The following is a 72089-nucleotide window of genomic DNA, read 5'->3' on the forward strand; positions in this document are numbered from 1 at the left end:
TACAACCCTGTAGTCAGCCCAAGAGATTTTGCTATTTGTTATTATCTGTGTCTTGTTTTTATTAAGTATATAACCAGAAATCTTTCCAAACTTTTTTGTCTCAAGTTCAAATCCTGTTATGGCTTTTAGGGGGTCTGGTGATGTAATGGCCAGGTCGTCTGCATATGCCAAGTTTTTTGTACTGCAGCCTTGGAACCTTATCGGTGGAATGTTGAGGTTGCCTTCAATCTGTTTAATAAAGGGGTCCAGGTACAGGGCAAACAACAGAGGGGAGCAGGGGCAGCCCTGTCTGGTGCCTCGGGATATCTCCAATTGTCCAGTTAGTCAACCAATAATAGAGACGCAGGCCAAGGGTTTATGGTAGAGTGCTTGTACAGCCTGTATTAGCTTTGGCCCAAATCCCATCCTCTTCATGACTGCCCACAAGTATCTCCAGGAGACCCGATCAAAGGCCTTTTCGGCGTCATGTAGTATTAATGACATTGGGTCTCCTGCTGCCTGTGCGGCGTCAAACAAAGTGATGGCTCGTCTAACATGCTCTGTTGTGCCCTTTTTTGGGATAAACCCATGCTGCCACTCTGATACTAGGGATTCTACAACAGAAGAGATTCGACTTGCCAACACTTTGGAAAAGATATTAGAGTCGCAGTTAATGAGGGTTATTGGCCTATATGAGCTCATTTCGAGCGGGGACTTGTCTTTTTTGGGGAAAATAGCTATCCTAGCTTCAGACCAGGAGGCTGGAGGTGGACCCCCGTTGAAAATGGATGTTATCAGTTCCGTCAGTATTTTCTGAATTTGAGGTGCAAAAACCTTATAAAATTCCACCGGGATCCCATCCAGACCTGCGGCTTTACCGTCGGGAAGGGACTTAAGAGATTCCTGTATCTCTTCCCAGGTTGGGGTTAATTCTAATAAGTCAGTAGAGTTAGTGGAAAGTGTTTGGACATTGATCTCGTTCAAATATCTGGATATGTCGTTCTCAATTAGGTCGGTCGGGTCTTTATTCTCCTCGGTATACAGTTTAGCATAAAAGTCTTGAAAGCCCTTGCGTATTAAATCAAAATCTTTGGTCTCCTCTCCTGATTGTAGTTTGATTATGTCTATTTCATTGCTCGAAACCTGCTGTCGGGTCTTGACTGCCAAGTGGTGCCCTATACTATCGCTACATTCATAATTTTCCTGTCGTGTAGCAGCCCACTTTGCAGCTATTCTCTCAGAAAAAACTGCTCCGATTTTAGCTCTAGCTAGGACAACCTCGTCTTGGATAGCCTCAGTGTTTAACCCGGTTTGGATAGCTTGTGTTAGTTTGGTTTCAGCATCCTTAAGCTTCTCCTGGAGATCAGTGATAACAAGTCTCTCCTTTTTGTTTTTCCCCACTGATGCCCCTGATGCCTGCTTTGAGGGTATCCCAGAGCGGTAATTGCAAACACAACAATGATGGACAGAATGTGGATCAATGTCACACATTCACCCCAGTCCAAAGATCTGGGCCCAAATCCATCGTTTTTCCACTCCACACCACCCTGGGTTAGACAATGGCGATATGCAAATCAGCGCTGACCCTGTGCCCCATGGGAACAGTCCAGTCCAAACTACAAAAGCCATGACCTTCCCAGAACGGAATCAAGCATCCGAGGACCGGCCCGGTTTCGAGGTAACACCTCTCATCAGCCCGGCTAGCTTGACTCCAGTGGTGTGGAGTGCCTGGGACTCACGTCTGAGGGTCTGCTCCCCTGGACGTCAGACCACATCCAGGGGAGCAGACCCTATATTTATTTCAAGAAAGTCCTGTATCCAGCCCTGCATATGCGTCTGGTATGTTAAATCCTGAAGTAGAGCTTTCTCAAAGCTCCAAGCGGAAGGAATTCTAGGTTTTGTCAACCCCTTGATGTTAAGAATAAGGGGGTTGTGAATATCCTCAGTCCAGAAGTGTTTTGAGTATATGGGGTCAGAGGTCCAGTACTTATACCCATTTTGGCCTTTGAAGAAGGGAGACTTCAAACAAAGGTCTTTGTAGTGCACTAGACCCTGTCTTTCCTTGCCCTGGCTCCAGACCCACTACATGGGAGTATGCATCTCATTGTGTGAGGACAGGCACAGCCCTATTCAAGTGTGTCAACTCCTCCCACCACTCTAGCTCAGGACAGCTCATCAGCCTGGTGATGGGCCATCAGGTTATGCATGGCACACCTCAGCTCCCTATGTGTGTGAATGTCTTGAGTGAATTCACAAAGCCCAACTGTCATCCAACCCAGACGTGTATTCTAGGGACAGGCAGAGGCACAGAATGGTTAAGTAAGAAAATGTCAACTTTCTAAAAGTTGCATTTTCCACACTTGGAATTCAAAAACCAACTTCACTAAAATATGTTTTTAAAATTATGAGTCCAGAGAAACCAAACTCCAATTTTCTATCTGCTCCAAATTGGAAGATACATTTGTAGAGTGTTACACGGCAGCTCCAGTTTTAACCTATGGGAGAAATAGGCATTGCTGCAAGGAACAACGAATTTAGCAGTGTTTTACTACTACGACACAAAAAACTCACAAGTACATGTCTTACCTTTTACATATACTACACCCTGCCCTTGGGACTACCTAGGGCCTACCTTAGGGGTGATTTACATGTAATAAAAGGGAAGGTTTTTGGCTGGCAAGTAGGTGGACTTGACAGGTCAATGTGTCTGTTTAAAACTGCACACACAGGCCCTGTAGTGGCAGATCATAGACCTGTTTGAAGGGCTACTCATGTGGGTGTCACAATCAGTGCAACAGGCCCACTAGTAGTATTTGATTTACAGGCCCTGGGCATATGTAGTGCTCTGTACTAGGGCCTTACTAGTAAATCAAATATACCAATCATGGAGAAACCAAATGCCATTACATTTTAGACACATAGTACACACACTTTAGCACTGGTCAGCAGTGGTACAGTGCCCAGAGTCCTAAAACCAGCAAAAATGAAGGTCAGCACACAGTCAAGAACAGCAGGTCAGAAGCAAAAAGACAGGGGAAACCGCGCCAAAAGGTGCCAGGTCTAACAAACCCTGTGAAAAAAGAGCTACAATATGCTAGTCTGACTTCCAACTACCTGCTGTACTGATTTTCTTTAATGAAGTACTTGAATATATTCCAAGATAGGGTTCCACCCCAAGAATTCTGTGTTTCCCTGTGATCTTTTTACATCCCACAAGACCTCTGTTGTTGAGCACTAGCACCACCACACTGCCATGTTGTAGATACAAGAGAGCAGAGTTTGAAGATAGATTTGATGTGATGTTTTAACTGTTCTCTGCAGAAATGTACCAATGATCTTGCAGAGAGATCATAAAGAGAAGAAATGGAAGCAGCAGTGATCACTACAGGTGAATACGTAGTGCATAAACAGTACTTTGGCCATCATTAGAAGTTCCTCTTTTCCACCCCAGGGACATACTAGGGATGGAATAGAGACCCAGCCAGTATAGTCCTACGAGTAACCTAGATGACAATATACATTTCTGGAATGGGGAATAATCTGATGGACTTGGACTCATTGGATCCTTTTTCACAGGGTTTCCCAGATGCCAGGGACGTCAATGCAGTTATTTAAACTATTTAACTCCTACCCTGAGCAGGTATTACATATTTTGAAATTTCTCACTGCAACAGTGAGATGGTCAACATTTGTGAAAGATTGCTAATTCGCTTGAAAATATTCAATCATACCAAATGCCTGAGAGAGAGAGTGGAATCTCTGTGTAGGAAAGTGAGGCCATTGTATTAGTGATTCTTCTGCCCTCGAGTCTGCAGCATTTACAGAAAGACTAACTGGTACCAAAGGACGGAAGAAGTAGAATACAATTTGTACAATACATTTGTTTTCTGTAAGTGAAAACGTGTATTTAATGAATCAATAATATTCGTTTCATGATTATGTTGCTTTATCCATTTGATGCAATGTATTTTTCTTTTTTCAATGTATGTTCCTGTCAATAAAGAAGAAATGTTGATTACTACATCAAAATGTTTATCTTGAGATTTAAATTATAATGTTGCGCTTACTTTACAATTGGTTGTCTGTGATTTTCGCTCTCCATCTTTTACCTTTCACAGCCCTGGTGGCATCTATGAATATGGGTTAGGGGTTGAATATCTTCTTCATCTGAGCTGCTGTCCTTTGGTTTAATGGGAAGGCATTTTCAAATTCCTGTATTGTGTAATATTAAAGTATACAAAATTAGTGACAGATGAAATGCTTGAATTAATCTCAGCTCTTGGTAATTACTTAGGCTGCATCCCGGTCCATTGTTATTTTGCACATCATGCCACCTCAGTTTGAACCAAGCCATATGCAAATCAATCTTGACCCTGCTACAATAGGTACTTGTTTTGGCAATTAGAAACCACTTAGTGACTAGTGTGTGACTGCCAAAACAATACTAAATCTGGCCCATGGATGATTAAACATGGTTATTGTCAAAAACATCCTGCTGTTGACAGCTGTGGTTCCCAATTCATTAAACATGAGTTTTCTCCCCTTTGCTAAAGAAAGCTTTCCTCAACTTTGAAGACGTCAATAAATGACACCTCTATCTCTCCTGAAGATGTCAATAAATGACACCTCAATACTCTCCTGTCTACCTTAGTCAAAAAGCTAGAGCACATTGCGCTTAAAAAACTAGTAGATGTCTTGGAAGAAACTAATGTTTCATACTGCAAATAGACTTCTACTGTGGAAATCGGATGGAAACAGCAATGTTGATCATGGCAGAAGACATTAGAGCCATCCTGGATGATAGTGAAGTTGTTGGAGTTGTCTTTATAAACCTCGCAGCCACATTTGACACAGTGCACAGCAGGATTTTGATGCAGGGTCTTGTTGCTACTAAATTTTACAGACCATATTGAGAGGCTTCTGTACCATTCTTGAAGGTCACCACCAACCTTTGTCATTTTCGTCACTCAAATCGAAGAGGGTGGCAGTGCAGTGCGTGGCCCTTCAGGGCTCATCCCTTTTATCTATACTATTACAATTTTTATTTGCTCTCTCTCTCTTAGGGTTGCTAAGGCTCTATTTCTTTGTTTTTATGTAGAGGGTGCACTCAGCAAAAACAAATTTCTTTAGCAACAGAAATATCTGAATGTTTTTTGGGGTACAGGGGCAGGCATGTTTTACTTGGCCATCACTGTTACTACTACTGTCCGAGAACTGCAAACCTGTCACCCAGCACATCCGATCCACAATCAGATATATGGATGCAGAAGCACACATTAATACTGTATAAAGCAGTTACATTAATCAGCCTTTCTCAGAAAATACGAGGGAACAACATTTATACAACATTTATAGCCAGATGTATTCAAGAGTCTAAATCAGAATCCCCCACTGACCCCTGCCCACCAAAAATTCTTAAAGAAATTGCCGACCTGGTCAGTCCAGGTCTCACAGAAATGTTTAACTCCATATTTATTTCAGGATCCTTTCCGTCTATTTGGAAAGACACTCCCATCTTACTTTTACTGAAAAAACCTTCACTGGAGGCTTCAGACCCCAATAACTATCGGGCCATTTCTCGGTTACCACTACCGACTAAAATAATCGACAAAATTATGAATTCTCAACTGACCCAATTTATTAATGAGAATAACCTGCTGGACGCCTCTCAGTTTGGCTTTCGCCGCGAACATAGTACCGAGACAGCACTTATCAAAGCCACGGAAGAGATTAGGGCGGTGATGGATCAGGGTGGCGCAGCGGTACTGATACTCCTTGATCTGTCAGCCGCCTTTGATACGGTTCACCATTCTCTCTTGCATGAACGGCTCGAGAGAATAGGGGTCGGGGGCACAGCACTGGCATTGCTATCCTCCTTCCTTAAAGATAAAAGGCTCTCGGTCACGGTCAATACCTTCCACTCAGATTCGTACACCCTCCCCTGTGGAGTGCCTCAGGGCTCTTTATTGAGCCCATCACTCTTCAATGTGTACATTTCAGAGTTGGCCCCACTAATTCAGAGCTTTGGTTTCTGCCTCACTTCTTACGCTGACGATACCCAGATTGTAGTAACAGCACATAAAAATGAGACACCTCCTACCGCACAATTCCAAAACTGCTTGTGCACCATCAATCAATGGATGAATACTCATTGTCTCAAGTTAAACTCTGACAAAACAGAGATGTTGATCTTTGGCAATTCACTACCGAGCTGGGGCGACCTTTGGTGGCCAGGGGAGATGAGTGAACCCCCAAAACCGGTGCCAAAAGCTAAGAATCTCGGGGTGTGGTTGGATCATAAACTCTCTTTTATCCAACACACTAATACTACGGTTTCAGCCAGTCACTTTCTCATTAAAAAGATAAGGAAGATTCTCCCATACCTTCCGGTAGGAACAAGAAAAACGGTAGTGACAGCCTTAAGACAGTCAAAGCTTGACTACTGTAACAGACTATTGGCAAATGCACAGAAGCAATGCTTAAAAAAACTCCAAAGCGTTCAGAACTCAGCGGCACGACTTCTTTCTGACATCCCCAGGAACAACTCTATCACCGCTGAAATTTAAACTGCATTGGCTCCCAGTGGAGCAAGGATTAAATTCAAGGCACTCTCTTTAGCCTACAAAGCCTTGAGTCAAAAAGGTCCGGTCTTTCTGCAGAAGCTGTTTACCTGGTACGAACCCTACAGACACCTCCGTTCCTCTGGCACTAAACTTTTGCGGGTGCCAAAAATCAGCACCGTACAATGGGGTGGTCGCAGCTTCCATTTTTATACCTCCAAGCACTGGAACTCTCTACCTTTTGAGCTCAGAAGCGCCCCTACTCTCATCGCCTTTATAAAGGGCCTGAAGACCTGGCTATTCCAGAAATAGCTGTCAGTGTAGACCCCCGCTGTCCATAGCGCCAAGACACCAGCAGGTATACATGCGCTTTATAAATTAAAATGACATAACATAACATTTATTTTTTATTGAAAATAGCACAACAAAGTCCCATTAAGTCTTGGTTTGTTGTTCATGCGTTGCCTCTTTTAACAGTCACACAAGTCTTAATTAGACTTCTAAGTCTAGAATTTCTCTGGCAACTGACACGTGTTTCATCCAGTAGATAGACTACATACAGACAGCCAAGTACATTTATTAAAGTGTACCATAGACCTATAGATAATGTTTTTGCTGACTCCATTTTTACTGGCTTAGGAGTCTGCGCACTTTACCACTGCTAACCATTGCTAAAGTGCTTGTGCTCTCTCCTTAAAACATGATGGAATTGGATTCTACCTAATTGGCCTCTTTAATTTACTTATACGTTCCTAGTAAAGTAATATTACTTGTTCCCAGAGCCTGTAAATTAAATGCTACTAGTGGGCTTGCAACACTGATTGTGCTATGCACTTAAGTAGCCCTTTAAATAGTCTTATGCATACCAGTGCAGCCTGTGTGTGTAGATTTAAACTTCCATGTTGACCTGGCACAAAACCTTCCTTTTTAATACATGTAAGCCCCCCCTAGGGTAGGCCCTGCACAGCCCAGTACATGTTTTACATACACTAGTAGGGAAAAACTCCAAAATGTGTTTTCACTACTTCAAGGCCTACCTCTCCCATAGGATGACATTGGGTTGCCTTATTACATTTAATATGTGATGACTTTCAATTGGAGCATGTAGACAGGTGAGTTTGGTATCTAAAGAATTGTAAGTAAAAGCCCTCTTTAATGGTATAGCCCGACTTTTAGTCACAATTCTGAAAATTTGACTATTAGCATTTTCTTTTCCTAACCATTTAGGGCCAGATGTAGGTAAATTTTATTTTACCACCTCTTAAATACCGCATCATACCGACTCGGTATTTAAGAAGTGGTAAAATAAAAGTACCGAGATGTAGGTAAATACAGATGTGCATTTACCGATTCGGAAACAATCGGTATTTACCGATGCGGTAAATACCGACCGGTAAATGCCCATTCATTCCTATGGGCTTTGAAGCCCATAGGAATGATTGGGCATTTACCGGTCGGTATTTACCGCATCGGTAAATACCGATTGACACAAGGGTGCAGGGGGTGTCACTTTGACACCCTCTGGCACCCCCAAAAGAGGCTCGGGTGCCATGTGGCAGGCATACCTGCCCTAAGGGCAGGTCTGCCTGTCATATGGCATAGGTGTGCATGCACACATGTGCAAGCACACCAGAATCGGTATTTTACCATCAAATAGTATTTGATGGTAAAATACCGATTTTTTAATGCTTGTGGGACTCAGAAGAGTCCCACCTACATATCAATTTTCCCGATTCCGTAAAAATACCGACTCGGTATTTTACATAATCGGTCTGTAAAATACAGGGCCATACATCTCAAATTGCATTTACCGGTCGGTAACGGCCGAATTCGGCCGTTACCGACCGGTAAATGCCTACCTACATCTGGCCCTTAGTGTCTGTAGTCGGATCCTGGGTCACATGAGAAGGTGTAGCTGCTAGTTGGTTTTGGTGTATTGCTCCCAGACAGTGAGACAAAGGAAAGCTAGATGTTGGCAGGAAGGGCCACTCTGAGATATCAAGGGGGAGGAGATGTCACATGCCATACTTGAACATCACAAAGGCGCTGCCTGAGCACTGGGGGACCTCTAAAAGCTTCTCCAACTTCAAAGTAGGCACCAGGACTACATTTGGATCGTTTGACTGAACTCTTAAGTACACTTTCAGACCTGTAGACTCTGCGAGAATGAAGGACTGCTGTTCTGCTTAAAGGACTGCCACTCTGCTGAAGGGTTGCAAAAAGGACTGCTGCTCCACTGTTTTGGACCACTGCCTGTTGTCCTCTTACCCAGGTGAAAATCACAGGGCCTGCATCTCTAAACCCAGGGCCCAGAGTAATTCCATGGGGTAGTTGGCTGGCCTCCTGATCAGAAGCCTCATGGACAGAACAGGCTTCCAACAACCTTGAAGCCAGCACCTGTGCCATCTGTGATTCCTGCCCTCCCAAGTGGTGCCACCCCAGTCCTGGATCCTTGGAAGTTGGCCAGAAGGTGCTTTGCCAGCCATGTGTGGATTCAGTAGAACCAACGTATCCCTTCCACGATTTAGCGCAACTCCTGCAGAACCGGTCCATCACCTCTGCTGCTCAATGCATCAACCACGGAACTGATGCATTGCCTCTTCTACGCTGACTTCCCCAACACAAGGACTTCGCATTGCCCATCAAAGCCCTTCAGAACCCCCGCTTCACGATGCATCTCCACGCAAGGGCATCACCTTGCCTAATGCAGCCTATTGGAACTGAAGCTGTGAGATGCATCTCCACACAAGGACACAGCCTCACACTGCGTAACTTTCCAGAACCACTGCTGCACGACACGTCTCCTCTCTCAGACCTCGCATCGCCTCTGATGCACGACTCATCTTCAAAGTGGGACCCCGCATCTCTCTGCAACCAGGATTATGGTACGGTGTTAAGTGGATGTAGGTGGGTCCCTGTAGCTGGACAGCGCTCCATTGCAGTCAGCTTGACCTTGTAACTTTGTCCTGTTATGGTGTAATCTGATAACCACAGTTGCCACTTTGTGCTTTTTGGTGTTATTTTACTGAGATCTTGAAAACTGCATATTTCTAATTCTACTGATTGGATTTTTGTCATTTTGGTCTTGATTTATTTGTTCACATTTACTCTAATTCGGTGTGAGATTTTTCTTGTGTGATGTTTTCAATTTGTTACTGTTTGAAGTGCTGCCTAAATACTTTACACATTGCCTCCAAGTTAAGCCTGACTGCTCTGTGCCAAGCTACCAGAACAGACACAATAAATATTACCAAGGCCAGTACTTCTCTTTATAAAAGAGAAACATTTTAATGTACACACACCAGTACTCACTACTACACACAGTGATAGGCCATTGGTGCAAGGTTGCAAGAATTGACTGCTACTGGGTAAGGCACACTTCGACTAATCAGATGTAGTTAAGGCACAGGTATAATTTTATACTTGGGCAGCTTGCCTGATTTTGGTGACCCATGGGTCAGTCTTTTATGTCCCCATCATTAAGGTGCTTTTAGATGTTATCTTGTAACACTCCCTAATACTCCGTAGCACTCCTTACACTTGTTTATGTGGCATGATACTTCCATTCACAGTACTAAAGCAATTATCTCTGCTGGCAAGATTCCTGGCTGGTGGGGCTACTCTGCTCAGTCATTAAGGTGCACAGTGGTTGACCTGGAGATCACAGCAGGTTTCCTCAGCCCACTTCTCGTAGCAGAGAGGATCACCCTCTTCTTGTCATGTCTGGCAGATGTCTGCCCTGCAAAGCAAACATCAGCAAAGGTCCCCAGCTTTGGTCAACACGTCGAGCTGCACAGCGTCCCTAGCCTCACTACTCATCTCTCAGATTATACTGGCCAGTATGCCTCATGTTGATCAGTCACAATTAATTGTAGGAATGCTGGGTGGGCTCACTCCAATACTCAGGTTCCTCATGGTCCACTTCCTTGCTTCCGTCAGCTCCTCTGCTTGCCTAACACATTGGGCACAGCAGCTGTCTCTCCTTCTTTTGAATTGTCAACTCTGGCAGGTTTAATTTACATTCTCCTCTATCAGTTAGCAGAACTCATCCCAGGTCCCCAGACAGACCCACAGCTTCTTCCGGAAAGACTTTGCAGACTTCTTGGTGATATGAAAAACAAGAGGTCCTGTTGGCTAAGATATATAACAATATTCAAGATTGTATTTACATCAAACATAATCCATATGCAGGAGAGAGAGAACGTTTTTAATGACTTCTTGGTGATGTCCTTTCACCTCTGGAAGATTTAAGGTCAATGTCAACACATTGGATCTCAGGATTTTTTTAGTACCCTGAGGCGTCACCCCTCCTCTATGATAACAAGGATGGAAGCAAGTGGGAGCGTTTGGGTCCCACTTAATTTTTTTTCCAGATAGGGGATGTGGATCCAGCTGTCAGTTGTACAAGATGTAATTCAAAATTGATTAAACTGGTCTCTTCAGGCACACTCATATTTAAAACAATGAGTCTTGCTACCAACACCAAATACACGACTCACATTAATAAAGTATTTAAATGCATGGTCTGGGCACTACATTCAAGTGTAAATGTACTTGGGTAGGTACCACACTAACCTAAACAGGAAAATGGTCTGTATAGCTCAATGAATTATAAAAATTGTATTCTGTCACCACTGCTTAATGTACATGATCTAGGATACAGACTGTAATATTTTGCCCATTAGAGGGCAAGTATAGTGCATCCCTTCTGACGACAGAACGCAGCTCTGAATCTCAGAATGGGATCAAAAAGCCTATACCTCTTTGTAGTCTTTGCTGGGCCATAACACAGTCCGGATACCACATAACATGCAGCTAGGTTGTTTAGGGCAAGGGTGCATCCCTATCACTGGATCAATGGTGTTAGCTCTCATGTGACCGCCTGCTACTATGGGCTCAATCTTGATACATCAAGTACTGAGGGGCTTGAGGAGTGGAGTGATCAGAATGATGAACACAAGGTTGTACTAAGCTACTGGCAGATGGTCTCCTGTAAAGAGTTTTTTCACAGAACTCTCCATAGTGAATAGTAAGTAAGTGATATGTTTAGTCCAAGATGCATGTGGGTATGTAGCTTTGCCTAAGGTAACCCAATATGTTATCATTGGGTTCTTGCCACTTAACCACTGACACTGGCCAACTTACAACCTTGGACCTGATTCACAAAGCCTTGGATCCTACAAACAGAAATGTGATCCTGCAGGACCATTTGCAAATTTGGACTAACTTTACAAATTTGATAGACCACCCAAAGAATCCCATGAGTACTCCTCTAAATCCATACCCCTTTATTTCCAGGAACAATTGCATGTGTAACATTTAGGCTTGAATAATTCAAACAGTAAGACATTCCACATGACTACATTTAAAATATATATGCCTTTGCACATTTAACTGTAATTGTGTTTCCTGACTTGGACAAGTATTTTCCCTTGGAAGACCCACTGGCTCCACACCCTTCACAAATATGACAGCGTTGCCTCTCTATTCAGACCATGAAAACACACTTACTCTTGATCTTAGCAGTTCTCTTGCCTTTGCTGGCAGCAGTATGACACCATGTATATGCTTGTCAGTTTCAATTCCTGATCAATAATGTTTCCAAAGATTGAGGGAAGGGCACAACTGACTAAAGTAAACTTCTATTGGCACACTTAGGGAAATGAAAAAGGCTCAGTAACATAGGGTATCCATTTACTGCTCCTTCATACAGGTAACCTGACCACAGGGAGATGAGCTGGAAACTATCCAAGTCACAGTAGCACAGTCTGTACCTCTTGTGTATCAATCAATAAATCAATCATTCAGTATCATTCAGTAATTTATATAGTAATTTATATAGCACGGCTACACACCTGTGAGGGTCTCAAGGCGCTGGGGGGGGGGGGGGGTCTGCTGATCTGTTTAGGCGTGGGGGTTTAGTCGAAGAGCCAGGTCTTGGGGTCCTTCCTGAACTGGGATATTGATGGGGATTGCCTGAGATGGAGGGGCAGGGTGTTCCAGGTCTTGGAGATGAGGAAGGTGAAGGATCTTCCCCCGGTTCAGGTCTTGTGGATCTGTGGGCAAGTTGGGCAGAGCAAAGTTGTCTGGCGGGTGTGTGGCATGTGAGGCGGTGATTCAGATAGGCTGAGTCGTGGAGAGCTTTGTAGGCATGTGTGATGAGCTTGAAGGTGATTCTCTTGTTTATTGGGAGCCAGTGGAGTTGTGGCGTATATGACAGAAACTTGCACTGCTTCCAAACAGGGCATGCTTTGGCATTTTCACCTATAGCGCTAAATACTCTAGAGCTTGCATCAAACTTGCTAGAGGTGGCTTCCTGAATTAGACTAAATCTTCTAGAGCTTCAACACTCTTAGATACTATGAGCACTTTCGCATTAAGGCAACAGGTTTTTGGTCCCACACACCAAGAAGGCCATACTATAGACCAGGTCTTTTCAAATGTGAATCTGGTGGTGTCACAACCATCCCTTCTTGTATGGTCTGAACATCACATTAGTTCATTTTCATGGCCCCAAAAACATAATAGGTCACCGCCTAAGGAAAATACCTTGACCTCATACTGAGCTTGTCACAAAATTCAACAAGATGACTTGAGGATAGCCTTGAAAATAAATACACCGGCTCTGTCTGGCTTTATGGAAGACGACACTGCAAGCTTGGATAGCTGGATTCTAGAGACCATCAATGAGTTATCCCCTATTACAAAGCGAACTTGAGCAAGGTTAAAACCATTGGTCCTGTGGCTTAATGATGACCTTTAATCATGCAAAAAACATTGTAAACACCTTGAAAGGGTATGGCAAAGTAATTTTAATCTAGAAGATAAAGCAATTTATAAGCTCTCGTTAAAAAGATACCACATGAAGGTGTCTCTAGCTCAAAAGGCATTCTTCGAAACAAAGATCGAGGAGGCAGGCAAGAAGTCAAATGAGATTTCTAAATTGTCAATTCCTTTCTTAGAGCCGAGGTCATATCAAGAGAATGTAAAACGACATCTGAGTGGTGTAAGGAGTTAGATTCATTCTTTTATGAAAAGATCAATACCATCCAGGCCAATCTTCTTAACAATGTACAATCTGACCAGATGCCTGTGGATCACTTGGAAAACCACATCTCTCTCACCGTTAACTCCTCCCTGACCAGTTTCGGCCTGCTGCCTCTTGAAATGTCACTAAGAGCGATCAACCGCCTGAAGTCGGGCTCCCCATTAGACCCAGGCCCTACTAACCTGTTAACTATAGTAGCCCAAACTATCAGTCCTATAGTAAATAATATACTAAACACCTCACTGTCGTCTGGCATGGTCCCTGCATGCTGGAAAAGGGTGAAAGTGATCCATTTGTTGAAAAAACCTTTGGCTGATCCAAAGCAACCAGAAAACTATAGGCCCATCTGCCTCGTCCCTGCCTTCTCCCAAATTTTTGAGAAGGAAGTCAACTGTCAACTGTCCCATTACCTGGGAGAAAAAAAATTATTACATCCCAGCCAATTAGGTTTTCGACCTCACTTTAGTACTGAGACAGCTCTTTTTGAAGTAGTGGAGCATGTGAGAAACACCCTTGACAAGGGAGGCAAGGCCATTCTGATCATGTTGGACCTAACTGCAGCGTTCTACACTCTGCCCCATTTAAAATGACTCAAACGCCTTCAAGCGATAGGGATCAGAACCATTGCCTTGAAATGGTTGACCTCATTTTGTGCAATCAAAGCCAAGATCTATGGCTGCCCCCATTTTCTTCGTAGGTTGGAACTCTGACTGAGGGCGTACCCCAGAGATCTGACCTAAGTCACACCCTGTTTAACATTTACGTTATGCCTTTGGAACATTGGCAGAGTCATGAGCACAAATGAAATTTCATATCCAGATGATACGCAGCTTTTCTTCTCCTGTGGTAGAAGAAAAGCTGTGCATTAAATTTGACAGCACTCTCTCTTCCCAACTGCAGATACAAGCTCTAATCTGCTCATGCTTCCGCACTCTTCATATGCTGAGAATATCCCTACCTCTCCTGTGCGAGTCTGCCAGCAAAAAGGTTATCCAGGCTCTGATCACGATGAGACTGGATTAGGGGAATGCCCTTTATTCCGGACTTCCCAAGTACCTTTTTAGCAGACTTCAGGTGGTGTACAATTCGGCTGCCAGACTTCTCCTCAAGCTCCCATCTAGGACTCACATGTCTACCCATCTTTGTTGGCTTCCTGCAAAAAAGAGGATGCAATTTAAGGCCATGATATTAGTGCATAAGGACTTGCATAAGGACTTGCATGGCTCTGGAACTGGTTATCCCAGAGAGAGGATTCATCAATACACTCCAGTTCGGACTCTGCCATCTTCCTCCGCTCACCTGGCAAGACTGCCTCATATCTACTGACTACAATGGGCGATAGATGCTTTTTGTGTGTAGGGTCGCTCACCTGGAATTAACTTCCAAGAGACCTCCACCTAGTCAGAGAGTTCACTGTTTTCAAGAAGAAACGGATAACCCCCGCACTGTAGCCATTCCAGTGAACATGCATTACAACCAAACCCAACCTATGTTTTGTGTTCCCTAAGAAATAGTCAACATATATTGTGCTTATAGTGGTCATTGTTGGCCGCAGTTTATTAGGATTGTATGCATAAACAAAAAGCGTTGGTCATAATTTGTATCAACCCTGGTCATAAATGATCATTTGCGATTGGTCGTATATTTTGTCATAAATCATCCACTCAGCATGTCATACATATTACTATGGGGAACATTGTATGCCTATTACCAATTCGTAAATGGCACCGAAAGTTCTTTTGGGTTGTTCCTTGTAGTACTTTTCTCTTTCCTTGTCGCTTGTGGGTCCATTGTTTGGTTGTTCTCCACGCCCTTTGCCCCCGAATTAGGCCCCAACTCCCTACCGTGTCAGACTCGTTTGTGCCCTGCCGTCCGGTGGGGTCTGGGCTGCCTGTGCCGTTTCCGTTTGCCACCCCCTTTTTGTTAGGCAAACTCACTCAGCCGTGCGGCATCCCAAAGTGAGTGCCCCTCCTCCTACACACCGCCCTGTCGGTGTGACTCCATAAACAACCATTGTACCATGACTTCTCCACAAACGCGTATTTGTTGACCCGCACTACAACACTGCTGCTTCTTAGGTGAGGGTGGGTGGGACAAAATTCCTATGGTGTGCCGCTCCCCTGCTCCACGATGATAGGAGCTACCTGGGGAGGCGGAGGCTTATATCCCCCCAACACTTTCCGCCTTGTTGTGGTGTACCCCTATTGGGGGATTTGTACCTTACCAGGCCCCCCCATTGGCTGGGGGGGACTGGCACCACTCTGGCGCCCATGAGGGTCATGGGGCTACCTGTTCCGCTTCTGGGTGCTCTAAAGCGCCCAGAACTGGATTCTTGCAGGGCTCAGCATTGGTTATGGCGCCGGCCCTCTAGGACCCCTACAAGTGTGTCCTCTACGATAACCGCCACACTTTGCCCATTCCAGCCAACAAGTATTGTGCTTATAGTAGTCGTTGTTGGCCGCTGTTTATTAAGATTGTATGCATATACAAAAAACTTTGGCCATAATTTATATCACCCCTGGTCATAATTTATCATTTGCGATTGGTCGTATATTGGGTCATATATCATCCACTCAGCATGTCATACATATTATTATGCAGTCCATTGTATACATATCACCAATTCGTAAATGGCACCAAAAGTTCTATTGGCTAGTTCCTTGTAGTAGTTTTCTCTTTCCTTACCCCTTGTGAGACCATTGTTTGGTTGTTCTCTATGCCCTTTGCGTGTGGGGGGTAGCTTCTCCCAGGAGTTAGGCCCCAACTCCCTACTGTGTCAGACTCGTTGGTGCACTGCCATATGGTGGGGTCTGGCTGCGAGTGCTGTCTCCGTTTGCTACCCCCTTTTTGTTAGGCCAACTCACCCAGCCGTGCGGCATCTCAAAGTGAGTGGCCCACCTCTTACACACCGCCCTATCTGTGTGTCTCCATAAACAACCATTGTACCATTACTTCTCCGCCTCACCATCAAGGAGGCTGACGTCTTCCTGCGGCTCCCCCCATCTCAGTATTTCTCTGTTTTTGCTCTACTTGCAACCTGCTTGGGCCATTGCTCCCCACAGGTTATCCCAAAATGCATGCATCCCTTCCTCCGATAGATGCAGCCTGTCATACCCATGCAGTTTTGGGCGGCCCAGGTGGATGAGTCCATGCCTGATGCTTTCCAGACCGTTTGTCTTGCAGAATTTGCTCACCGCAATGTTCAATTTTCTCCTTGAGTTATCGACTGCCATGTGTGACTCTGCTCCATGCCACACCATTCTACAGATCACCTCCGACCATATGATGACCGTATTCCCAGAGCAATTGGATGCCCCTGTGAGGTCTGCCTGGATGTCCTGTAGGAGGGCCTTCTTCCCCCTTTGTGCTAGGTCGTTCTTACCAAGGTGGATTATCAAAATGTCCGGGTGCCAGGCTATGTCCGCCTGCAGATCCTTGAGGGCCGCTAGAAGCTGATTCCATCTCAACCCTGGTTGCCCTAACCAGCGGATGCACATGTTTGTTGGTTTTCTTGTTAGTCTCTGAACCCCCCTCGCTGCCACCAGACCTGCATCCTGGATTCGAACGAATGGCCCACTACCCACATCAAGCGAGGGCATATTCTTGCCGAGACAATGGTCATAGAAGGTCAGTCATTCACTCGCGCTGGTGGCTGTGCTCAAAAACAAACCGCACTATAGTAACTGGGATCTGATGTGAGTCTTGTATGCCCGAGACCGCCATCTGCCTACCAATTGAATCCCTGCTTTGGACATGCTGTGTTGTGCTGACGACATTGCAGCACCAATCCTGAAAGAATGGGAGGCAAAGGTCGCTGGGGGTAGTTCTTCGTTAGCAAGGGACTGGCACATCACTGCTGAAAATTGAAACTTGCTCAAGTGCCTCCCATCAAGTTGTGTGAAAGCAGGCCTTCAACTGATGGACGCGTTGACATGTATGCCTGCAGGCAGCAAACTGGGCAGCATCTGTGATCTTTGATGCATTTGAGCAGCACTACCTCTCCCTTGCTGGCCTAATCTGTTTTTGACCGCCTCAGTAGTATTTCTACCACGGCTACTTTGGGTCTGACATTGGCCGCCTGCAGGCTGCCGGCAGGCACCGCTCCTTGGAGCCACTAGCTCACTCACTCGAAAGGCACCAAAGAATGCTGTGGAGAAGGCTGCCCTGAAAGCTGGAGCTCAAAGATGTCCCATGTCAGTTCTTTTAGTGGGTCTATAAGCTGGCCCAACCTTGTGAAGTCTATTGGTTACTTGCCATCTGCCTTTACCCCTTCAGCGCGCTTGCACCCTTTCTTTGCCGCTTTAATGTACATGGATGCCGTGTGGTCATGTCCTGTGTGGATCTTTGTGAAATGTGCAACAACTGACAGGTGGGCCTGTGCCCATGATCTAGACTTCTTGTTAGCAAAATCCCACTGGAGAAATTGCTGAACTGCTCTTCCGGTTTCAGCCACGTTCTCCAATGTCTGTATTCCCCCTACCTGCATTACTGTTGCTGGGTATTTTTTGTAGCGCTTGGCCTCCTCCAGGGCAAGAGCTTGATTCACTAATGCAGACAAGTCTAACCCGCTAAGCCCCACAGGTGTTTTGGAAAAGGAGTCATCACTTGGCCAACCCCCGGGCCAGTTCCCTAAACTTGCTCATCTGTTCTCTTGACAGAGCGTCCACCACTGCATTCTCCACCCCCGGTACATTGGCGGGCCTTCAGGTCTATGTTCCCCTCCAACTGCAATTTAACGAGTTGTCGCATTAGCCTCAGTGTGTCAGGGCACCTGGCGTATCCCCTATTAATTGCCTGTACCACCCTTTTGTTGTCTGACCACAGCGTCAGTTTCATGTTCCTCAGCTCCCGCCTACAGATGGTTGGGCCACTATTATGGGGAACAGTTCAAGGAATGTGATGTTGCTAGTGAAGCCCTGCTTGCCCCATCTGTTAGGCCATTGGCCTGTGCACCATTTATTCCCCAGGATTGCCTCAAAGCCTGTGCTGCCTGGCGCGTCTGTAAACAAGGCTATCTGCCTGGGTGTCACCCAGCCTTCTCTCCAGATTAGAACCCCGTTAATCTCGGCCAAGAATGTGTACCAAATGCGCAGGTCCTGCTTGACCCCTGCCCCCAGCCGCACGTGGTGGTGTTTGTGAATGAGTCCTGTTGTTAGCGGTGTTAACTGCCTGGCGAAAACCCTACCTGCGGGGATAACCCTGGCCGCAAAGTTGAGTTTGCCAGTCAATCTCTAAAGGTCTCGAAGGGTTGCCTTGTTGCACCTGCAAAGGCCCTTAACATCATCCCTGAAATCCCTTACCTATCCTCCGGTGATCTGGCAGTTCCTGCAACTGAATCTAGCTCTATCCCCAGAAATGTAATCTTCATAGCGGGGCCTACTGTTTTTTCTGCTGCTATCGGGATCCCTAACTCCCCAGCTAGCTCCTGGAACGCTGCCAGTGTGGCACCACATTCTGTTGACCTGGTGGGGCCTGTGAACAAAAAGTCATCCAGGTAGTGGAGTTTGCTCCCAGTGGGGTGCTTGTAATGTAGGGCCCATTCTGGGAAGGTTCTGAACTGCTCGAAGTAATGGCAGGATACTGCGCATCACATGGGCATTGCTTTATCGATCTACAGGTCCCCCTCTGACTGGAAACCCAAGAGGTGAAAACTTGATGGGTGCACTGGCAGCAGGTGGAAGGCTGATTCTATGTCTGCTTTAGCCAAGAGAGCCCCCTGGCCAGCGGACCGTACTAGGTTGATGGTGTCATCAACTGTAGCATAACCCACTGAGCAAACTTCAGCACATATCCCATCATTTACCGATGTCCCCTCGGGGAAGGATAAGTGGTGGAGTAGTCTGAACTTCCGAGGCTCTTTTTTGGGAACCACCCCCAGTGGTGAGATTATTAACCCTTCTTGTAAGTGATATGGCAAGGGGTCCTCTATCCTACCCAAGGCTTTCTCTTTTTTCAGTTTGTTGTGGACCACCTCTGGGTGTTGTAATGCTGACTTTAGATTGTTTGCATTGCCCATGTGGGAGGACCCTTGAATGGTATAACAAACCCCTTTGAACCCCTGGACTAGGACAGCGGCCTCTGTTTTGTTGTGGTATTTGTTGGCTAGCCTGCAAAGTTGTTGAGTGTTGATGGGGGACCTGGCTAACCGGCAGTTGCGCAACCCCTTAGGTTCCTCCCTGTTTCCTTTTCTTCTCTTTTTTGTCCCCTCTATTCTCTTTCTTGCGTCGGCACCCTGCCACTGGGTGACCTCCCCACATACTGAACATATGTGTTGAAATTTGCATGACGCTCCCCTAGTGCACTCATTGTCGTCATACTTCCAGCAGATTGCCGCTGGCTTGCGGGCGGGGGGGAGTTTCCATGAGTTAAATTGCTTGGGCCTATGAAAGGACTTGCCCTTACTCCTGTAGGAGGACCCCTGAAAGGGCTGCTCACTTTTCCCTGCCCATGATTTCACTTCCTTAGACACCACCATTTTATGTATAAAGCCTGACACATCTTCTTGATTCCATTACATTTCTGGGTGTGTCTGCATCTTTAATCTGGAACCTTTGTCGTATTCCAACCATGCATCTCCTGGGTACTGCCGTTGTGCCCCATGGATGTTGGCCTCATATAATCATAGGTCTGCAGTGCAGTGCGGGAATCTTTCGACTATTATGCACGCCAATATTCTAAATGCATCCAGCCAATTATCAAAGTGCCTCTCCCTCCTCCTTTCACTTCTATCCTCGTCCTTCTTGTGGCAAACCGTCAGGTCCAACCCATCTAACTGTATCTTTAGCAGTGAGAAAATATCAATAAATTCCTTCCTCCGCATCCTCTCTATCACTGCCAATGAGATATGGCTTGCTAAACCTCTGGCATTTGTGGTCACGGAGGTTGGACCTGGGGAAGGTCTGGTGTAATCTTCTGGAGCTAGATCTATTCTAGCTGGTTGCCTGGTGCATTTGCGCTGCCCCATGCTTCTAAGGGGGATCCTAAGTCACCCCGTGCCTCTTGTGAGGCCTGCCACAGTAAGCGTTCTTGGCTCGCGCAGCCCTGGTCCATCAAGTGTCAAGGTTACCCTGTTACTATCTCTGTAGTTTGCGCCTCAGTGTTATCAACCCCTGTGACCCCAGCCCCTTAAGCAAAAGGTGTGCTATTGATTTCAAGCATTCTTGCACAATTGCACAATTATGCTCACCCCCAGTTGCTGTGCTGCTGGCATCGCTGTAAGCTCCTGCCGCCGCTGAATTGGCTACAGGCAGCAGGTATTTTTTCTCGGCTCCCATTTGGGCGGCCGCTGGCCAGGGTGTTTTGGTTGCCACCCTCTGTCTTCTCTTGGGTGCTGGTGCGGCAGCGTCCCTTGTTGTTTGGTCACTCACGCCTTCTCCCTCGGCTCAAGTGTGACTGCAGCCAGCTGTTCCCATGGACCTCAGATGCAGCCTGAATTTTTCTGACATGGCTTTGGCAGTTTGGGCTGGACTGTTCCCATGAGGCACAGGGTCAGACTGATTTGCATATGGCCATGTCTGAACTGGGGTGGTGGAGTGAGCTAAAGAATGTTGATGGATTAAACCCAGATCAGTTGACTGGGGGTGAGTGTTTGATTTGCTCAAACGCTCCATCCATCATCCCCTTTTGTATCGCTTTGTTCGCCATAAGTTGGCAGGGTATGCTCAGACGTGAGTCCCTTGCTCACTTTGCCACTGTATTCAAGTTAGCCTGGCTGATGACGGCTGTAATGCCAGAAACTGGTCCCAGGATGCTTGTTTCCGGTCCAGGGAAGACATGGCTTTGGCAGTTCGGGCTGGACTGTTCCCATGAGGCACAGGGTCAGACTGATTTGCATATGGCCATGTCTGAACTGGGGTGGCAGAGTGAGCTAAAGAATGTTGATGGATTAAACCCAGATCAGTTGACTGGGGTGAGTGTTTGATTTGCTCAAATGCTCCGTCCATCATCCCCTTTTGTATCGCTTTGAATTTTCCTGAGCAACTCACTTAACTCCTCTGGCTTCCTGCCGGCGACTTGACCTTCCATGGTGTGTGGCTCTGAGCAGGGTGCTGCCGCCCTCCTTATGACCAAATACTGACTTGTCGTTCCTGGCCGTTCAAGCTGATGACCTTGCGTTCCTTGGCAGCGTGTCCGCTCTTTAAGTAAACTGCTTTTGGTTGCCTTTGCTAATGCTTGTTGGCCGCCTCAATGCCACAGCCTCTCTCCTGACAGATACTTAGGAGGCACTTAAATGCTGAGCGTTCATACTCTTTTGTGACAAAGGTGCTTCGTGTGTATCCCTGTGCTCCTGATAACCACTACTCCCAAACCAAGGATCACCAGGAATTGCACTCAAATCTTTTGGATTAAGGATCAAGGACCTTAAAGCTTATTTTGCCGATTCCTTATCCTGCAGGTGAGTTTTGTTACCGAGCAAAACGGCACCCCAGCAAGCAATCCTCTTGTGTCCCTTTAAGAATTTAATTGCTCGCGAGTGCTGGGCGAGGCCGGGAGAACGTGGATACAATGTTTCCAACAATTAGCTTTACTCGGCTCGGAAGCAACTTGTGGGTGGGCCAAGATGCAGTCTCTTGGTGGAGCTGTGCCCCAACAACTCTCGATTGAGCCGGTTGCTGGGGAGGTTAGGCTTGCAGGACCCTTCTTTTCCGGCCCCTGCACCTCCTGCTGGACGGTTGGCAGCGCTACTTCGTCCTCTCCTGCACCGTGAAAGCTTGCAGAAAGGAGCGAGCAAGGGGTCGGCAAATGAGGGCAGGTGGCTCTCCGAGGGTGGGGGGGCGCACGGGGACAATGGGGGAGACGGGTGTGGATGAACAGGCCCTTACCGATGCAAGAACTTCTTCCGGACACGATGGAGTAGTAGCAGCTTGTCATGGCCTGCTTCACCAGGCCCGCCGCTCCCCATCGCCACTGCTTACTATCCGGATCTTGAGCGGGCACACCAAAGTACAGCTCCTGGGGAGATGAGATAATGCCTTCAGCAATCCAGGACCGCCTGCACGGTGCCTCCATCAACTGTTGCTTGTGGTTCCTCTTGCTGCAGTGCCACAGCAGAAACACCGCTCCGCCAGGACTTCGGACCTTCGATATGCAGAGCTTCGCCTCTCCCAATGATCATCTGGTAAGAAAAAATTCCTACGGTGCGCCACTCCCCTACTCCACGATAATAGGAGCTACCTGGGGGAGCGGCAGCTTATAATCCCCCAACACTTTCTGCCTTGTTGTGGCGTACCCCCATTGGAGCATTTGTACCTCGCCAGGCCCCCCCATTGGCTCGGGGTGCCAGACACCCACAAAGGGCGCAGGGCTACCTGTTCCACTTCTGGGTGCCCTAAAGCGCCGAGAACTGGATTCTTGCAAGGCTCAGCATTGGTTATGGTGCCGGCCCTTGAGACCCCCTACGGGGCGGCCTCTGGGAAAATATGGCTTTTCACGCAGTCAGTCCAGGTTCTAAGTTTGCCTCCTTAAGCCTTGAGCGCCGGGACACTCTCTGAGTAGCTGTGTGCTGTACAAATTGTCATAACATAACTAGTATTAAGTCAGGCTCTCCCACAGATCCTTTTCCTGCAAATATGTTGTCCCTAGTTGCCTCTACAATTAACCCGATTGTAAACCAGCTCTTTAATACCTCTCTTTCTACAGGCAATGTGCCCAAACTTTGGAAGCACGTTAAGATTCTTCCATTGATTAAAAAGACTAACGCTGACCCAGTGAACCCTGCCAATTAAAGGCCGATCTCCCTGCTTTTGGCCCTCTCCAGAGCTTTAGAGAAGCATGTAAATAAAGCCCTACAAATACATATTGAAGAGGGGAAGCTCCTTCATGAATCACAGTCTGGCTTTAAGGCAAATTTCAGCATGGAATCCGCTCTGCTGCAAGTAACAGAGTTCATTAGGGGCAGATTAGACGAGGGAGTCAAGGCCGTTTTGATATTTCGTGATCTGTCAGCAGCCTTCGATACGGTCCCACACGAGAGGCTCTTAAACAGACTTTAAAACATTGGCCTGGGTGGGACTGTCCTCACCTGGATGTCCTCCTACTTGGGAAATAGATCCCAGGACATCTGGCTCCCACCGTTCTCTTCTTCAGTTCCGGACATCGTTATTGGTGTCCCTCGGGGTTCTATTCTCAGCCCCTCCCTCTTTATTATCTATCTTTCTCCCCCGGCATCCATGGTTGAGGATTATGGTGCCAAAAGTGTTTCTTACGCTGACGACACTCAGCTTATCTTCTCTTGTGATAAAGGATCTAACTTTGATGGGCCTGAGATCAAGTCCTGCCTCACGAACAGTTTTTATTGGCTTAAGGTCAACTAGCTCAAGTGTAATCCGGACAAAACTGAAGTTGTTTTCTTTGGAAAAACAGAAACACTTGACTGGAGTTCCTGGTGGACCAAGGATCTGATGTCTCCGCCTAAAGAAAAATAGAAAGCAAAACATTTAGGAATTGTCATTCCTAAATGGCTAGCTAGATGGATACTTCTTATTTGAAGCTCAATGGAGCAAAAACAGAAATTATGCTTCTTGGCAAAGCGGCCCTTCTTAATATAGACTCTTGGTGGCCTAATAGTCTAGGACCCCCCCCCCCACTCCAAAAAAAGTCCATAAAAAGTTTAGGAGTCGTATTGGATGTTAATCTAGATTTTAAGAAACAGGCGCGGAAAGTGTCAGCCACCTGCTATTGCTATGGCCTTCTGCGTATGATCAGGAAAATTCTCCCTATTCTACCTTTCTTGGCCAGAAGACTGCTAGTACAAGCATTAATCCTGTTGAGGCTGGACTATGCGAATGCTATTTTTCTTGGAGCTCCACTGTTCACCACTAAAATATTACAGACTGTTCAAAACTGTGCAGCCTGGCTTCTTCTAAATGTTCCTAAACGCTTTTCAGCCAAACCTGCTTTAGCTTCATTACACTGGCTTCCAATCCAAGAAAGGATTCAATTTTAGGCTATGTGCATCACACATAAATCACTGGCAGAAAAAGGATCTCTGTTAACTCAGGCTATAATTCTTCCCTACCAGCCTAAAAGAGTTCTAAAATCAGAGGGTAAACACCTTTTAACAGTCCCAAAAGTTAAACGAACAAGAAGTGGAGGCCGTATGTTTTCATATAGTGCTGCCAAGCTGTGGGATCGTGTTCCCCTTCGCATCAGCTCCCAATCTAATCATCATCATTTTCGTAAACAGCTAAAAACTTTTCTCTTCCACAGATACGTTATAAATCTGACTTAGTGTTTCCTTAGCGATGGGATGCCTTCGGGTAACCAGGCGCTTTATAAGTGCTTCCTCATTCATTCATTCATTCATTCATTGACAACACACTCTTGATGCGTTCTCAGATCTTAAATCTCACTGGCGCTTGCTTCAGTACTCTCTGAATGTTGAAGAAATTTCTGCCACTACTAACTCTCGAGAGTAGAAAGATAGTGGTGCAGGCTTTAGTGACATCGAAACTTGACTACGTCAACTGCCTGTACCTTGGTGTCCCCAAATCCTTGACCCAGCAACTTCAAGTGGTTCAAAACGCGGCAACCAGAGCCATCCTAAGATCTAAACCCATATCTAGCATGGCTCCGATTCACAAATCTCTTCACTGGCTCCGCATTAAAGAAAGAATAAATTCAAAGCTCTGACCATCTTTTTTAAAGCGTTCCACAAAAGTGGAGCCGGCTACCTAATTAAACGAGTGAACCATTATTCTACTTCAAGACCCCTATGCTCTACCAAAGCGAACCTGGCTGTTGTGCCCAAAATTCGCCTTGTCTGTGCTGGAGGTAGATCCTTTGGCTTCTTGGGCGCTAAACTATGGAATAGCCTTCCGGTGTCCTTAAGGCTAAACACTGACCTACTTTCATTTAGAAAGAATCTAAAAACGTGGCTTTTTAATCAATAATTGGCTCCTCCACTCCTCTTACTCTGCTATCTATGAGCCAGGACACTCTAGTTTGAGTATCTGTGCGCTTTATTAAATACGATATTTCATTTAATTTAATTTCATCTGCACGATACTCCAGATGACACCTCCATAATTTGACACAACAATCTAAGCATGGCATACACAAATGAATACAGTGCTTGAGCATAGACTTCCTGAGCTGGATGAAATATACCAGAAATAACATCTAGGAGTGAGAAAAATCAAAATAAGTACTTCTGAACTGGACACAAAACTTTAGTTGGTGCTTCTAGAATTGGACACAGTAGTCTAGATGAGTATGCAAGATATATTTTTCAGAAACTGCCACTTATGCTAAAATAACCTCTGAGAATGGTACAATGTATCTGAATTAATACCTCAGATAAGACTTCGATAACTAGAGCCAACGGCCCAGAACAGGCCTTTATAAATTAACAAAAAAATTCCTAATGTGACCTCAAAACTTTTAACACAGTGTATCAGAGAAGACCTTAACCACTGAAATTTAAGCTGCATCTTGGTAAAAAAAAACTTCCTTTTCTGCTGCCTGCTTCTGTTCCTCATCTCCCCCAAAATATCTCTTGCTCTCCACAATGCCTTGTCATATTGTGTAGCCTTACACTGCTAATGTTAGATTTTTTTGTGTGTGTGAGAGAGAGAGTGTGTGTGTTTTTTCTCTGTGTGTGTGTTTGTTGTCCATGTCTGTTCTATGTGTGTTTGTGGTGGGTAAACGTGTGTGTGCAATGAAAGATTATTTTGCATTGTTCTGTGTATTCCAATTTTTACACACAAAAGCTAGTGGCTTTGTCAATGTTAGTTGAATAGCGTAGCAATAACTGAAAATATCGAATGTCAATAACTCTCTCTATAATTTCCATCATAGAGGTGCTATCATGCACGTTGAGTATCAAATATTATGGACCATATGATGTTGTCAATAGAAAAGATGTAATCTCAATACAAATTAGAAGTCTTTTTAAATCTCATTGCATTTATTGCTCCAACTGTTTTTTGTCATCATAAGAAGGAACCATTTCACTTCTAGAAATATACCAAAATAACACTATAGAAGTCTAGTAATCCATATGCTAGTTCTCAACACAAATTTGCATTTCTCCTCTAAGAACCGGATATCTCAAATCAATTCCATCTCTTGGGATTTGAGGTCAAAGTTCAAAGCATAGTAATAATGTGCAATTTCGACATCACCTTATAAATTGGTTAAGACTCCAAATTGCATCGCAAATTAGTTACATATTTTACCGTTCCTTTGAAAGCCTCATTGGGCAGATTAGCTAGCTGACCTCTGTCATCACGGGAACCTGCTCGGTGCTGGACTCGCCAATATTTTTGCACGTGCCGCCTTCCAGGGCAATGCATTCCGCAGCAGCTATTAGCGCCCGACCTCACGCATTCCATCTCTAAGATGAACTGTCCTATGAGTCTGATTGAGGATTTTTAATGCCACTTTAAATGGGCCATCCAGCAAAGAGGAAAAAGCAACCTTTTCCACGCACCGAATCCCTAACAAACACCAACAATAAGAATTTTAGAATCTTTCTTTATTTGATGGGGTCTTCTTGGGTTTTGAGATGTGTTGTGTCGTCATTCACTGGGTGACCTCTTTGGGGAGAGGGTGTGGCATAAGGGTCGGAGCTGCCAACTTTGGAACTGGGGAACCAAGTTTGAGTCTCGGTGACGGCTCGACAAATATCCTGTGATTCTGGGCAAATAAGTTAATCTATCCGTGCCTACCAAAAAAATGAAAGTATCCGTGTGTAACATAACTAGTGCTCATGTAACTAGTGCTCGTGTAAAGCGCTCCAATACCTTCAGGTGGAGTTCGCGCTATATAAAAATATTTAAAAAAATACAAAAAACGATGCATTTTCACTGACTCCTTTCCAGTGCACGAGCATTAGTTAGAAATTGTGTTTTCATTATTTCATTAACTAGCGGCAAAGACCAATGGTTGTGATCCGGAGGACAAGACGGTTGTGGGTTAATAGCGAACCTGGAAAAGAGAAATTCACCAAGAAGCACAAGAAAAGTACATAACATCCCCAAAGCAGACATGCTTAATTAAAAACGTCAGCGTTGACCGTTTTGCGTTTGTAAATGATGCGCTCCACAAAGGGCACTGCCTTCAGAATGGGCTCTGATGCAGGCTTGTTAGTAGTGCTCGACTTCTTTGCCTTTCCCGGCGGCTGCAAAGGTTGCAGCGTCTCGGAAGTGCTGCAGCAGCGGAAGTGAGCTGCGCCCAGGATTTAAGACAGCAGGATCCATTTCCTCCAAAGCATCTCGGCCTCGCGCGCTCCCCACAGTGTATCCCATCTGCTTTTGGGAGCTCTCATTGCAATATGCAGTGATTGCAGGATAAGCACACCATTTTCCTGTCAATACTTTCCTATTAGCCTCCCGGATCCATACATCATCGTCTCGCTGGCCTGCAGTTTGCTTATCTGCGTCTCGTGCACCGCCTTTGATTTATCTAACACCCAGGTTAATGAGGCATGGAGCCCTGGGTGGCTCCGGGGATAATGCACTCCTGTATAAAAATGCTTAGGGAGGGATCAAATGATAATCCATTCTGGGCTAAAAGGCCCAGCTCTTCAGAAAATGTTGTATTTCTTAATCGCTAAACTAAGGCTGTAATAGCTCCCCCTTAAGCTGCTACCGTGGGCAATATTCCGCGCATTAGCGCGCGCCATCCGCAAAACAAAATGTCCCTGAACATCATTTTTTCATCATAGCTGGAAACAGGATCTAAAAAAACAGACTTGATGTTAGGAACAGTTGTCTCCTCAGTTATTTGACAACACTCTCAAGAAAAACTAAGTTCGTTTAAATGTTTAATTTACAGTAATAGTTTTATATTCCCTCACAGGGACCTTTGGGGTATTTTTTTGAAGGCAAAGCTAACAAGTGACATGTTTCATTGTGGGGTGGATAACTCGTGGAACAGCTATTTCAATAAAGGAGGTAATTAAAAAAGGGCACATATCTGAAATGTACTTGGGTTGTTAGGAGTTCCTTAAGTATTTGAGCAGTAAATACCATGATCGTTTTGTGGGGAATGTCTCTTGTGAAAGTAGCATTGCTGCATAATGTTACAGAACATATGGCTAAGATCCCTTTCATTTAATATGTTGCCTTAAAAGTCTTTGTATAAGGAGTTTTACTTAATTAAACTTTGTTAATGTACAGAAGGAAACTTTTTCAGAAAGTGTTAGTTTATTTGGCCTTTTCTTGTTCAAAAACTGAACACCACTCTCAATCGTAGAGGTTTCAAAACAGAAGGGCATCCTTTTCAAAGCAGAATTTGACCAACTGGCCTTGTCACTCCCAGGAGAGAGCGCTGTCATTTTGGGAAGGGATCCATGCCAAGAAACCTGTCATGCTGCCTGCTGTCCCCCCAGGACATGACCCGCGTAATAAGTCCCTGACTGGTGACTAACCCGCATTATTGAGAGCCGGTGACGCCTTTAACGGCATGACACTGTTAAGGATTGTTATTGAGACATAAATGATCTTCTGTTGGCTTATTTAAGCCACTCGGAGAACCTTGTTAAGAATGAAAATTAGTTATTGATTACACCAGCCAATTAACAGAATTCATTTTACTGCCAATATTGTTACAGCTCTGTGAAGGCCCTTAATTTTGTTATTTTCCGAAATGAACAAAGGCACTTGGGCGATTTTGAGCAATCTATTCATCTTATCATTTGCATAATGAGCAAACTCAATAAAGGTAGCCAAGCTTAAATTGCTACATGTATTTACCCTAGTTGTTGACTTATGTCCAGAGGCAAATTATAAATACAGAGTTGTATTGGTTTTGCTGAATAGTTTTGGTGTATTTTTGTAGAGATTTACTATATTTAAATTTCTAGTTCGTGCCTCTTTCTTGTCCCCGCCCTTTCTAGATGAGGATGAATCTCAACCCAGCAATAAGTAGCCAAGCTGGACTTTAAAACAACATAACTTGTTACATATGACATACAAATAAATAAGTTGGCAAACTAGGGTGCTAGAACCACAATTTTATGCAGTCTAAATATCATGCAACTAACTGCATTTGCTAAAAAGGTATAATAAAAGGTCAGGAGTGAGTGTAAACTGTATCTTTTAAAATGTATGGGCCTGTTGGAAGTCTTGTTAGGTAATAAGATAGCTGTGGCCCAGAGAGTTGATTGCGTGAAGTTTTTAAAGCTCTTTCCCTATTTGATTTAATAAGACGGTATGGAGAGGCAGTTCTATTGGCCACATTTCTTTCCCTAAGGACTGGCTCTGAAACTGGATCTGTTTTGATTTTAAGACTTTCTTTAACCTTGATGGGTATGCTGTGTTTTATGTTGGACAAGAAATTGGAAAGGATTGGAAATCTCTGCTGGGCTTGAGAGTCAGAGGAGCCTAAGCGTTTCTTTGGCAGTAGTAATCCTGGGCTAGTACATTTCAAAGAAATCCTCTGCCCCCCAAATACTTACGTTTTAAGAAAACAGAATTGCTTTGCCCAGTCTTTTTCTTTAGGAGGGCACCACAGACAGCCTCTACTGGGGACACTCTCTTCCATCCTGGTCACCACCTCTTGTGGTCAGTGCTACCACCCGTGTTCCCTGCAAGTTGTGGCAGTTGCTCAACATTTAAACTGGGCATTCATGACAGTCCTGCTTTCAGCAGAAGCGGCCGCTCCACGCTCCCAGCCTCCTGGATTTGGTATCGTTATCGCAGAGATCGCACCTCTCACTCTGATTAAGCCTGCACAGTTTTAGAAGCGCCTAGTTTGTGCCTAGCGCTAGACTGCCCGACCTCCGAGCATTTGTGTAGAAATCCGCCGAGGCCATTAACATATTGAAGCCCCCAAAGTGCGCTTGTGTGACAGCAGCTCCTGCACCGTGCTGCCTGAATTGATAATATTGCCTGCTATTGCATTGTGTATTAGCGCTGCCGCCTTTGACATCGCGCTCGCCTCCATTGTGCCCCAGTGTTGTTTCAAGTTTGCCTGTTTTGCTGCTGCCATTTTGTTTATTGTTGCCCTGCCTCCTTCCCCTGATCTCCACCCCGCCTCCCTGCTGACCCTCCCTCCCACTGATACTGACCTCGCTGCCCCTCCACGATCGCGCTGTGACCGTCCTGCTTTCAGCAGAAGCGGCCGCTCCACGCTCCCAGCCTCCTGGATTTGGTATTGTTATCGCAGAGATCGCACCTCTCACTCTGATTAAGCCTGCACAGTTTTAGAAGCGCCTAGTTTGTGCGTAGCGCTAGACTGCCCGACCTCCGAGCATTTGTGTAGAAATCCGCCGAGGCCATTAACATATTGAAGCCCCCAAAGTGCGCTTGTGTGACAGCAGCTCCTGCACCGTGCTGCCTGAATTGATAATATTGCCTGCTATTGCATTGTGTTTTAGCCCCGCCGCCTTTGACATCGCGCTCGCCTCCATTGTGCCCCAGTGTTGTTTCAAGTTTGCCTGTTTTGCTGCTGCCATTTTGTTTATTGTTGCCCTGCCTCCTTCCCCTGATCTCCACCCCGCCTCCCTGCTGACCCTCCCTCGCCCCTCCCCCTCCACTATCCACATATGACAGATGCTCCCGCGCGCAGCGTTCACGCGCAGCGGTCGCGCCCCAGCGGTCGCGCCAAAGGTGCGCCAAAGGTAAGCCCGTCTACGCCCGTCCGCGCCTGGACCGCGCCCAGCGCCAGACCCCCTGGTCCCCGCCGCTCCCAACCCTCTAGAATCACATATGATGCCGCCACTCTCCTCGCCCTCAACCCTGGACGCACACCACTATGATGCGAAGCTACTCCAGGACGTACCCACGGCCCATTCGCCTGCCTCTCCTGCAAGTTCAACTGCATCAGAACCCTCACCAAATCCACATCCTCCAAATACAACTCCGACTCTATCCGCCTAAAGTGCATACTGCTCAACACCCGCTCGGTCCACAGACACGCAACAGAACTTTGGGACCTAATCGACACTGCGTCACCTGACATCGCCTTCCTTACTGAAACATGGATGAACACATCATCAGCTCCCGACATCGCCATAGCCATACCGGACACTTACAAGATTATCCGAAAAGACTGCACCAATCAAACAGGAGGAGGCATCGCCATCATCCACAGAAACACCATCAAAATCACAACCAGCTCCGACGACAATTTTGCAACCGCCGAACATCTCCACTTTCAGATCCACACCGACCCCAGGACCACACTGAGAGGCACCCTCATCTACAGGCCTCCAGGCACCCGCACTCAATTCAGCGAGGACATCACGGACTTCTTCACCCCACACGCCCTCGCCTCCGAGAACTACATCCTTCTAGGAGAACTCAGCTACCACCTTGAAAACAAACACGACAGCAACACCACCACCCTTCTGGACAATTTGGCCAATCTCGGACTCAAACAACTTGTCGACACCCCCACCCACACAGCCGGACACACGCTCGACCCTATCTTCACCTCCAGCAAGCACATCTCCTTCGATCGCACTACAGCTCTCCACTGGACAGATTACAGCTGTGTTCACTTCAGCTACAAAACCACCCTGACCCACAACCGTCCACAACCTTTTCCTCGGATAAACTGGAACAAAATCACCACCGACCAACTCCTCACATCACTCAACCAAAACCCTCCCACCCTCTCAATGGACCCAGACCAAGCGGCCACCAACCTCAGGCAATGGATTACCCACAGTGCGGACGAATTAGCACCCCTGAAAAAGCACCAGATGAAATCAGCCAGCAAAAAGGCTCGCTGGTTCAATGATGAACTTAAAAAATCCAAGAAGCTATGCCGCACCCTGGAGAAGATATGGAGAAAAAACCCAACCTCAGACAACATGACCTCCCTCAAGACAGCCACCCGCAAACACCACCAACTGATTCGATCCGCCAAGAAATCAGCATTCAAGGATCGTCTCGACAACAACACCCATAACAGCAAGGAACTCTTCAACATCGTCAAAGAATTCACCAACCCCACCGCAGCATCTAACGACATCACTCCCTCTCAAGACCTCTGCGACGCATTATCCTCCTTCTTCTACAACAAAATTGCCGACATCCACAACAGCTTCGAGAATTCTCCCAGCGACCAACCCTCCCCACCCCCCTCAGATCCTACCCCGCCAACTAACAACCTCAGCGCCTGGAACCCAATCACCACTGAAGACACCATTCGCCTCATGAACTCAATCCACTCTGGCTCGCCTTCTGACCCCTGCCCCCACCACATCTTCAACAAAGCTGACTCCATCATCGCCCCATCTCCGTGATGTCATCAACTGCTCGTTCAACTCTGCTACCTTTCCAGAAAGCTGGAAACACGCTGAACTCAGCTCCCTTCTGAAGAAACCCACAGCAGACCCCTCTGAACTTAAAAACTACCGACCCATATCCCTCCTCACATTCCCGGCCAAAGTCACCGAGAAAGCCGTCAACAGCCAGCTCGCCGCCTTCCTTGAATCCAACAACTCCCTTGATCCATCTCAATCCGGGTTTCGAGCCAAACACAGCACCGAAACAGCCCTCATTGCAGCGACAGACGACATCCGAGCACTCCTGGACAACGGAGAAACAGTGGCCCTCATCCTACTCGACCTTTCCGCCGCTTTCGACACAGTCTGCCACAGCACCCTTATACATCGCCTCAGCAACATCGGCATACAAGGAAAAGCCTTGGACTGGATCATCTCATTCCTCGCCGGGAGAACTCAAAGAGTCCGACTCCCCCCATTCTAATCAGAGGCCACCGAAGTCATCTGCGGCGTACCTCAAGGATCCTCACTCAGTCCCACCCTCTTCAACGTCTACATGAGTCCTCTCGCTTCCATCGCGCGTCAACACAGCCTCAACATCATCTCTTACGCTGACGACACCCAGCTAATCCTTTCCCTCACCAAAGACCCCAACACCGCCAAAACCAACCTTCACGAAGGCATGAAAGAAGTAGCCGAATGGATGAAACAGAGCCGCCTAAAACTCAACTCAGACAAAACGGAGGTACTCATCCTAGGATCTTCCCCCTCAGCTTGGGACGACTCCTGGTGGCCTTCCGCTCGGGGCACAGCACCCACACCCACAGACCATGCACGTAACCTTGGCTTCATCCTAGACTCCTCTCTCTCGATGTCCAGACAAGTCAACGCCGTCTCGTCCTCCTGCTTCAACGTACTTCACATTCTCAAAAAGATCTTCTGCTGGATCCCCCTTGAGACAAGAAAGACTGTCACCCACGCACTGGTCACGAGTCGACTGGATTATGGTAACACACTCTACACTGGAATCACAACAAATTACAGAAAAAACTCCAGCGCATCCAAAACGCGTCAGCGAGACTCATATTAGACATCCCGCGCCAAAATCACATCACCGGTCATCTAATAGACCTCCAATGGCTTCCTGTCAACAAAAGAATTACTTTCCGCCTTCTCACCCACGCACACAAGGCCCTCTACGATCTAGAACCCGAATGCCTCAACACTCGACTGTCCTTCTACAAACCCACCCGCCAACTAAGATCGTCCAATCAAGCCCTCGCCGCAGTCCCGCGCATCCGGAAATCCACCATGGGTGGCAGATCCTTCTCCTTCCTGGCTGCCAAGACCTGGAACTCACTCCCCACCCACCTCCGCCTTACTCAGTACCACATCTCCTTCAGAAAAGAACTTAAAACCTGGCTATTCGACAAATAATGAACCCCTCCCCCTAGCGCCTTGAGACCCTCTGGGTGAGTAGTGCGCTATACAAGTGCCCGAACTTGAACTTGAACTTCATAGATATCTTCCTTTTAATGATGTGTGAGTCAACAAAACAGTCGGCAACAGCAATATTAATGTTTTTTTTTTTTACTTGTCCTCTCTTCGAGAAACTTAAGTGAATGGTGCCAAATGGTGCATTTCATCGCACACTTTTCACATAAATGGACTAAAATTGCAAGAGGTTTTAAGGAGGCCGTCATTAAATATTCGAATACTTATGTGGTATGCTGGGCAAGCCTTACTCCCCTCCAGAAATCTTTGCAAAATTGCTGCAAAAGAGTGGTCTTTTTGGTCGAATTTCCCTTTAAATTAGCTAATGAGCGTAGGGCCATATGTATCAAGCAAAATTGCATTCGCAAACACCAAAGTTCGCAGAAGTTCGGCGTTTGCGAATGCAATTTTGCCAAATGGTACGTATTAAGGCAAAATAAGGAATCCTTTACTTATTTTGCGATTGCATTTAAGGAATCGCAAATTTTGTGATTCCTTAAATGCAATGTAAGAAGCACCAAAAAAGTGCAATTTGGCCTTAAGGTTTCGCAAATTACCACCAACTCCAAGTTAGGGCATGTATGTGCGCCACATGTGCACCCATGCTTATTTCAGGGGTGCATGAGGGTGTCCTTTTCACACCCCTGCACCCTTGAAAATATTCTCAATTTGCGATTCTCAAATTGTGAATCGCAAATTGAGAATAACTTCCCATTCAGTCCTATGGGCCTCCTGGCCCATAGAAATTAATGGGAAAGTATTCCTTAATTGCGATACGCAATTTGCTAATCACAATTAAGGAATATTAAGAAATCGCTAAAAAATTGCGATTTTTTACATACATCCCTATTTGTAATTCTCAAATAGCGATTTCTAAAAAATCGCTATTTGAGAATCGCAAATCAGGATGTTGATATATATGGCCCTATATGTATAGCAGGCAGTTAAATACAGCTTATTATGGAATGTCACATGGACTATTATTTATCAAAAATGTACATAGCATCAGTGGTGTAAAACAAAGTGATGCCCACCCTGTTTCATAATGTGATAAGGTGCCACTGAGTCTCTCATATTTCATAGCTATTCATTGACGTTGGGCTGGGTGGGACCCCCTTGAAGAGTTGGAGACCTTCTGAAGGATTGGGTTCCCTCGTTCGCCACAGGGACCTGCTTTATACCTCTGAGTAGAATCTGTCTTCACATTATTTTTCCATCCTGCCACTTCTAACTAGATTCATAGAGCACATAAGAAGTGGAGAAACCAAAAGTTATACAAATGTCAAAAACATATGTGGTAGACAACAGTGTTAGACTAGACAGAGCTAAACTGCATTCTCAGATCAATGTCCCATTGCTTAACATTAACAAATAGTGGATAAACTGATGCATTCTTGAGATATATGGGACTAATGGGCGAGGAAAGGAACTGAGAGACTGAAGCAAGGGGAAACGAGACAAGATGACGAGGTAAATGGAGAGAGGAGTGTAGAGATAAGGAGCAGGAAGTGGACACAATAGTGGATTGGGGCGAGAAATAAAGAAAGGTTTAGAGAAAGAGTAGGGAGCTGTGTAATGGACAAAAGAGACAGAGAGAGTGTTGAAAGACTAAGGATTCTAAAATGAATTAGGTAAGATGGCGGAGAAGAATGCGAGGTTATGGGTGAAGAGGAATATAGGCAGAAAAAGGGTGTGAGGAATGGAGAGAGAAGGAATAAGAAGAATGAAAAAAAAAATAATGAAGTTGGAAGAGGGAAGTGTAAAGAGAATAATCATCCTGGCAGAGAGGGTGGAGAGGTGGAAGGAACAGAGAGGGGAGAAAATGGGAAAGAGGGAAAAGGTGAGTGATGTCTATATATATATAAAAACGAATGTATGTCTGTCTATCTGTCTGTTTGTCCTTTATGCATTACTACACCATTCATCCGATCGCCATGAAACTTTGGGAAGTTGTTGAGTACACTCCCGCGAAGGTGTCCGACATACATTTCTTTAAAATATCGGCCCCCCAGGGCCCTCATAATCTTTCGAATACTGATGTACGCACCAGACGGAAAAACAACAAATCGTGTATCCACAAGCACTCGAATAAATAAATAGAATTGAAACACCATTCATCCCATCGCCATGAAACTTTGGGAAGTTGTTGAGTACACTCCCGCGAGGGTTTCTGGCATACATTTTTTAAAAATATCAGCCCCCCAGGGCCCTCATAATCTTTTGAATACTGATGTTCGCACAAGACGGAAAAACAAAAAATCGTGTATCCACAAGCACTGGAAAAAATAAATAGAATTAAAACAGCATTCATCCGATTGCCAGGAAACTTTGGCAAGTTGTTGAGTACACTCCAGCGAAGGTTTCTGGCATAACATTTTTTAAAGTATTGGACCCCCAGGGCCCTCATATTCTTTTGAATACTGATGTACGCACCAGATGGAAAACCAGAAAATCGTGTACCCACAAGCACTCGAATAAATAAATAGAATTAAAACGACACTTTGAAATGTTTTCCATATTAAAATGAATAAGTTTCAATAAAAATGACACAATGTAAATTGAATATTATCATAACGATTTTCCTTGAATTTTCTTTCTTCGGAGATCGCAGCAACGTGCGATGGGTACGCTAGTAGAAATTAAATAAATAACCAATAATCCTCTGTCGATTTTATATTTGACTACAATCTTTTAATAGCAAGTGTAACTCGATAATTTACTTTTAATACTGCTGTAGATTTTCTGGTGATAAAATGTTTAAAATTATGGTTTATTTAATAAGTCAGGCATTCCTAAATTTACTGTTTGTCTAGCATGTCTTGTGAGAGTCCTGGGTTTTAGACTGCCTATTTCTCTAAAAGTCTAAAATTAGTACAAGCATTGACAAAACCAGTAGGTCTCATCTGTGAGATGAACATGTGTGCAGCGGCCATCTTGTCAAGATTCCTCAAACGTAAAGAAAAATATACAAAGTTGGCCACTGCATAGCTGCTTTAAGAAAAGCATTACAGGATGGCCGTGGCACAAGCATGGTGGCCATAACTGAATGATTATTGTTAATGGGAAAGGAAAATCTTCCAAAGATAGTAGCCATTTTTATACTTCATACCTTTTCAAGATGGAATGGTAAATAAAACTTTGGGGCTAATGAGTGGCCTAAAGCACTGAGTAACTGCCAGGTCCTCACAAGAATATTAGAAAAAACAGAAGCAACAAGTACACGGGGTAGGGGGGAGTGTGGAGGAGAGCATCCATGAGAGGATGCCGTAAAACACAGTGAGACCGAAATGCTTCAGGGGTGGGGCAAACGCAATAAAAGGGAGGAAAGCGTTCAAATCATGAGCAGGGAGAAATGATAGACAACAAAGATTTCAAATAATTAGCAAGTGAAGGACACAGGGCCCATGCTAATTCTGTATTGAATCCAATATGTCTCTTTACCAACAACCAACTAAAGCTGTACATGAGATCTAACATGTTAGCTCACCACAGACTTCCTGACTCTATCTTTTAGAAATTTCTCTTTTGTACTGCTGACAATGTGAGGTTTATGGTTTGTCATTATGAAAAACTCTTTTTCACTCATGTTATTGTTTGAGAAGCTAAATTTCTATCATAATCGTTTTGAGCTGGTTTATTGACCTGCCATGTTGGATTAGACATTTTGGCCCTCATTACGATGCACGCAGCGCAAACTCCAATTGAAAAATGGAAGTTTGGACACATCCCTGCATCATGTGGCGGCACCGTTAGGGATGTTAAGGGGGTGATGCCCACCAGGGCAGTTGCAGAGGACCAGGGGGGAAGGGGGCCCTGCTAGGGCCCCCCAATGTTGCTTTCCGACAGCCTTCCCATGTCGGAAAAGCAGACATGGAATGGCTGTCGGAAACCAACATCATGATCCAATGGCGGAAATGCCATCCTTAAGGGATTATGTAGCCTCTCGGACTGACCGACGGACTCCTTGAGCCCGTCGGAAGCACATGGGATTCCCCGCAGGTTTAAACTCTGACCACCATCATCCTTATACAGCGGTTGGACTTTCCAGCTGTCGGTAGCTTTCCTTCCAACATCGTCTTAGGGCCCTTCGTGTCTAGGTTCCTGGATACATACAACTAGCCATGTGTTGCTTTATTAGATTGAGTACAACAAAAGTACTTTGTATTATGTTTTGAAAAGAAAGTTACTGACCCTGGGCATAAATTAGATGACTTACACAGCCTTTTGGGGCAGTGTATTCCCCAGTTATAGAGCAGGCTCATTTGTGTCGTGATTAGAGCCCATAGACAACTGATTATGTAGTTCCTCATTCTTATCCTGAGCAGTTATCCTTAATCCATCCCCTGTTGCACCATTGAAATCTTGAATACCCGTGAAGCCAAGGTTACTCTTAAACCCATCTGAAATTCTAATCTGATGTTCCAAGTGCTGACTCTTTTATTTAATCGGTCATACACCTTGGTCTTTTGTTTGCTGTTTTCCATCTCTTATGTCAGCCTTGCAATATTGTTCTTTAAAAGTAAGTATTACTCCTCGATGTGATTGCTCTAATTTCTTTTTTTTCATTTACTGTCCTCCACTTGTAATTGATTTAGTCAATGTTTGGTGCAAGCCCCAATAAAAATATTTTTAAAGCAAAGTTTGATGAAATCCTGATTGGTTGGTGAATCTATCAATTCATAAGGTGATCCAGCAGGGGAAATATTTAATGCATCAGGGTTGACACCTCGTTCCAAAACAGATTTTTGGGAAGTCTCTTCTCCCTTGTTGGCATAAAGTGGTGTTATGTGACTAGGATTTCCATAACCGATCTGTGTCTGACAAAAAATACAAAGTAGATTGTAATATATCAGGTAATGAGCGCAATTGTTCCACATAGCCCAGCAATCAAAGTTAGACATGGTGGACCCTATGCACATTACAAAAAGGTATTTACAAACCTACGAATGTAAATCTCCACCTCCACCGCTCTTAGCTTTTCTATGAGAAGACCCTCACACATGTTAGTTTACTGCTTAGTAAATGTGGGAGGGATCAGGCAGTGGCTGGAAAAAGGGGCATACTTTCTAATAAATTGATAGGGGTTTCGGGAGGAGTAAGGAGAGGTTTGGGGAAGGTTAGTGTGGGGGTTAAGGAGGAACAGCCACCCAACCACAAAAGAGTATGCCCATTTCAATTCACAGACTGCACTTTTAAAGTTGCTGCAGCCAAAAACAGACCCAAAACAGTTGTAAATTACTCCAGTTTAGAGCTGGAGTAAGTCCACCACCAAACATGGCCAACCACTAGCACTGCAACACCCTCCCACATAAAATAATGGCGGTAGGGACTTAAAACTAAACCTCATAGGAAATAGTTTTACATTCAATTAACTTCTTTCAAATAGTTAAAAATATAAATGTATATAATGTTGAAAAAACCTAAAAATAAAACATATTTATTATTTTAATTTTAAAATATGTTAGAAACATTTTTTGAACGTATACATTAATGTAACATTATATTTTATTGGCAAATTATTAAATTACTTTTCATTTTTTCTATACATCCCCATCACGTTTAATAATTATTAATTCATAGTAAAAATATTGTTTTACTCTAGGTGGGAATTCATTTTTTTAATCTAAACTTCAGATAAATAATTTGTATTTAATTTAATATGCTGAAATTCATTACATATTTAATTCCAAATTAAATTAATAGTGCTGCTACATTCTTTTGATTTGTTCCACATGTAAAATAAATATATTACATTATTTACATTGATCCTTAACGTAAATATATTGCTACAATTTTATTTTATTTAGTTAAATAAATGTTTTTGCATTTCCCTTTACTTTACCATAGGGAGGCTCCACAGTTAGGGTGAAGCTCGCCCTATGGTAAAGTATAAACGAAAATTTTAAAAAGCTGATCAGAATTTATAATAAATTAATAAAAATATATTTATGTAAATATGAATGTAAATTAAAAGTATATATTTATTTTAAATATAGAAGAAAAAAAATGGTACAGTACTTTTAACTGGATTTTAAAATAAATCTTTGATTTTCCATCAGGTCCTAGTGATTGTCCCAATTTAAATGCTTTATTGAGATTAGAATTTCTTTGGTCTAAATTAGACCTTCCATTATATTCCTGCCCCTCATAGAAAATTTAGCAATAGGCAGATTGCAAGGGAGGTCCCTTTCTATAACAGGGTAATAAGGATATGATTTATGCAAAGACAGATAGAATTTTTGACATTTTGCATTGCTCTTACCCGTAGTAGTTAATCAGTCCCATTACACAGCTTTAACTCCTCTTATGAAATTTCAGTTCTGGGCTCTCTTCCGCCTGTGTGGTGTGACTTTGCCTTTCCCTCTCAATTCAAATGCTTGCTTGGTCTTGTGTGGAGCTCTAGCAGCACATCTTCTACCAAAAATATGAGTTAGATACCTGGCCTTGATCACTTCTCTCCTCAACTACAAATACATGACCTTTGCTTAAGACTTACCCCCCTTTTTAAGAATGTATTATAGTGCTGCTCTTTCAACTGCTTTGTTCAATCTGTAATATGCAGAAAAACGAATCAGTTTACCTCTAAGTATAGTCTTAAAAGCACCCCAAACTATAATGATGTTCGTGCTGCTCCTATGTTGACACCACTAAATGTTCAATCTGTTCCCTCAGTTCGCTGACCACCTTTGAATCATTTCAGAATGAAGGCATCTGCTCTCCACATTTTAAATGTTTCTGGTTCCTGAGATTCATTGCCTTGTAATAATATAACTGGCATGAAGATGAGAGGACTGCACTGTCAACCAAGGTATTTAAATGTCTTTATCACTTAAGGTGTGATTTATACTTTGGCAGATGGTATACTCCATCACAAATGTGATAGATATCCAGTCCGCCATATTGCAAATGCCATAGAATATAATGCAATTATAATACAGCAGACAAGACATCTGTCACATTTTGTGACAAAGTATCCATTCTGCCAGAGTAGAAATCAGGCCCTAAGTCATTATTTATCAAAAAGCAGTTAATCCTGGAATATGAATTATGTGAGTTCTAGACTCGCCTTCAATTGTTTAAGGCCTTCTGCCTCTCTTCTATTCTGAGGAAGCAAGGTGATGGTTCTTTTATCAATAAGAACATCTGACCAGATGTTGATATTTAGAAACAATATTATTAAGCAAGCAGCAAAAAGGGTACAAAACATGTATGCTACTTTACACAGCACTGATCCTGACTTAAAAATATATTTTTTCAGCTAAAGCAAAAGTTCTCTATTAATGGCAGCTAAATTCTGATAGGCGTGTTGAAAGACTTTGGATTATTAATTTGGGAGTGGGTGACCCCTACCAGCTTAATAAACACAATCTGGTTAGGGCAAAACATAGTTCTGAGATAAGCTCTGCACAATCCTTAGTAGCTGTTGTGCATCAGGAAGTGATTTTCTGAGAAGGACCAACGAATTTAAAGTAAAGACCAGGCTACATTAAAATTCTCAAACCAATCAAAAAACGTGGAGAAAGGTTTACGGGTCACCAGAAGAGAGAAAATATGGTGAACTGGAGATATAAAATAACATTTAAGTAAAAACAAGTGGCTCTCGACTCAGACTGACTACAATGGAGCAGTGGTAGGATACACCGAGCATCCAATACGGTCAACATTATGTTTCCTCACCTTTAGACTTAGGGCCTGATTTAGGGTTCCGCAGCCAGGATTTAGTCAATCAGAGTGACAGAGTATAGTAATCTATCATCTTGAAGGTGTACCTGAGCCATTGGCAAACATTCAATATTTTTTTGTATTTTCAAAACAAGTACCCAAAGTAAGAGTTTGTTTTTGAAACAAATAATAATAAATACCCTCAACATGGTGCGTTTCTCCTGTGGTGTGGGGATTATTTACATGTTTTCACTGACCCACAACACCAGGTTGTACCTGCCAGTGATGGACAGTGAAAACGGGTCATTTTACAACCCACTCTAAATCGGGTCAGTGGTCAAATGGCTGTGGGACTTTATTCTGCCGGTCCATTCAAGGTATACATATGTCAGAGGTAAAGACAAAGTAGTCTCTTCCGTTGACATACTGAAGGTCCACCTGCCTAAATGAGATTGGCGGACCTACATTACAGGGGAAAGAATACTCTTTTGCCTTTGCGATGGAGCATCCTTTCGGCTGTACTCTAAGGGATCATGGGATCAGAGATAGGCCATTGTTTCTAAGCATTCACCATCTCAGCCAGGAATGTATTATCCTGCTCTGGGGGTGTGATGAGTGGTAGAACAGTTCTGGCTCAGGCACCCTACAATTAATTTTTACAAAGTTACTTTTCCACTTAAGTAATCTGAATAGGCAGAGTCTAGTCCCCACACAAAGGACTGATTGCCCCCACAGATAGCCTCGTAGAGAGGGCTGGGATGAAAGGGGACATGTGCACTTCAAGGAGCTGCTTTCAAGTCATCTCCACTTCAAAGGCACATTTGCATATAAGTACTGGGGCTCTGATCCTACCAAGACAGTACACTACTGGACCTTTGAAGAACTTTGCCAGGAGTAAGGACCGCTGTGCTACAAGGCTTTCCACTCTGCTTAACTGACTATTATAAGGAACAGCTTCATTGCTTTGTTGAGCTGCACTGCTGCCTGCTAATCTCTGCCCTGCTGAAGATAAAAACTGGGCCTATCTCACTTGAACCACGAGTGACTCCAAGAGCTTGCGGGCTTGCCTACTGTTTTCTGAAGTCTAAGGGTCATAAAAGACTTCTTACAACTCTGTTGTTGCTGCTGGACTTGGCCATCTGTAAGTCCTACCCTTTCCTGAGGTGCCCCCTCCAGTTCAGGGCCTCAGAAGTTGGTTCTGCAGCTGTTTTGCTACAAAACTGATACATGGTCACCAATACGCTGATCAGAACCAACTCAGTGCCCTTCAACACCAACACCGTGTCAATCTGAACACATCCTTGCGGGGCTTAATGATGACACTTTGCCGATCTGAGTTCCCTACTTCGAGGCTCGACTTCGATGCCTCAACTTAACTGGAACTGAATAGGAACTGATGCACTGTACTCTCGGCAATTACACTTAGTCAGCGGGACCAGTCTGAGTCCTGTAGCCGGCCTGCAGTCTATGTTCATGCTAAGGGCTGATTACAACTTTGGCGGTGCGGGAGGGGACTGCCACACCACCAACCTGCTCCTGCATCACCAAAGTTCACGCAGGCCGCACACCAGATTACAAGTATTTTTGTAGTCTGGTGGGCGATCCTTAGGCATTCCCACAGCAGTGCCTTTCAAAAGGGCATTGCAGTGGGAATTTCAAGGTCCGTTTCTGCACAACATGAACTGTTAAGTCCATACTGTGCAGGAGCAGGGGATGCCTGCGCAAAGGGGAGCACAACATGTGCCCATTGAATGTATCCCCAGGCCCAGAGGCACAAGGGGCCCTGTATGGCTACCTTTGTCTCCTCATTGCCTCACATTCAAGTGAAAATTGAGGTGGGGGAAACTCATAATAGGCTTGGCAGTGCCACAGCAGTGCCGCCAAGCATATTGTGACTGGGGGTGAATGTTTTGCCATTGTGCAACATTCCGGCCATCATCATGTTTGTTTTGCTGTTCACCCTATGTGGGAAGGGTGTGCCCAGACGTGAGTTCTGTGCTCACTGCACCACTGGAGTCAAGCTATCCTGTCTGTAGACGGCTGATAGCCAGAAACAGGTCCTAGGATGCTTGATTCCGGTCCAGGGAAGACATGGCTTGGCAGTTCGGGCTGGACTGTTTCCATGAGGCACTGGGTCAAGACTGATTTGCATATGGCCATGTCTGAACTGGGGTGGCTTGGTGAGCAAAATAACAATGGATTAAACCCAGATCTGTGACTGGGGGTGAATGTTTTGCCACTGTGCAACATTCCGGCCATCATCACGTTTGTTTTGCTGTTCACCCTATGTGGGAAGGGTATGCCCAGACGTGGGTCCCGTGCTCACTGCGCCACTGGAGTCAAGCGATCCTGGCTGAAGACGGCTGATAGCCAGAAACCGGTCCTAGGATGCTTGATTCCGGTCCAGGGAAGACATGGCTTGACAGTTCGGACTGGACTGTTCCCATGAGGCACAGGGTCAAGACTGATTTGCATATGGCCATGTCTGAACTGGGGTGGCTTGGTGAGCAAAATAACGATGGAATAAACCCAGATCTGTGACTGGGGGTGAATGTTTTGCCATTGTGCAACATTCCGGCCATCATCATGGTTTTTTTGCCATGCATATTGTGGCCTCAGGACCACCAGCCACCGCCGGTGATCGTGGATACCCGGTGGTTGCGGTGGTCTCCTCATGGTCCGACTGCCACACTTGGGTTTGGTTGTTCCACGGACCACCGAAATTGTAATCAGGCCCAAAGAATTTCATACTATGGTGCAGGATAATTTTCACCCGCTCCTGGACTCAGTGAAACAGGATTCGGAGTCCAGACTCTGAAAAATTGTGACAGCCATGAGGTTCAACTATCTGTTTGGCATACTTCCTTTTCATGTACCAGCTGGTCTTCTCTTGAAGACCGAGTCTCTGGTCCCCAAATATGTTTGGGGCTTTCTGCCTTCAAGACTCCCTCCTACCAAACACAATGCCACTATGCCCTCTGGAGGACTCCAATTTCCCCATTTTTGGACCTATTATGGGGCCCAACATCTATCTCAGATGGTGTATCACCTTCTGCCGCACACACTCTTATTGGTCAAACTTGAATGGAGCATTCACAATGACATCCAGGGCCTTTTGGTCCTGTACACGGGACCACAGATGTTGCAAGACCGATGCAACCCCATGTTGTTAGCAATGAATACAGTCTGGAAATCATCCCATGCTCTCTTGAATGAAGATGGCTTCTTACTTGCGAAAGTACCTTTGTGGCACAACGGATCCATCATGATCGACCGCCTACCGTTTTTCTGACCTGATTGGTCCAGAATGGGAATTTTGGAAATCCACCGACTCCAGACTGATGATACCGTCAGTCTTTTGAGAGTCTTATTGCTGATTACCATATCCCGAGGTTTACACTTTTGGCAGTACCTCCAGCTTCAACATTGCCTTCACTCTCAACTGTGTGGCAGCCTGGCCCATCCCTACACACCAACCTGTTGAAATGGGGATCTGACAAAATTATGGTCTTTGGACTGTTGGTGTCAAAATTGATCTAACTAAACGGACGCAGCCCGACTCCCCCTAAGGTGTGATAATTTCCTGCCAATATACTTGCCCTATAGCCCTATAGCCCTATAGCCTTATAGCCCCCCGTCTCAAAAATCACCTTGTTTCTGTTTGAGGCTACCGAGCATGCCCCCGGAGCCTGGCAGGGGCTCATCGATCTCCCCGCGGATCCTTGGAGCGGGTCGGGAGAGGAGCGCGGAGAGCGAGTGGGACGGCGTCTGCAGTGGTCGGCGCTGGCTCTGGGAGGAAGCGGCCTGGACGCGGAAGAGGCGCGATTCAGCCATCAGCTTTGATGGAGGCGGTGGATACGGTGCATCCAGGAGTTAGCTTGTAAAACAGGTACTCATCACTTGGGGGGGAAGGAACAGGAAATATCCCTATGGATTGCACAGAATTAATGAAAAACACTGACGCCCCAAGTGTATTGCAACTAGAGCAAGCACATTACTCCGCCCCATCTGATAAGGTAGGCATGGAGGACATTGCAGATAAATCAGACGCAACCTCACGCTCATTGGCCGACATACTGCTAGCTATGAAGGACGAAATCACCAGTAGATTTACGGTATCTGAAGCCAACCAAGCCGAAATGACCAATAGATTCTTAACTTCCGAGGCCAATCAGGCAGCAATCCAAGCATCATGTGAAGTGCTAGCCAAGAGACTGGATGAGGTCACCCTAAGAACTGAGGCAATTGAGATGGAAATCCCTAAAATCAAGGAATCCATGTGTACCACCAAAGCGGAGGTGATCAAGCTGTCTGCCCAGAACAAAGAATTAAAAGAGGATCTGGAGCGCCTAGAAAATCATTCGCGCCGGAACAACTTGAGACTCTTGAATGTTCCTGAAGCTCTGGAGGGGGCTGATATTAAGGGCTTTGTAATATCTCTACTGAAGGGAACAGTGCTAAAAGATTCAACAGAGGTTGACCTCCTGCACGATATCCAGAGGGTGCACCGTGACCCCTTTAGAAGAAATCCCGCAAAGCAGAAGCCCAGGAAGATCCTGGTGAATTTTTTAACATATTCTATTAAGGAGCAGATTTTGTCTTCCGCCTAGAAAGTAGGCTCCATACACTTCAATAGCTCCAACCCTTTTACTTTCCTAATAAGATCAGATATCTCACACATAACTGCAACGAGACAGTGGGAGTTGGGGAAAAGGTTGGAGGAGCTGAACAGTATAGGAGCCAAGGCTCAGTGGAAATTTCCAGCATTGCTACGGGTGATGTGGAACAATCACATGTACCAAATTAAAACTGGTGAAGAGGCGGACGCTCTCATAGTAAAGATCAGAGAAGGGCAAGGGGGAAGTAGACCTAGGTGGGCTTTTTACGCATATGATTCGCATCTTGCAGGAATTTATTTTAAACATTGAAAATGTTAACACTATTCCAGGGGGGGAGGGCTTCTTATGGGTAGAGGGGGCACAGGGGCACGGGGGTCAGGGGTGGGGGGCAGGGGGGCACAAGGTTGGGGAGCAGTGGGAAAAAAGAAAAAAAAATCAACCTCATCTCAACCTTATGTACGGACTTTTATGCCATGAAGGAGTGCCAACTCTTCCAGGTAGAACAAGGGGGCGATGGGTGGTGTGGACCTGAGGGATAGACAGACCAGCTTTACCTCCTGGAATGTTAATGGGTTAAGGTGCCCCCGGAGACAGAGACTAATCCTTAAATATCTAGAACTTTCAACTGCACAAGTTTGCATGTTGCAAGAGACACACCTGAGCTACGAAGAAAGCAGTGTAATCTTCTGCAAGGTTCCTTGGGTTAAGAGCTTTAGTGCCTCACATCAGCCATCTCAAAGTAGAGGGGTGGCTATATTAATCAAACAGGGTGCTCCCTGTACTATAAAAAAAACACAATCAGACTCCACGGGAAGGTGGTTGGTAGTCCAATTGGCATTTGAAAATGTTGATTTAATATGTGCCTCTTTCTCCCAAATATGGACGATCCGACCTACATATATAAACTACAGTCGGTATTGATATTGGAACCTCCACCCGATGTCATCGGGGGGGACTTCAACGTCCTGTTGGACCCGTTAAAAGATAGATCCAATCTGAGTCACTATGTAGGAGCAGTTAAGATGCGTCGAGCACTGCTTAACATGATTCATGATATGGATCTGATCGACCTATGGAGGGTCCAAAAAGGGGATCAGCTGGGCTTCACATTCTATAGCAAGAAGCATGGTCACTCCTCAAGGGTAGATTATGTCTTTTTGGATAGAATGTCAACGGCTAACCTAGGGGAGGTATCAGTTCTTCCGAGTCATCTTTCCGACCACGCACCGCTGCAATTTATATATCAGAGTAAAGAGGTGCAGCGGCAGCCGTTGAGGTGGACCCTCAATAGGGTGAAGCTTTTAGATCCTGAGGTTGTCGAAGCAGTACAGGCTCCCTCTCTGGAATTTTTTCTTTGAATACGGGTTCCACAACACCGTACATAGTATGGGATACATATAAGGCCTGGCTAAGGGGGAAGCTCCATGGAATAATCTGCTTTAAGAATAGGGTCAAAGCTGAGGCACTAAAGGGTGTCGAGTGGAAGATAAGCAACCTGCAGAAAGAAAGAGATGGATTAAGCAACAGGGATTCAGAGCGACTTACACAAGTCTTGAAGGATCTGGACGAGGCAAGATCAGAGTGTAGAGGGAAGTTAGAAGCCAAGTGTAGAGCGCAGTGGAACTCCAGAATGATGCAGAATTTTGAATATGGGGAGAAGGCAGGCACCCTCTTGGCATGGAAAGCGAGAACTGATCGCGCTAGAAATGATATAAAAGAACTAACTCCATCAATGCTAGCGGGGAAACCTCAAGTAGGATCGAGGATATGCAGACCTGTCTCCTCTCCATTTTCTCAGAACTGTATAGAGAGGACCTTGCACCTCTACCGAGTGCTATTCAATCATTTCTGAGGAATAAACATCTCCCCTCGCTGTCAGAAGAAAGTAAGAACAAATTAGACGCTCCCTTTACTTTAGAGGAGATAGCCGACCAGATCAAAAAATCTAAGAACAAAAAAGCTGCAGGCTCGGACTCACTCCCAAGCAAAATTTATAAACTCCTCAAAGAGGAGTTGATAAATGCATTGGAGGTCACCTTTAACTCAGTTCACAGCTTAACTGGGAAGGTTCCCAAGACCTGGAAGGAGGCAACAATTGTCCTGATTTTAAAAACTGGTAAGGACCCCAAAAAAGGCGGACTCCTATCACCCAATCTCCCTGCTGAATGCCGATTATAATATCTTTATGGGCATATTGGCGGGGAGATTGGCAAAACTGATCCCGAAGTTAATACATCCGGATCAGAAAGGGTTCGTCGCAGGGTGACACATTCAGGAGCAGTCGCAGCTCTTATTAGGCAATATAGATCTGGCCATTCAGAGGACTGAACCCTTGGCCGTTGTCGCTTTTGACAGAGTTTGCTGGGTGTATCTTTGAGAGGTCCTGAAGGCAATGGGGTTTGGTTCCATCTTTATTCAAACCTTGCAGAACTGCTATCAGGGTGCCTCCGCCCGAATCCTGCTAAATGGGTTACTTACGCTGAGCTTTAACATCCAGAGAGGAACTAGGCAGGGGTGCCCGATCTCGCCCCTTTTATTTAATATATATATGGAACTATTGGCACAGGCGATGAGACTGGATGATTTAATCTATCCCTTTAGATCCGAACAATACAGTTCTAAAATAGCTGTCTACGCCGATGACCTAATATTGTATACAAGCGACCCCGAGGCAGTGATCCCGAGGGTTGAGGAGCTTATGTGCAAATTTGGTTCCCTATCCGGGTATCTAGTCAATAAAACCAAGACAGAGGTAATGTGCTGGAATTTGGAGTGGTCGGGAGAGTCAGTGCAGAGCTGAGATATCTGGGGATTTACATCATCAAGGACTTGGAGAAGATACCTGAGCTTAATCTTAACAGGGTCATTAAGGAAATAGACGGCCTCTTCAGTAGATGGAGGAACCTTCCCTTAACCATTTACGGAAAAACCAACTTGGTAAAGATGGTCATTCTCCCCAAGCTGTCTTACCTATTTTTTTTCATACCATTAACATTTATGGAAAAAAGCTTAAGTAAGGTACAGAGTAAGATTGGGAGCTTTGTGTGGGGAGATAAAGGGGTCCGATTGGCGTGGAAAAAACTTAGGCGCAGACTAAAGAAAGGCGGGCTAGCTCTTCCTGATGTGAGGTTATATGCTGCAGCATTCCAGTTTAAAAGCATAAGGATGCTCCTTGTTAAACCAGGGGAGTCAGCTTGGGGCAGGCTGCTTGGAGAAATGGCGAGAGCAGAGGGAGGAGGGGATGGCGAAGCTTTTCTATATAACTTTGGGTCACCAAAATTCTTCAAGCGGGTACGCCTGAAGGTTCTGAGCGCGGCCCTGGAGCTATGGTATAGACTCAGATGCAGTTGGGGCATAGGATACTACTCGGACAGTGCCCCAGTTTGGGATACACCAGGAACACCGGGTTGCCTATGGGACAGTTTGGCGTTGCCCATAAGAAGGGCAGGCATCACCACCTGGGTCGAGCTTGTAGACTCCGGGGGGATACATCCATGGGAATACTTGAGAGCAAAGATTGGGCCAGGGTTCTCTAGATTTAAATATCTACAGTTGGTCTCATGGTACGATGCAGAGAAGGGGGAGGTTAGCGGGAATGGAGAGATCGAAGGGATGTGGCAATCTATCCTCCCAATTAAGAAGGAAATCTCTGTATGGTATAACAACTTGTTGGAAGCTGAGGTTCACGAGGCAGACCCTTTAGCTGCAGTGTGGACCAAAACCCCCCTTGGGCCATCAATAGGGTCCTTATATGAGCCCTCTTTAAAGGTTTTGTATAAATATGTCAAGCCTGCTAGTTTAAAGAAAAAATTTTTTTTCGTCATTAACAGGCTCTATTAAACTCCTGCTAAGATCGCCAAGTTTGCTCCAGAGCCATCCCCTAAATGTCCCAGATGTTCACTACCTCTTGCTAATGACCTACATGTCTTCCTAGAGTGTTCAGTACTTGCAAAAATCTGGACAGAGGTGGGCGACAATATTCGAGATATTCTCAACACCACTATAGATATCAACATGTCATTAGTGTTTTTTGGAGATGATGGCCGACTTATCCAGACCCTCTCTCAGAAAAACAGAGGCCTATTAATTTATCTGGTATTGTTGGCCCGAAGGGAAATTTGCAAGAGGTGGAAAGACCCCCTACCTCCACAAAGGGAAGATTGGCTTAAGGCCTCATTCTCCATGGCTCGGCTAGACTACGAGGGCGCAGAAGATAAGCCAATAAACATCTGGCATCCTTTTGTGAGATGGGGCCAAAATTTAAGATTAATATAATTGGTCTAATGATTACACCAGGTTCCCTCACAAAAAGGGACCGGTCGGACGACCCAAGCGAGTGCGGTAAGCCGTAGGGGCCACAGATCATGAAAGCGGCTTCATAAGCCCCGCAGAGGCTTAATAGGTGAGATGAGGACCAACTAAATAAATAAATAAATAAATAAATAAATAACAGATACAAATCTAAAACATAAGGTAAGTGTCCAGTGAATCAGTAACTTAAAGGAACAGCTAAAAAGTTGTTTTGTGATTAGTGTAGGAGAATTGTAATTGTCTTGCTATTATCTTGCTTTGTTTATACTTTGCAGTGTTTTGTTTGGAGGACAACCCTCGTTAATTTTCAGTCACTGTGATGCCAAACTATAGTGCTTCTGGAGAATAATGACTTATTGATAGATGAAAAAAAGATTGTTCTAGATGAGATTAGGTTCTAACCAAAAGAAAAAACTTGGCATGCAGATATCAAATATGATTCATGAAATATCAAAGTTTTAAATGTAACTTGATTAGTGAAAAATTGTCAAACACTAATCTAATTAAATGGTTTTGAGACAATTGTATTTTCTATTTATTTCTGATATTTATATGATGCACCCTTACCCAAGAAACCAAATGGCTCCAAAAAGCTTCTTTGGAGCTTCTAAAACACATTAGGAAGAAATGTAATCAAGCCACATTATGTACTAGTATTGATGAGGCATCGGGTTGGATTTCTACCCCTAAACTTACACCTATTTATCCTGTGACAGTTTCCGCAGATGGTAAACTGAACTTGTTCTGTAGAGACCTATGCTGATAATAAGTCCGTAGAGCATTGTTGTGGAAATATATACTGTGCATTACTCTGACCAGCTGTGACTTTTCCTTCAGTGTTCCTTGGATTGTCTGGTGCGGCCATCCTCATGTTCTACCTTGAGGACACTGAGGTTCGGCTCATCCAGAAAGGTCCCAAAATTCTGTGACTTGACTCTGGCCTGGTTGATCAATGGAAACGGTCAAGTTTAAAGAAATCAACCATGTATTTCCTACCCCATCTCTAGTGCTGAGAAGTACTGTTAGCCATTCTGGGAGATGGTGTTGCAACAGTTTCCCAAGCTTCACTCAGGAAGCCTCCTTTCCGCCAGCACTGGGAAAGTCATCAAGACTGTTTGTTTAGAGTGATTTTATGAGTCCCTTGAATACATCAAATTGGATCTGGAGTTCAAACTGAATTAGCAATGCAAATCCTCAGCTCAGTGTTCTTGACACATTACATTTAGGTTGCTCCAAGGGGAAAGCTCTTTAACACCAGTGGCCAACTTGGAAATACTGCTGATAGTCAATCTTAGTCTAAACTTGGACCACTCCCACAGGAACACTCTTCTGGACACACAGTCATGTCTAAACTGTAAATTGAGATCATTTTACCAATTTAACATATTGTTTTATGATCTTTCTGACACAGTAGGGTGTACCGATCAAAACACAAAGGATTCCCCATTCCTTGTCTTTATGCCATGAAGAATCATACACATCCCACATTAAACTAGTATTAAGGCCTTCATCCTGAATCCCTAATCCACAATAATACCACCTCACGTCTAACACGTTATTCCTATAGGTGGCTGTTAACAATGTATGTTTAATAATGTGAGATCTGCTTATGCTTAACCATGTGAAATTGGTTACCTTATCACATCCCACACTCTGTATTTACTATTTATTAACAAGGCAAGGGGTGTCTCTCCCCTATAGCTATGCCATCATTTAATGCTCTTGTTACAAAAGGCTACACTCTTCTTAAGAAGAATATAGATCACAGGAATGGTGAAGACTTAGCAATCATACACAAAACAACTGTAGATTCTATGTCAATACCCTCCTTTGAAAAACTATTTGTTACTATCAGGTAAATCAAAACCAAATCCATATATGTATATGCCATATGCAATCTCTAAAAGACACAATCCATATTTCCATGAACACTTAACAAACCTGTTGGTATCAAGTTATCTCACAAGTCACAGCTCAATCAATATTCTTCTACACAACGTCCTGTAAAACATTAGGAAGACCCTATTTCAATTAAAGTAAAAAAGTATTTTTACTTCATTACCTATATAAAAAAATATAACACATAAATCTTTTGGCAGCTGTGGAATACAAAAATGCCAGAGCACAACACTTTTGATCTTAGTAACAAATAGCATCTAGTAATCAGTGCCAATACACTGGTGTTCACATGGTACCCTGCACCATGGTACCAATAGAGTGTAAACAGATTATAAACCAAATAGTTCACAGTCCAATAGACCAAAATAAATGATATTGAAGCACATTTCATAAGACAGTCTTTGTATATACATAGGTAATAGTAACTGCTGTACACATATTCCAGTGATTTATTTGTTAGTTATCCCAACTATTCAAACAGATTTTGATTATGTATTTGTAAATAACATCAGGCAGGCAAAATGTTTCATCTAATCAAGTCTTTTTCAAGGCTGCAATACTTACGACATTGCGATTAAATGAAAATCACAATACAAATATTAAAACACATTAGCAAAGTGTTTGTTGTGTATAAAAGAAAGAGACACAAATATGTACGTGTTGTCATAGAAAAGACTGCTCATTATTCTTTCCTCTAGCAATGGGATGGAATTTTAGGTACTCAAATGATTGCCATCATTCAACACATCATTATTTAACCCCTTCAGTTCGCCTTAATTAATGCATGGTGCAAGATTCAACCCTTCCCCTGTTTTCATTCAATCCTTACATTAAACTACCTGGCTCAATGGTACATTAAAAATAGATGTCGAAACACAAGTACACTGAGCTGATGATACCCAACTATACCTCAGGGTCTCTAATGCTTCCAACATATCAACTATAAAAACCTTCCAAGCACATCTTTAAAGTGGATGAGCCCTTTTTCCCAAAAACGGAATCCAACAAAATATAGAATCCCTCCTCCCATTCAGCAGAGAATCTCCAGATGAATTCAAATATGGTTAGAAGATCTCTCTGTCACTAGCTTCCCACTCACACTGGTTCCATCTGCCAAATCACTAGGTTTCATCATTGGCCAACATATTACTATGATGCCCCACATCTTCAAACTCACCAAAAGTGCCTCATTCAGTTCACCTGGAAAGTAAACTCAAACTATGCTTTCCTCCTGGGACTTTGGAGCTATTGCTCAACTTTTTTCGATCACACCTTGACGGTGGCAATGCAGTGCTGCTCAAGGATAGCCATAATTCCTCTAAAAAGCCATTCTCGGTGCTTGTCAAATCTGGTTTAGTTATTCGAGGTATAATATACCTTCACTAGTTTTCTTTTGAAGCAATAATTCACTTCTGACTTGCATTACCCACAAAGCCTTATACCTCTTGCAATCCAAATATTTGGAAGAATAACTCTTAATCAAGTAAGGAAAGAGAAACACTGGATGTAAGGTGTGCCTACACCTAGAAACTCCAAATCTAAGATATCCAAAAGTGAATCAAGTAATCTCATAGCAAGCACCAGGAATATGGGCCTGCCAACCAGTGGATCTCAAACTTTGAGCCTGATTACGAATGGGTCTCAAACTTAGAGCCTGATGTAGGGTCTGGGGGATGGGCCCTCCACCACAACGTCACAGGTATTACGTCCACTTCGTTACAATTGCATTAGGATAAATAATGCATTTGTAATAAGGGGGGCGTGACATCATATGGCCCTTAGACACAGCATTCTTTCCTTCTTGAAACAGCTGAGAGCTTGTCTTTTCACAATCAGTCCAAAAATCACTTTACTCGTTGTCAAAAATTAGTAGTTGGGTATGGTATTGCATTTCTTGTTTTATGTGAAATGCTTCGTGGTTCATATTTTTCAGCAAAAAATCACACCTTCGGTCTAACTGGAAATCTTAACATTGCTGCAGATTTACTGTTTATTTATACATTGTATTGAGAGCAGAAAGATACATTTCTTCCATGGCTGTAACTGCGTCAGTGATGGTGCAATTCAAAATTGAAGTAAAGTTTTTTTTTCAAATTTAAAAAGTACCAATTTGTGCAGCCAACATATATTGATTTAACCTCATACAGCACCTCGGTACTAGCATTTGTTCATTTTCTTGTAACTGTTTAAAGCCAGGCATGCGTAGACGTTTTGTCTTCTCTGCCATGTGGTGGCAAATTTAAATTACAAAGGATGCAGCACCAGCTATTTGCCTGTAACATTATCTGCAAGCAGAAGCATCAGCTCTGTACTAAATGACAAACCTCAGCCTGACGTGACACGTAATATGATAAATGCACGAAATTCGTGCAACTTTAAAGACAAAACGAGCAGTAATGGGCCGTGAACAACCACTTCAAGTGATCTAGGACTCAGAACACTACAGTAATATGGACATGTTAATCCATCAGTCAACCAATCATTGTAAGCTCTGATTCTTCAGACTTTTTTCAAAGCAGCACATGGGCGCAGGGTTAATTACGTTTTCTTTATTGGCAAATTAGCTCAGCATGTACCTTGTAATAAAATGAACAGATTTCCCCTTTGTCTCTGAATGTTTCTCTCTCGTCTGTGACACCAGAGGATGTGCATGGGTGAATCTGACACTTTCTAATTCATTGCTACACATGCCACTCATCCGTGACCTGTGTCCCTGTTGTGCAAGGAGGCATCCCCTGCAGAAGCCTTATTGTTAGCCTGCTCACAGAGACAGGTTTTCATTAGGAGTGGAAGAGAAGGGTGAAATAGTGTCAGAAACAGTAACTGATCTATTGCTAGCAACACCATGACTTTTCTTGATTTAACCCTCTAAGGAAAACTGACTGCATCGTTATCTTCAGCTGTATGATAGACAGCTTGATCTTTTCCTCTGTGCAAAATTTAAAATTGGATTTTTCAAATCCCACAAAAAGTAACTACGTGCAAACGTTTTTTGCATTTACAGACACTCACTATAAATTGACAATGTAGGTTTGGGTTTGATTGGCCCTCAGGCATATGCATTGGTACACACAAATAAAGCAAATATTTTAAAAACACAAACAACATTTATTTTCAAACATTACACTCTCTGGTAATGATAAATATTCCTGATAAAACATTTAAATGCTAATAGAATGTTTTTTTTTCATATTGTTTTTTTTAGAAGGTAAAAACATCAAGGGCCAGATCTGTCAAGGTTTTGTGTCGCCTTTGGTCCACGCAAGGGGGTGCAAGGGCGACTCAAAACCTAAGTGAGATTTATCAAGCCACGCAAGGCGCCTTGTGGGGCCCTACATGGCTTGATAAATCTAGAGTAACGCAAGGACAGTGCAAATCGCTGCCTAGCGTTACTTTGCCCCAGGGAGGCATTCCATTGGTGGAGCATGGGTGTTACCACTCATTCACCCATGAATTTCAACACATTCCCAGATTTACCATTACTTGTAGACCTGGGAATGTGGCAAAATGCAATGCCTCCCCAGGTAAGGCGTAAAAAGGAGTCATATCTTTATTTCTCCTTGTTTTTTTCCTCTTTCTATGTGTGCTGCATTCTGATGCCTCTGAGGATTTATTTTGTTCAGGAAGGTATTCCTTCCTGCACAAAAACAATCTTGCCTAGAATGAAGGCACCTTGTACCTTGACGCAAGGGTGTCTGCATTGGCACTAGGCAGGCAAACGTGAGCCTGCACTAGTAAAGGACAGGAATGTACGGTATTATGTTAAATACAGCACATTCACGTAGCACAGCAAGGTGGTTTGCTGTGTTGCGCTACATATGAAATTATAAATATGGATCCTGATCTTTCCCAGAGAAAGTCTTGTGGCAGTCATTTTTTATTTCCACCCAATTTGTCAAATGGACCCGGACTATCCGGTGTTTTAAAAAAAAAAAACTTAAAGGCCTTCAGTTCATACAAAATACCATCATCAGTAAAGTACCTGATCAATAAAGGATCTTCTGGGATTTATATTGAAGTGATGCATCACCCCAGTTGATATGATATTACCACATGGGGTGAAATCAGCTTGAGTGACTACAATTGCAGGACACAGTGTTTACCTGGAGGAGAACAAGGGAGCAAATAGAGAGGCGAGCCATAGGCCACGGTTGGCTCTTAGGTCCAGAGCGCAAGCCGAGCCATAAAAGTATTTGATATGCATATCATGCAACATGCATCCTGTAAACAAGACGCATTCCTTTTAAAAAAGTGTATTCCTTTAATATGATGAAGCATTTCCTTTTTGTAAATTAGATGATATCAGTTGTTCAGTTAACAAGTGCCTCCAAATAATATCTACAATGATATTATAGATGGAGTAACAGTAAGGACTATAAAAGCCTTATGGTATACAATAGAGGTTTTTGTACAGCACACATCATGTAATGAATTATTTGAAGGCACTCTCAAATGTTATTATCAGGTAAGGAGGCACAGTGAAGCAAATTTAGACCCAGATTTACAAAGGGCTTGCATAGCCCTTGCATCATGCAAGGTGGTGCAAGGTCAAAGTGAGCCCTTAAGTTAGATGTACCATCTCAAGCTGAGCCATCTTGCGTGGCTCCGCGTGATATTGTAAATTTGGAGTAACTCACGGCAATGCAAGTTGTTGCTTGTGTTACTCCACCCTGGGAAGGCGTTGCATGGACGGAACTTTGGTGTTCCCAAGCATCCACCTGTGTTTTTTGAGCATTCCCAGATTTACTAACAATAGTCAACCTGGAAATGTGTAAAAATGGTACGCCTTCCCAGTCGAAGTTTGTAGTAAATACGCAGGAACAAGGTTGATTTTGAAGGTTTATTCCATTCAGCGTACATGAAAAACCCTAGTTCAGACGCGGTACCTGCTGGAATTGACCCTGGTCCTGGAGTTTCTCCTAATAGAAACACCAGAAGAGCTGACTGGACTACAAGCTTTCAAAGAACCAGGATTCTCTTGATAACTACTCTTGACCTTAACAATTTTCCCCACATTCCACCATTTTCCACCTTCAACCTGGACAGCATTCCTTCCCACCTTTATCACGGTAATGGGTGCACCAAATTGGCTTTGCTCCTTTTTAACATGGACAGGAGACTTGATGCGCACCCAATCAAATCAAATCAAATCAAATAACTTTATTCGATTCCACAAAGGAGTCATAAAAGTATACACTAATATCATAAAACCACAATACATATGTTCATATTTAAAATTTACAATACGTTAAAAATAACCTGAAGTTGAGTTATCAACAGGGCGACAGAAAAAACATTTATGAATGGTTTACTTTGGGTAAAAGTCATATAAATCCCAAACGGATATAGGGCCGTCTCCTTTTTGGGGTGGGTAAGCTCGTAAAAGGGGACAATGATCCTATCTCTAAATTTTACTAGGACCAGATCCCCACTAATATCTTTAGTTAGAGACCCTAGCCAGCCTACCCTTCTAACACTCAGGATACCTCCGTCATGATCATGTGCAAGTGGTCTGTTCTTGGAAAGCCAGAATATGACTTTGTTTAAAAGTTCCTGACGGCTTTCAAGTTTCCCACGACAGGGTGCCGGAATTCCTGATAAAACAAGAACAAATGGGGCGGCTTCAGGGGGCAAGTGTATCGATTCTACGCTACTTGGACTTGGGTCCTCTCTAACGGCAATATGCCTATTAAGCCCTGGTCTAGGAACGGCTTTGGGTATGGTAGGTTTTTTAAGGAGCTGTGGGGAAGTTTGGGAGTATTTAGTTAGATTAGTAGACAAAGGAACTTTAGTTGAGGTGGACAAATCAGAGCCATTGGGTATTGCCTTCTTGAGGGTGGAAGGGGAATTAGTTGTAGTATTTATCTCTTTTGTTATGGAGATAGCCGTAAGGGGTCTTCCCCCGTTAGATGGATCATTATTTGGTGGTTTGAGATTGGCTAAAATAATTCTCTCAATCCCCGTTATCCTATCACCCAGGGCGTTGAGTTTTCCTACCAATGGTGATACGATAGAATTAAGTAATAACTCTATCTGAGACAATAAGAGTACTTGGTCTACGTAAGTGCCACTCTCCGCCGTGGTTAGGGGGGGTTGGTGATTGGCGCTATAGGACCATCGCACGATTTTGGTGTGTTTAGATGATTCCCACTTCCAATAATCTCATCATGCTTCCTTTTCTCCTTAGGTCCCTGGGGCGAGGCAACACCTTGGGTATTGTCTATTAGAGATGGTAAGATTGGATCACATTGTTTCCTGATTGGGGAAGAACTGCTAGTGCGTTTAACATGGAATGGGGATGCCACTGGGGCATACTTAGTGCCACATAGAGAATTCATTTCCTCCCAAAAAGATAAATTCTGTGAACTAACAAGGTTCAGTGGGGAAGATTGTCTAATGTCTATCAATTGTAGCGACTCATTCGCATCTTCACAAAGAGTGGGCAGTGAACCATTGGTCATCGTAAAGTTTAGGCTCCCCTGTCCTGGGTCAAGTGTTTGAAAAGATTTCTTAATAATCCGCTTAGGTGACATAGTGCAACCTGCGAAGGAAACAGACACACTAACCAAGAAGTAATAGGAGTATGTATCAAACAAAGTACTACCACAGGTTGCTGCGCCAAGGGGGGTGGCCCGTCCTGTCCTCCTCGGACCTATGAGGGCCTTAGAGGGCCCGCCCTTTGCCCGGGCTTCGCCCCGGCGCCGACCCGCGCGCGATCCCGCGACACGGGGGCAGCTCTCCCTCTTATGTGCCTCCTGGCGCTGGAAGTATGGGCATCGTTGGCATCCGCCGCTGTGCCGGCTGGAACTTGTAGTCTGTGGCCCTGGTCCCCCTCCGCTCGGCGGCCGCTCAGGGGTGTTGGTACGGCAGCGGGAGGGAGACGAGCATACAGGCAGGACTGGCGGGCAAAGAAAAACCAAAAGCAGCGGCCCTCGGGGAAAGTACAACGGACCCCCTTTCTTTCAATTTACCCCCCGCTCCACAGGGGCAGCTCTCCCTCTTATGCGCCTCCTGGCCCTGGAAGTATGGGCGTCGTCGGCTTCCGCCGCTGTGCAGGCTGGAACTTGTAGTCTGTGGCCCTGGTCCCCCTCCGCTCGGCGGCCGCTCAGGGGTGTTGGTACGGCAGCTGGAGGGAGACGAGCATACAGGCAGGACTGGCGGGCAAAGAAAAACCAAAAGCAGCGGCCCTTGGGGAAAGTACAACGGACCCCCTTTCTTCCAATTTACCCCCGCACCCAATCACCCACAACCACAGGAACAGTCTTGACCGCTCTCTTTTGATCAAACCAGCATTTTTGTTTTGTCTGAGAAATCAACACATTTTCTCTTGCAATATCCATGAGACACTCCACATCAGACACTGACTTAATCCACTTGTTCATACAACCAGGTTTGAAACTGGTATTATCTCTCCTCCCCCTCAATATCTCAAACGGAGAAATCTTAGTCATGAAATGTGGAGTTGTCCTATAAAACCATAACATGCTGTCCAAAGAATTCACAACATTATGGTTCCCAGACCCCCCCCACCTGATGCACTCATGCACAACCCGATTCATATGCTCCACAAGACCATTCGTCTGTGGATGGTAAAGAGAACTTTTCAAGTGCTTAATGTTGCAAGACACCAGAAAACATTCAAAAACATCACTCACAAATTGTGTCCTGTTGTCAGAAACCAAGACTTAAGGAAATCCGTCTCTCATGCAAATGTCTTTGAGAAACAGTATCAGGTTGGAAGCAGAAGGATCCTTGACTAGCTTAATTTCAGGCCACTTGGAAGCATAGTCTACGAGAACAAAAATAAAATGACAACCACCAGGCAAAGACTCAAAAGGACCCATGGCATCCAAACCAACCGTGACCCACAGTCCTGAAGGAAATTCAATGGGAAGAAGAGGTGAAGTGACAACCTTCAAACTTTTTTCTGCCGACCCACACACTATACAACTCTCTACAAACTCACAGATCTGGGCATCCATACTACGCCACCAAAAAGCCTCCCAAATGCGCCGTTTGGTGAGGGAAGAATCCAACTGACCCTCGTGAGCTTGGAGATAATAATTCTCCTAATACTCTGAGGAGGAATAAGCTTATCAGAACGCTGCTGAACACCATACTCTAACAATATTTCTGTTTCAACCTTCCAATAAGGTTGAATGAGAGGAAATAAAACCCTCTCCCTGGGCCAGCCATTCTTGACAAAGTTACAGACCTGCTGCAAAACCTCATCATCTCTTAGAGCACTCATCCAATTTTCTTACGAGCAGAGATTGAGTTCCAGTATTTCTAGAGCAGCCACAAAACAGTTTTCAGAGCCTTCCTCGTAAAATTCTTGAAAATCCTGATCTCCTTCAACACTTTTCAGAGGAAATCGAGACAAAAAATCAGCTCTACAATTTCTACCACCAGAGATGTGAATGATATCAAATTGGTACTGCATAAGGTCGGAAACCATTCTCAATACATTATCCTAGGAGTGCAACACTTATTGGTGCCTGAGCCAAGAATATTGACCAAAGGCTTGTGATCAGTTTTTAGCAGAAAACATCTACCCCAAACATATGGGCAACATTTTTCTACAGCCCACAGACAAGCCAGGTGTTCCTTCTCAATGACGGAATACTACAAGTTTGCATCCTTAAGTACTCTAGAAGCAAATGCAACCCTATTTTCATCACTAGGCACATTTTGCATCAACACACCACCCAGACCATCTTGGCTGGCATTAACAGTTATACAAGAAGGGACATCAGAATCAAAGGGCTTGAGGGCTTTACTTTTGCTCAAACTTTCCTTGACATTCTGGAAGGCAGAAGCACAATCATCAGACCAAACAAATTTCACCCTCTTCTGAGCAGGCTGCTAATGGGCCGTACAATGGTAGCAAAGTGCAGAATACATTTTGAGTAGTATTCAAAACGTTTTAGTAGTGATTTCACCCCAGTCTTGTCAACAGGTGTGGAGGCCTCAAGAATGGCATCTAAAAGACCCTTCCTTGTTCTAATCCCTACTTCTGAAATGAGATTACCTAGATAATCTACTTTGTCATTCAGAAACTTACATTTTTGGGACTTAATCACAGCAAAATGTTTCTGAAAAATGTCGAACACATTGCACAAGATAATAAAATGCACCTGAACATCCTTAGCATGAATCAAAACATTATCTTGGAAAACTAACACACCTTCAATACCGTCTAACAAATTCTGCATTACTAGCTGAAAAACAGAGCCGACGCATGTCCAAAGGGCATCCACTTATACTGAAACGTCCCTAGGCATGAAACAAAACCTGTCAAGGGACGTGAATCAGGATGTAATTCAATTTGATGATAAGCGCTAGCAAGATCTAATTTGGAGAAAAACTTCGAACCTCTAACACTCGTAAATAAGTCACAAATCTTGGGTAAAGGATGATAATTCACCCAGATTTCCTTATTCAAGGACCTTAAATCAACACAGACACGCAATTTTCCACACCTCTTGCGTGCTTCAACCAAAGGAGATAACCACAAAGATGACTCCATAGGCTCGATAATTCCCTGAACAAACAAAGACTTCAATTCTTTGTCTGAGTCATCTCTCACACGAAATGGGACACCTCTGAATTTGTGCTTAACAGGCAAAGCACCATATTTCACAATTATATTGTTCTCGAACCCTCGTATCTTCCCTAGACCATCACCAAAAACTGAGGGGAACTTTTCCTTCCATTTGCACCCTACATCATCACTCAAAGCCACTAATATTTGTTCCTTGGCACCTGGTCTGAGAACCATACCGAACAACCCCTGATGATACCATCCTAACACATTTAAACCCTTCAGGGTAATGTAAACTTGACCTTTTATCTTCCTCCCTTTCGAAATAAGCCTGTCTTCCAAGTAGCCAAGAAGTTAAATCTACGCCCTTCATAGAAAACAGGAGAATGGTCAGGAGGTTCGAGTACTCTATCACCCCAAGTCACCTTGAACAGCTTGTGAGTGATCATAGAAATCCTGGTACCAGAATCAACCAGTAAATTGATGGATTTACCTTAGACAGTGATTTCAACAATAGCATCAACACAGCTTGATGGATCACCCTCAAAAGGCTCAGAGTCATCGGACAACACATGTACATCAGTGACAACTGAAACCACTTCCGAGTCAGATTCATAGTCAAACTCTACCACACATGCTGCAGCCTTTTTTTGATTCTTTTTCCTCAGACAAACCTTGGCAAAATGTCGCATTAATTGCACACAACATTTGCCCTGGGAGATCTTCCCCTTTTTGATGTGGAGGATTACCAAATGGACTTCTACTTTTGACATTAGCAGGAATGAGACTGTGAGAATATTTTAGTTTCCCTTTTGCATTACCAATAACAACATTAACTGAATCAAGAGTTTTGTCATCTAACTCTTTCAAAGAAATTTAGAAATGTCAATGCTTTTGGCAATTCTGATAGTTTCTTCTAATGATGGGTTTCCAAAAGATAACAATTTTTGTCTGATTTGTTTGTCCTTACACTGGTAAACAAATTGATCTCTGATCAGCTGATCAGTGAAAGTTTCAAATTGACAAACAGAAGCCAGTCTACGTAAAACCGAAATATAAGCATCCACATCTTCTCCATTACGTTGTTGTCTTTTGAAAAATTTGTGTCTAAGGTCCATGAGACTAGGCTGTTTGTCGATCCTGCTCTTGATGTTGGTGATAGTATCTTGATATTCGTCTATATTGTCCCCAGGTTGTTGTGTTTTTTCAGGTAAATGTTTAAAAATGGATCGTACCTCAAAACCCAAAGAGTGGAGAAGAAGAAATGTTTTCAGTTCAGCACTGATTCTCAAAGCTTCAATAGCTCCAAGATAGGTCTCAAAATCCCACCCTCGTCGCCATATTTTTGTGGCAGCAACAAGATTGATTTTGAAGGTTTATTCCAGTAAGGCTACATGGTAGAGAGTACTTCACAGACACCCTCCCATCCAGCTCCAACCACCCACAGTGCCTTTGAATCAATAGAATCCCAACAAAAAGTCTACTAAGCAACCATTGAACCTCTGGGAGAGAATGAAAAGGAGAACAGAACACTCTGCTTCCAGCACCTCCCAGCACTAATCATAGACACTACAAAGTGTAACGAGGATAAATATGTTTATCTCTCCGTATTGTTTCCTTTTTCTGCATGTGCTGCATTCTGCATACAATATGCCATTGCAGTGCACAACCATCCACTCTCAACAGTTCTGCCTCTGAGTGGCGTTCCATCCTTGTTTCATCCCAAACAGGTTTATCTGACTAAAAAGACCATGGGCTATACCATGGGCTATATTTACAAGAAAGTAACGTAGTGCGGTGCCACACACCATTTGGCTGTAGTGCTGAGTTACTTTCAAAGCACAGGGATGCATTATATTTACAATATTGTGGATCCTTGTAGTCTCCGCAGCGCTGGCACAAAATTGGCTGCCATGCGCCAACAAAGGCATACTCGCACCATGGTGCAAGGGTGCCTGCGTTGTGGGGTGATTGTTTTTGTGCAGTAAGGGACACATTCCTTCACAAAAGCAATCGCAAAAGGTGTTGTCCCCTTTCTATGCGGGCTACAAAATTCAGCACGCATAAAAAAGAGGAAAAAACGAGGAGACGTAAAAGTATTTGTCCTGGTTGCGCCTCCTGCCATAGGATTCTGACGCATTTCCATGTTTACGAAATATTGTAAATATGGGAATGTGGCAGAAACTATCGGTGTTGTATGAGAATACCCACAGCAACACCCATGGCATGTCCCTTCCACACAAAGTGCTGCGTGAAAAGTGGCCATATTTACAATGCCACAACAAGCCATGCAGGGTCGTTTTATGTGGCCTTGTAAATATGGTGCACCAAACTGTCGATGGTGCATCAAAAAAAGTGACACACCAGCGGCGCAAGAGGCTTGTAAATATTCCCCTACATTGTTTCTGGTGTTTACCATTGTTTCATGGTCCTTGGTTATGCTTGGCTGGGGACCAACAATAACCCAGTGTCATCAGGCCCAGAGATTAGCTTACCTCTTAAAAGGGCCCTGATGAATTGATAATAACCTGATTTTGTGTAACCTGAATGGCTGTAGCTATACAGGCCAATATGCACCCAGTGGGACTGCCCTCTACAGAAGGAGACTTCTTGTTTGTGCTCTCTGTTATATCGATTTCTGTCACAGAAAATGTTTACACATTAAATTTTGATGCCATAGCATTTGGAAGGCGCCTTTTAAGCAATATACACCTGTTAATTTCCAAAGAGAATAATTCCATCTCAACAGACAGCGATAGCCTCAATTTATGTATGAACATTCCAAGTGGTCCCAAAAGAGTTACTACAAGTGGTTGGATGCATAAGGGTAGTCCTTGTTAATATAACAAGGCCACACCTGGCCAGCATTGGATGAGAGTATGTCTCGTCCAGTTGGGATTCACAAGATGTATGATGAGCTAAAACAATGTTACAAGGACCAGTAGCTTTAAAGAAGCTTAGCCAACATATAGAGAAATGATGGGAACAACAGGATACACCACACGTCTACAAGTAATTTTTACTGCAAACATATAATCCCATCCCATAATACATTAATGAGAAAATGTCTAACTAAACAAGAAGAGATACTATTATGGATGGCTGCAGTAACAAATAATCCTGCATACCATCATGCAGCACCCCAGGAGAAGCATAGTATACTGGACCTTATTTTTGTTGTTCTTAGCGCTCTGTGCCATTAAGTGCGTACATACTGCCTACAATGCTACAGGCAAGATTTGTTTCCATCAATTGTTCTATTTAAATTTCCAGAAAGGCCATGGTAGATGATGCATAAAAGTTGTTTTCATTATGTAAATTAGGCTAGGTTTGGCATAGACAGGCCTTGGTTTGATTAAAATGTCCATTTCATGTCTCTGTTTGGATAAATGCTAGAAAAATGATTCAAAGTTATTTTCCACTAAGATTTTAAAGTCTTATTGTATGATGAAACCGGAGTTTTGATAACTTTACTGGAAAAGTAAGTTAATGAAAATGACAAAACCTCGACTGAAAGCAAGGTTGCGACTGGCCTCTACTTTATCCAAAATCTTTATTTCAGACTTTCCATCTGATTTGGATGTAGGCAGTGGCCATGCTCCAAAACTAGGCAGGATGCCATTACGCAGTATTCTTTGTGCTGATGATATTGTATTCCTGAGTCAGACCAAAGCTGGACTGCAAAGATTGTTAAATTCTCTGGATGAATACATCATAGCTAACATGTGTCTAGAAATCAATCTTAAAATGATAAAGGTAATAAAATTGCCAGAACCAAGTCAAAGGCTGGCACTTGGCACCTAAAAACCACAAAGCATTCTCAGCACCATGAGAATAAGCACCAAGGGATAATTGTAGACTCCAGATGCTCTTTTTGGCACAAAAAGCTTTATTAAATCAAAGGTTGTTGTTAGCCTTCTTCACCTTACGAAAATGTCTATGGGGTTCGTCAATGAGCCCGCTATTAGCTATTAACCCTTTGGCACTTTATGGAAAGGAGTGTGGCTTTTCAAACAGAGCATTTTAATGAACTTGCTATTGTTCTTTACAGCATGCTTTAAACTCATATTTTAAATGTGTGTATACTATTTTGCAACCGTTTTAATTAACTATGCAATACAAATACACTTGAAATTTGCTAGACAAATAAATCAAAGTAATTGTCCACTAAGATTTCAAAATGTGATTTAATAGTGAAATCAGATTTTTGATAACCTTAGTTGAAAAGTAACTTAAATATTTTACTTTTGGCTCTCTAAAAACTGACTTCAAACCAGCTTACCACTCATGAAGCCTCCTGAGGCCATTGCATATTAATGGCTGGAGTTAATGATACTGCCTGCCAAGGGACAATGGCCTGGTCTCTGGGCCAAGGAAGGCAGGGTTGTTATCAACAAATGACCATTTAGCAGGTATCAGTCATCAGCTAGGGGCTCAGGACAGTTGGCAGAACAAAGGACAGTTTTGATACTTCTTCTTTTGACTTGCTGATTCTAAATGTGTCTAACAGAATGTGCTCCCATTCATTTCCAGAGCCTTCCTAGATACTTTTGCTAGAAAACCATGAGTAGGGAGAACCCGTTTGGCTAAAGACAAAGGGGAGATTTCCACATCTAAATAGGCGAGGGGATAAGGCCCTACCTGGAGGTCTCCCAGAGGAAAGAAAGGTTTAGCCATCTTAAATTTAGAGCTTTTGAGAATGTCTACAGTGGAGTGAAAAGCAAATGTTGCAAAAGAAGGTGGGAATAAGGCAAGAAAGTAGACAGGATTCAGTAGGCAAAACACTCCAATCACTGATTAGTGTCCTGGATATGGCTGAATCCCATCACCATCTCAGCAGGACATCCCTGTGCCTGGGAAAACTATACCTGAATAAGAAGGCCCTGTTGGAAGAAATGGAGTCAAGGAGTCTTGACTCCAACTGGAAGAAGTGGACTCGTGGACTCCTGACTCTTCCTCGCACCCAGGAAGAGTACTCTTCAAGGGTCAGATGCCAGGCCTTCTGTTTTTATGCTTCAGGTAGACAAACAAACTGAAGAATTCCTGACTCAAACAAGGCCAGGTTGACCATAGAAGATTGAAGCATTCTGGATGAGAAATACTTGAAGCTTAAAACATATTCAGAGGCCTTTGGGGCCCCAAGAGTGACCAACAGGAGCTTTCTCAACAGTTGGAGAAAAGTGGGACTCAGAAAGGTTACAACATTCAGACAATCAGGACATGGTACTGATGCTTGCCCAGTAAAGGTTGCATGCAAACCTGGCAAGAAAACCAGGTTTGTCCCATTTTTAGCTTTTTGTGATGCTGAAAACTTGTTCAGTGGGGCATCACAGTGAAGGTATCCAACCTTGTGGAGCCCTACATAGCTATACCCTCCAGTCTTGCCTTACTAGAGGATTTTAAGACCTGAAAAAGAAAATAAGTCCAATGGTACAATCTTGGACTAGCGCAAGGTGGCAAAGCCATCTTTGAAGAAATCCTATGGCTGCAAAATCCAGCTTTGTTCAGCTCAAAGCATTCGACAACTATTCCAACAGCTTCACTGGGAACTTGATGACAATGAAGCCTACTTTGAGTAGTTTTCGTTGGCCTATCATTTAGAAAGCACCTCTCTACACGTCAATATTCCACTTTCTATCATTTTCTATCCTACCATATCCAATTGCCCTTTCATCTGCTGTTACTGGATAACCAGGCTACCCAGGATGCCATAACGATTGAAAAGCCATTAAATAGACATTTTATTACATGCAAATTGTCAAAACTAAAGAAGACCCATGAAAAACATCTCCCATTCTAAAAACCTCAAAACCATAGTTTTGTATGGGTTGAAAAAGCGACATGTATGTGGTTTCCACTCTATGTATTTGCGTCAAATATTTTAATATTAATACATTTCAGGAACAACCACGCCACAACACAGGAACTGATCATTGATCAACCACCCTCACATCCATCATCTTGACCATTTGATAATCACCAACCTCATATCGGACAGGCATTCTGTAATTACCACAATGACCCACTCCATATAGGCATGAAATGTGTTGAGACATCACACACATTTGAATTAAACTACTGCTAAAGAGTGACAACTAAAATTTTGAAGAAACTAGCAACACTCACACTCAAATCTGCCGAAATAAGAATTTCCAGTGCAAGGACCACAAATGAACTTAACTTCAGTAAAAGTGTAAACAAAATACTAAAAATTAATGAATCTCTACCCATGTTAATAGAACAGACTAGATTTCGCAAATAATAATCAAGACAAAAGCTAAATATGTCCAAACCTAAGAAGTAATTCACCATCCCAAAGCCCTTATCCAAAATATCAAACATTTTATCAAACCAACTCCAAAACCCAACATTCTTGTGTCTTTAACCTCTTGGATGCTATGGGAATTCCCCTGCTGTGCTGGGATTTCGTGATCCTTATTGGTTCATGACGAGCTGGGCTCGTCATGAGCGTGCGAGGAGGCTACTGCATGACGAGCCCAGCTCGTCATGAGCGTGGAAGGGGTTAAACATCGTCACCAGAATTGCCAAGTCTTTGGATAACCGATCCTTAATATACACAAAGATCTAAAAAAAAGAATCACAGTTTCACCCATCCTCTAAAATTCCACCCACCAATATCCATCATTATTTGGTCAGGCCAGATTATCCCTCTTCTGAAGAAACCCAATCATGACCATCTAGACTTTCGAAATCTTAGACCGGTATCTACATTGCCTTTCCTGTGAAAATAACAGAAAATGCTGCTTGACTACAACTACCGAGTCACACGCCTAAATAATCTCCTAAATGCTTACCAATCCAAATTCTGTCCTAAATGGAGCTGGACATTTCATCAGCATTTAATACTACAAACCCTGAAACCCTTCTTGCGATCCTATCAACATGAATTGAAATTAAAGGTCAAGTGCTGAAATGGTTCTCCTCCTTACTATCATAATGATCTCAAGTGGAATCATATAGATCCCCATCTTTACTAATGAAGAGCCCAAGGGTGCTAAGCTATCCCATTACTTATCCAACCTATACTTGGAATCTATAGGGGCTGTGGTCAAAAAAGAGCATAAACATTCACCTTGTGAGGATGAGCATTTTGTGAAGTTTAGGCAGTGTCATGCCACAGATATTCCCAACAGGCCACTAATCTTCCATTTTACTAGAGGTCGGCACTATCATGACATGAGAGTCCTTAGCATGCCAGGTCAAGCATTTACAAATGCACACACATGGACAGGCAGACTCACAGAATGCTAACAGCATTCAAGAAATTTGTTTAAAAAACTTTTTTTATTGAGGTTTTTAACTACTGTGGACCTTCATACTTCAAGGACATTAGTCTGGGTACTTCAACTCTTTACTCTGGTCATGATTCTCCAATTCCTTTGTACTACTAGTCAAATTTCCATCATGATGGAAGTCCCAGGCATGCATCTCAGTCTCTAGTGACAGCCGGGGACGTCTTCTCCTTGCCCTCGATCTTTGATATACATTATTGTGGATGGTTGATGGCTTGCCAGCTCACTCGGCTTCCACCAGCACAATTGGCGAGCACTGGTAATCACCAGCACATGTGTATGAAGGGGCATATTAACAAGGGCCTTATCTGTGAAGAAGTGTGGCTCACTGGTTAGAGGCGGCAGACCTGTAAGCAGAGGACGGCCCGGGACCAGGGTTCGATTCCCGATGCGGCAGGGTCGTGGACCAGGGTCAGCGGGCTCGATAATTCTCGCCTCGGTGCCTACTCTAGTCAGGGACCACACTCGGCAACTCTGGGCATTAGCTTGCCTCATCTTCACAACGGCCCCCCCAGACTGCCGGGGATGCTTGGTCGCACCTTAGAGATACCCATTAGGGACCATCTCTCAGGGTGAGCCAGGACGGGTTCCCCAGCGGTCGAAGCGCGGAGATACTCCTCCGGGAGTCGATCCTAGCGCTATATAAACCTGCAATTAATTAATTAATCTCCACTTTTTTGGATAAGAAAGCCGAGATATTATTATCGCCCTGTCTACAAGGGGATGCTAACATGCATTAGCCCCTGTTAGCAGCCTTTTCCCCGACACCTCGCTCTGCATCTCTAATGAGATGCAAATTGGGCGTCACTGGGCGTACCTCACACAGGGGGACTTTTAAAATATCGCTAAGTGCACATCGCAATATTTACAAGGCGGCCCACAGCATTTTAGCAGACGTTAGTTTTTTTGCGAAAACCGCGGTTTTGCCAAAAACTAACATCTGCTAAAATCCTGACTAATGTATGTGTGACATGGGAGGTGGATTAATGTGTCATGACCACAAGGTCGTATCATTAAGCATATCGCCGTTTTGCAGGAAACATCGCTAAAAAACCAGCTATGTTCCCTGCAAAACAGCGATTTCCCATCTATTGCTGGAATTTATATCGCCATTGCGCTATGCATTGTTAATACAGCACAAGCAAGACGATAAATTCCAGCGATAGCCGGCGTTAACAAAAACCGCGCTAAGCGCGGTCAGCGGTAATTAACGCTGACTCTTGTTGATATGCCCCCTAGTCTTTATTCTCCCCTACAAGATTAATTTGAAAAAGGTTGGTCTTGTCTTCCCTCCTTTCACTGTTGATGCTTTTGAGGGTCACTATAAAGAAACTTTGGAAACCCAGTTTAATTTTTTTCATCTTAACTATTTATATGCATTAATCTTAAAATATATAAGTCACATAAAATAATACAATATATATATAATCTAAAAACCTGAATGCCGACTTACATATATACGAATAAGATTACATGAGCTCTTTGGTTTGCATAGATTAGTTACAAAATGCTACATATTTCTTATATGCCAAAGCTGAAAAATTTAACACTATTTCATTTCTGGTCTACCCTCTAGGCAAGAAAGTATAAATGTTCACAACAGCACTCATTCCATGGCTGGGAGACAGTCTGGCAGTCCCGTTGAGGGAGGCAGGAATAGAAGTTTGGGGAGACTTGTTTGTGGAAGGGTGTTTGCTCCCTTGGGATTGCTTAATTAACAAAGGTGGGCCTAATCTTTCGAGATTTAAGTACATGCAGATAGTTAGTTGGGCTCAAGCGTATGCCTCCCAGCACTCTCGGGGGTGTAGTTTACCATTAGGGGGAGTTGCCAATTTGAATCCCTTTTGTTAGATAAATCCCCGGCCAAGAAGGAGATCTCCCTATGGTACAACCTAATCCAGGAAGAAATTGACGGGGAATTCCATCTACACGAGTCCCTGTGGGGTCCCTTAATTCTTGGCCAAAATGTGCAAGATCTGTGGTTGATATCTTGCAAGGTTCTGTGGGACATTGTTAAGCCGGCTTTGCTTCGTAGGAATTACCTCTTCACCATACACAGGGCTTACTATTCCCCACAGACGCTGTCTTTGACTGTCCCCTATTTGGCTCCATTCTGGGACTCAAAAAGCAATACAGTCACGTCCTCACTGGGCTTTCTTGTAACAATTGACCTCCGACTTGTAATCTTTGGAGTTTTAGATCATGCTCAGAGCCCAGCCAAGACCCTTCTGTTCTATTCCATTTTACTGGCACAAAGGGAAATCTGCAGAAAGTGGAAGGATTCTAACACTCCTTCTCTTAATGATTGGTATGCCTCAGTTCTGCAAGTATCAAAGCTAGACCTTGCTAGGGCTGGAAACCAAGATAAGAGAGCTTATTGGCATTTACTTGATTGGGTCCATTGACGGTGCCAGGGTTTTTTTTTCTCCCTTGGTCCAATGATTATGCAACTATGGCTTAATCGCCCTGCTAGGCCTTTT

The sequence above is a fragment of the Lissotriton helveticus genome, chromosome 8 (assembly GCF_964261635.1).
Source record: "Lissotriton helveticus chromosome 8, aLisHel1.1, whole genome shotgun sequence".
Lineage (NCBI taxonomy): Eukaryota > Metazoa > Chordata > Amphibia > Caudata > Salamandridae > Lissotriton > Lissotriton helveticus.